Source organism: Lepidochelys kempii, chromosome 6 (genome assembly GCF_965140265.1).
Source record: "Lepidochelys kempii isolate rLepKem1 chromosome 6, rLepKem1.hap2, whole genome shotgun sequence".
Lineage (NCBI taxonomy): Eukaryota > Metazoa > Chordata > Testudines > Cheloniidae > Lepidochelys > Lepidochelys kempii.
This window is the reverse complement of record NC_133261.1, coordinates 66,977,930-67,038,877: the sequence shown is the minus strand read 5'-3', so window position 1 is coordinate 67,038,877 and position 60,948 is coordinate 66,977,930. Positions and strand designations below refer to the sequence as shown.

Below are 60,948 nucleotides of genomic sequence, written 5' to 3'. Positions count from 1 at the left end.
ATAAGCGACTAAGGCCTAAGCAGGCCCTTATATGGGAAACTTTATTCAGGGACAGGAAACCAGATGAGCTTCCCCTTACAGAGTTTTCTCTCTCTTCTTCCACCAGAGGGCAGCAAGGTGTTTCTCCTTCTCATTGAAGAAGTGGGGTTGAACTCACAGATGCCTACTTCATGGTTTGGGGGACAGGATGTGTTGGAGCTCTGCTTTCCAGAAGCTAGGGCGAAGGACGAGGAAGGGATCTCTCCCTCTGCTCTTTGCAAGGAGAGGGAAGGAAAGCTGGGTCCTCCACATTCCCCTTTAGCCCCTTGCCCCCTGCAGTCCACCCTGGTTTCCTGGCAGTACAGATCCAACTCAATCCTCATGCAACACATTCCCCTGCCAACTACTCCCCTTACTTTCTTCCCTCTCCCCACCCTGCCTTCAGAAGAAGGTTCAACAGTACCAAGGAGCTCTCTGTGGAAAAGTTAATACTGACACTGTAGCAGTGTTTATTCCAGGGGTGGTAGGAAGAGGATGTATATCTCCCCCATGCATGGAACCATTGCTCAAGGAGGGACTTCTGTAGAAGAATGCTATAGAAACATTCTTCCTCCCTTTTGTGCTCCCCAGCAGGGCAACCACAGGTTTTTCATCCCCTCCTTCCACCCCTGGAAAAAAGAGGACAATTTGGCCCTTCTCCACATGATACTCGTGTAGGAAAGCTAGCGAAATCTGGACATAGAGTGTAAGATCTTTTGGGAAGGGACGTTCTTTTGGTTCTGTGTTTGTGTAGCACGTCGCATGTTGTCGCTAGGCACTACTGCAGGACAAATAATAATTAGGTGGAACTAATGAGATGGATGCACTGTTATGTATAGAGCTGCCTAGTGGGGCCTCTCAGAGTATCTGTCACAAGTGCAACCTATTTCATATTTTCATGAACAGATCAAGAGGATGCAGGGGAGACTGTGTTAATCAGAGCTGCAGATGAGAGAAAGGTGGGAGGGAATCAGCGATAGTGTGGAGGAGGAGAAGGATATGCAGTATGAGCTCGGGAAGCTGGAATCAATGACATGAGATTTAGTAAAGACAAATATTAAGTGACTGAATGCATTCACTCTGCAGTGTATTTACTCTTTGCAGTCATTTATCCCAGATAATGTTCATGGTCTGCTATTAGCCATTTGGGGATTCAGTTGCTGTGAAAGATGCCATGCTTAATAAAGCTGGATTGATTCATACTGGAACGAATAAACAAAGGCATGTTAAAGACTGGGGGAATACTGATTGGGTAGCTGAACTGCAGTGAAGGATCTAGGGCTAAAGTGAGCGATGAATATGAATTAACAGAGCAATACTAATGCAAAAAAAAAGGGGATTTACTGTGTGACGTGGCATCGACAGGACTGTCCACAGTAAGCAAAGGAAGTGATATTCCACCCTGCTTGACGGGGGTTAGGTCCTAGTTTCAATATCACAGTCATTCTGGGCTTCACTCCGAGACACGGACAAACGGAAGAGTACAGCAGAGAGGGACAAAATGATAAAGAGTTTGAAACCAAGGAGTACGGCCAAGAGAGCTGGGAAGGGTTGGTATGGAGAAAAGATGTCTGAGGGGGAGACGTACCTGTCTGCAGATGAAGAAAGGGATGCTAGAAAGAGAACAGGGATCCATTATTCTCATTAGTCACCAAGATCGGAACAAAAAGTGATGGGTTTACTCCTTATCTGGGACAGCTTGCTATAGAGCTGAGAACAAATAACCAGCCCCACTCTCCCCAGTTAGGAAAATAAAATAAATACTGAAAACTAGACTTCTAAATTGCTTTCAGTTTTCATAGTCAAAAGTGTTAGCAACATAGACGACACTAACTACTATGAGGGCTCACAAACACTGTATAAAGCTGATGGAGTCCTTTTAGAAACACTTTCAACTCTGCAAGGGGAATTCCAGACAAAGCCCTGGAAGGTTTTGCCTCAGAGGAAGAGAAGGATTCTGACCTTGAAGGAAAAAATATATCAGATAATCAAAATGTCTGTGGGCAAACCAACAGCAGTGTGGGAAAGGAGCTGTTTTGTTCTCTGCTCTTGGGCCTGTGGGCGGCAGTCACAGCAGGAATGGCCAAGTTACAATCAACTATAGATTCTTTTTATTGCAACTGATGACAAGCCAATTTCTCGGCAGCCCCTCACTTATTTTATTAAATCAGTGGTTGCATGTCAGAGGAAAGTTCTCTTATTAGATCAAGCTGCTCTTCACTGGGGACTGTTGCAACCAGCAAATACATTCAAAGTAGCTGCCTGCCTCAGTTTGCCAATTGCCTTCAGCATCTGCATCAGAACAGCAAAGGTAGAAGCCTCCTGAATACACCCAGGATTGTAGGTGAATCCCTTACTTTCCTCTCTTTATGAATACCCAGAGTCATTTCTCAGTACCCAGCCTCTAACACGAAACTACAATACTTACACTGCAGTGTATCAGTAATAAATAACATCCTTCCACTGCTGTCCCCTACTTAATAGGAACTGTAAACATGGCATTGCAGGCTGCTATGTTTATTGTCTTTCAATGATTTCTGGGTGAAATCTGCTTGTTTTACAAGTTGGGATATTCCCCCCTCCCCAAGTGCCAGCCTTGGGGTCTTGGAGTCAGTCTGGGATCACTCTGTAAATCCACAAGCTACAGCCACAACAGCTGCTCTCAGGCTTCTCTTACAACTGCGCTGTAGCTTTCTAAACAGTCTAAAGGGCTGTCTAATTTCCTGAGCTCTGGCTGCAATGTTGTTGTAGCTGGGTTGGCCCAGGCTCTTAGAGAGAGACAAGGTGGGTGAAGTCATAGCTTTTATTGGACCCACCTCTGTTGGTGAGAGAGATGAGCTTTCAAACTTACCCAGATCTCTTCTTCAGGGCTGGGTAAGCTCAAAAGCCTGTCTCTCTCACCAGCAGGAGTGAGTCCAATAAAAGCTATGACCTCACCCACCTTGTGTCCCTGAACTCTCTCACACCAACCCCTGATGCATATAATTTGAAATCCAAAATGAAAATTTCCCACATAATGCCTAGAGTGAGCTTCACCCTGCTGCCCATCTGGCATGTTAGGGAAGAGTATTTAAAGATAGAAAATGGAGGGATTAATCCGTTCTTAGATTCTTCCTCATTTCAGAACAGGACATTTGAGGAGGGGCTGACCAGAAACCTCCAGACCCAAGACAATGTACCATAATTATCTCTGCAAAACTAGCAGGGCAGTTGCAAACCTCTGACCAACTGCAGCTCCAGATCAGGGTTGACAGAGAGGATGGCAGTATTGTCTGACATGGATAAATATTAATTCAAGAAAGACTGACTTCAAAAGAAAAGATTTTTTTGAACAAACAGTTATTGGAAGGAACAATGGGAAGGAGGCACCCAGTGATTGGGACATATGCAAGTCAGTGGCTTCTGGAACTTTCCTTTTGTACTATGGTGGGACTTTGGGGCAGAAATAGTGGGGCAGTCTTAGAATGCAGTTTGAATGGAATTACAGTGGCCATTTTAGGTATTTTCTGCAAGCTGAATACACACAGATTATTCATTACATCAATTCTGTGTGTATGTATATGTAGCCCTGAAGGTATTGCTGATTTGTAAGAGATGCTGAAACATTAAAAAAAAAAAATCACCCAGAAAAGTCACTGGTCAGCCTGCAATGTTTTGTTCACTCCTATTGCAGAGCCAGCATACCTTGGCTAACAAACTCTCCAATCCCTGAGTTGTGCTAACATTGCTTCAAAAGTGCTGATTCACAAACAAGTTGCATGCCTTGTGATTGTCAAAGTCAGATTCAAGGCTCACAGAATTTGTCAGACCACTGTTTATTAGCAAAGCGCTTTGCCAATGCACCCAGATATATATGAGCCCCCTGCGAAAGCTCAAGCTAACTTATTTATACAGAAGCCAAAGCCAATTTAACATAGGAGACAAAAGGAAGCAGAAACTGACAAATATACATACATATCTTATTTGCATACTAACATTTACCAATCTCCTAGCTAAGTAGGAGCTCTAAGTTAATTAGTTTGAGGACCCATTGTCTCACACTCCTTAATGTTTTTCTTCCTGACAACTATATTTCAACAAACTCTTCAAGCAGCATTTCTTTAATGAATTATAATTTCAATATAATTCATTCTACTTTCACATGATCCATTTGAAATATGGGTGAGAAAATTATAGCTCAAAGTGGCAAGAAAAAGAAACCTGAATATTTCTAAGAGGGCATTGCAGATTAAGCAGCACTGACCAACAGTTTCTGTGGTGTGAAAAGTGACTGTCAAAATGCCATCATGGAGTTTCTCATTTATTTTTTCTCAGTGACTTTTCCAGCTCATGTTTGCTCAGCTTGCAAGTCAAAATTAATTTTTCTCCTAGCCCTACAGATCCAACCGAGGCTGTGAAAATTTGTTCAATCTGCCTCGTATGCTGTAACATGTAATAAAGATTCTGCAGGTGGAATTTAGGTGAAAATATTGTTGTTGATCTGAACTAGTGTCTCTAGAGGTTAAAAGCCAGTTCACTGCATCACTGGGTTCCCCTTTATTTATTGCTGTTGTCTTATTTTTTTAAACCAAAACCTCCTGGAGAGTTCTTGGGAATTGTTCTCTTTTAAACATATTTATGGCTACCTAAGTGGATGTGCATTTATCCTGCAGTGCAAACACATGCTTCTATAGTACCTTCTGTTCCTCTTGATATCTAATCATCTTCTTTGGCAAAGTAAATAATAAGAGACACTCAGATCAGATTAAGCTTCCAGTCCCTTTTTAAAAGGATGGGAGATCAATACCATTACCAAAGCCATTAAACAGTCCTTAGCATTTCAGCTGTGCTTCAAAGAGCTTACTACCTAAGTAACATCACACCACAGTCAGCACTAATTAGTTCCTCTCTTGGCAGGCTCATCAGAGAGGTTAAGGACTAAATAGACCATGGAGTCTGAAATCCTCTCTCGTCCTGAGAGATGGCCCCTCTCGGTGAGGACTGAGTCACACCAGTGGAACTGAGAAGAGGAAGCGGATGTTGCTGCTGCTCAAGCCGTACTACTTCGGTGCATAAATAGAGGACTTCAGATGTTATGGCTTTCAACGAGCTCTCATTCAAAGTACTAAATTCACTGCGTGCTGAAGCAGCAGGGTATAGCAGCTTTTGGATGACTATAACCTGCCATGTGTGTTGTAAGACCCGAGGCAGAGGGCAAATGATTACAATGTGCAGTCATCTTCTAGAAGTTCATAGTGGCTTAAGGTGATCTAACTGCTGCCATGGAAGGGAGGAAGGTGTGTTCTCTTGTTAGACCAAGAGACTAGAAGCCAGAATCTGGAGTTCTGTTCCCAGCCACTGACTCACCTATGTGGCCTTGGGCCAATCACCTAATTTCTCTATTCATCAGTTTACTTATCTGTAAAATGGGAATTACAATACCAATTTTGCAGTTGTGTTGTGAAGTGTAATTAACATCTGTAAAGTGCACTAAGATTCTCAGATGAAAGGTTAGCGAAGGGCACAGCATTATAATTGTATTGAATACAAAGTATGAAAACAGACGCATTCACTTGGCATTATTGTTCTGGCTATGACATCAGTAGCAGCCAGTCTGAAAGCTCCATCTGTATCCCACTCTCTGTAGCCACTTTGCAATTATGTTTCATTGTACAGCAATTTTCTTCAACAACTTGTTGGTGGTTTCTCACATCAAATGAATTATTCAGCAGCAGATTGCGTTCTTGACTTTGACAGTACTAGTACCTTATGTTCATATAATCCTTCAAAAGTACTCTGCAAACATTTGTTACTAAATTCTTCAATGCACCTGTGAATTATGCTACTATTGTTATGCCCACATACACATGAGGAAACTCAGAGAAATTCAATGACATGCTAAAGTCACGCAGTGAGTCACTGGTGAAACCAGAAAGGGTAGCTGTGTCCCTGATAACCAAAACTGAGACACGTTTTGCCTAGGACTGCCTGAATCCTAGTTAGAGAAAGCTCCCTTTCTTGAGCAGGCAAACCAAGATTCTGCTTTGCAACGTGACTCTTTAAAAAATGGCATGGTGGGACTCCTTGCTTATTTTCTAACTGATTCTCATTCAGATGTGCTCACACTCCAAGTGAAAAAGATGACTTTTCTAACTGACAGCATCACAAACTCAGCTTCAGGGCTGAGTCAAGCTGCATTATTGTTTGCAATCTGCAGTCCATGTTCTACCCTCATTTACACCTGGGAAATCCCATTCTCTTGTCCCTGAAACAACGATATTGATGCCAAGTCAAAATAAAATAGATAGAGCTCTCCCAAAGCTATGGTGACCCTGCAGGGCTAGCAAGCGTAAAAAGTAGTAATGCCATGGGATGATGCCTAAATACAGGCCTTGTGAGCTCACTAGCTCAGCTTGCTGATCTGATGTCAAGAGACCAGCCCCATGAGCTTATTGACTCAGTGACTGAAGTTTGTTGGTCTGTCAGAGGACAGTCCACTGTGAGATCACTTGCTGAGCACCTCCAGCTTGCTAGGGCGATTTCAAGGGTGGGCCTTTGTGATGTTGTTGCCTCAGCACCTTTACGTTGGTGTGATGGGGTCTGAGCAGCACAGGCTTTGGTGCAGTCTCTTGGTCAGAGCCTCTAGCTTGTTGGGCTGAAGCCAGGGCACAGCAGGTGACTGGCTCGGTACTCCGGTTTTCAAGGTGGATGCAAGGCACAGACCTGTGAGATCACTAGCTCAGATGCGTCAGCATGCAGCGCTGCCAGCCCCAACATTCAAACATCATGAGCAAACTCCCCCAATTCCAAAAATCAGAAGATGGTAAAAAGAATGTTTTTCCTTCTGGTCATTGGCCTCCTGATGTTGGCATGTTCAGGGGTCACATTTTAAAGTTTTCCTTCACATTCCATGAGGGCTAGACGCTGACTTTTTGGGGGGGTAACAACTGGATTCCAGCAGCCAAGGCTTTAAGCAAAGCACCGAATATCACAATGCGATGCCATGGGGAGAGGTGGCAACGCCGACGCGTTCAGCTGAAATCAGCATACAAGTCTTTGTGAGTCACCGTTCCCTGCTTGCTCCGCTGGTGCCAAGGCGCTGGCCTTTGCCATGGGACCGGCTCAGCATCATTGCTTAGCTGATGACATGGGCCAGGATCCTGGGAAAGGGCTCAGCAGCTGTAGCTTGCTAGGCTGATTTCAAGGCATGGGCCTCTGTGAACTCCCTGGCTCATGACAACAAGGTGCAGAGAAGACTCGACTAGATGGATTATTGGACTAATCTGGCATGGAAGTGCTTAAATTCCTATGAACATCCACAGGGAGCAGCTCTGGGCAGGAGGTAAAGTACTTTGTGATGTAATACTGAGGTTTTCATAATCTGCAGCAAGCTTCACTGTAACCCAGTGCTATGGGGCTGTGTGAAGCAATGCTAAATCTTTACTTCCATGAGGGTTTCCTGAGCTGCTTGCAACAATTTATCCAGCCAGCTGCCTGGCTCAGGTTGTCAGAACCCAGCGAGGGATAAGACTGGCTGACAAATCAGTTGCAGTCCAGCCAATGTTGCTTGAAAGATGAGAAAATGTGTGCGCTCAGCAGCTACTTCCCCACTGCAAAGCCCACAGCTGGCTTTGCTTTGCAAAGTCCAAGGAGAGCTTTGTCCACAGGGCCGGCTCTAGGCACCAGCAAAACAAGCAGGTGCTTGGGGCGGCACATTTCTAGGGGCAGCGGCATTCCGGCGCCGGCCATGCCGCCCCTAGAAATGTGCCCCAGCTCACCTCCGCTCCGCCTCCACCTGCTCCCCTGAGCACGCCGCCACTGCTCCGCATCTCCCCCCTCCCTCCCAGGTTTGCCGCACGCCAAACAGCTGTTTGGCGTGGCAAGCCTGGATGGGAGGGAGGGGGGAGAAGCCGAGCAGCGGCACGCTCAGGGGAGGCGGCGGTGGTGGTGGAGCAGAGGTGAGCTGGGGTGGGGAGCGGTTCCTCTACCCTCCCCCCGTTACTTCCTGCGCTCCCCCCCCACCTCCACTCCGCCTGCTTCCCTGAACGCGCTGCCTCTCCCTTGCCTGAGAGGGAGGGGGGAGAAGTGGAGCGGAGGTGAGCTAGGGCAGGGGGGAAGCCACAGGAAGCAATGGGGGGGGGGGGAAATGCGGCACGCCCGGGGGAGGAGGCGGGGCTGGATATTTGGGGAAGGGATTGGGAAGGGGCGGAGTTGGGGTGGAGCCTGGGGCGGGGCATGGAAAAAAAAGCAGGGACAGCCAAACATTTTTTTGCTTGGGGCGGCAAAAATCCAAGAGCCAGCCCTGTTTGTCAATATGTTTCTTTCTGGGTAAGCTAGAGAACACCAAAAATCTACCAGCAATTAAGCTACATGTATAAGAGTAGTGTCTCATAGCTCTCCCCAGCAGCCCACATGGAAATATCAACAGGGTTTCTATCTAGAACCAGAGGTACGGGTCCCACTGCAGAAGAGGAAGAGTAGAACTATAATGTGGGTTTGAAAAGCTGCTCAAACTGCATTGGGTCACTTCCTTGAGGATAAGCATCCCCATTGCCAAAACCAACCCCCACACTTGGCACTAATTGTTCCCTGTGGTGGCAATTTGAATTGATCAAGGAGACTAAACTCCCTTCTCACTCCTGGGAACCGGACTGAGACCCAGCAGCTCATTTCCTGTAGACCCCCAAACAGCCACCAGAAAAACAGATGCTAAAAGCTCCCCTGTCACTTCCCACCACCTGCTCTGGATTCAAATTGATGACCCACAGTACAGGGAAAAGCTCTATATCCCTATTAGTGATCTCCTGCAGCTGGCTGTTGAGTTAAAAATAGTCCAGTATGCTAATTGGTGTGTGTGTTGACAGAAATAAAAAGCAGCAAAATAGGCAAAGGGATGTATAAGCACAGAAAAAAACTATACTCAAAGGTTTGGTTCAGATAAAGCAAACCAAGCTTAGCTGCTTATCCAGACTAGGAAGGGGAAAGTCCGCTCCAAAAATGTTACAGGTCACCTCCACCCTAAACAGTCAATCACCAGTGGCAGACCAGAAATGTCTTATTGTCCAAATTTACTTCAGCTTTGTTACATACCTACCTGCACAACCCTTCCTTCCTGGAAGAAATGGCTGGGACCAAACTGTTCCTCTACCCATATTTACTTGCTGTAATAATTCTTCCTGGGGCAGAAACCTAGCAGCCTATTACCTCCTCCAGCTGATCTCCCCCATTCCCCTAAGGAGGCAGCTGTCTGTCTGACTACTCCCTCCTACATTTTGACCCTTAGATGTAGCACAAATGCCCTAGATGGCTGAGTCATCCAGAAAAAGCTAGAAGTTGGGGCCCAGAAACAGATCAGGTGGTGGCTCCTCCATCTTTCTTACCCTCCTACCATATCTTCTTTGCTCAGTACCTCCCAGACCACCTCTCCCTCTTCCCACAAGGGCTCTTATGACACTGCCATTAGCCTCTCCCTAGCTTTCAGGGCAGCAAACATCACTCTCTCTCTCTCTCCCCACCCCCGCTCCAAGGATTGGCTCCTTAAGACTCCTCTCTAGCCCATAGAGGCACCTCCTCCGCTATGTCTCTCACACATGTTCAGCAAGCCCCATGCCCATTGTCTCTCCTTCACCTGAGCCAGGCAGAGATGCTGGTTTTCAGGTTCTTAGATACTCATGTTCCCCTTTGGTTTTCTCCTTGTTTCATTGATGAGCAGATGGAAATTTCAACATGCAGTTTGAAAACATTTTAACACTAAACCAAAAAACAAAAAAACAACCCCAAACAGAGAACCCCATTTTAAATAACACATTTGTGCCCAGTGCAGCTTGATTGCCATACAAAAATTAAACCTTGGGAGACCCAGTACATCAGTAATTAGCCATCTGCCCAGCCCTAATTTTCAGTGTATCACCTTCACTCTTGTTCTTATTGACAAGCCCAATCGTGTCTTGTGCACTGCTCCCCTTCAGCCCTCTCTGCATGAAGCAGCGTAAGTGACCTGATGTAGTTTCAGCAGCCGTTCAAACCCACATTATAGTTCTACTCTTCCTCTTCTGTAGTGGGACCTGTACCTCTTGTTCTAGATAGAAACCCTGTTGAAGCAGTGTAAATCCAGCATGAAGTGCCCTTAATTTCATTCAAATCAATGGGAATTGAGGGTGCTCCTCACCTTGCAGGGTCTGACACTACATTGGTTAAGTGCTAAACAGGCTCCCCAGCCCTTCAGAGGCAGCTCCCCTCCTTTTCGCAGCAAAACTGATTTTCCATTTACCTCTGGCAAGCCAGTGAGGCTAAGTTTCCAGCCTGCTGTATGTGCAAACACACACACAAAATGAAGGTCCCTAGCAAGGAATTTCTACCTGTCAGTTCAGCTGAAATAGACAAAATCATTTCACGTTTGCAGGTGCTCTTTCTTCTCCATCAACAGTAATTACAAATAGCAAAAGCACGGTCCTGTTGAGATTTTTAATACATTCAGTATCCTTCCAGTTAGAGTGTGGGATTTTTCTTCTTGCTGCCTTTTGTATCTAAAATGTTGTCATGCCAGGTGGAGAGAGAGGAGGCCTTTTCTACTCTTCTGAGGTCTGTTCATGTCAAGAATGTGTGTGTGAGTGAGACAGACAGTGAAAGCGAAGCTGCTTATGATCAAGCTATTGAGATTTCATCATGGCTTGCAAATCTCCAAGATTCAAATATGTAATATTGGCCTTTTTAAAGTGGGACAGGCAAACAAATGTGTATGTTTAATATCAGACAGCTCAGGTCATTTGGAAGAGGGGGTGAGCTTTTTCTATGAAGGGACATGATCGAGTAGTTTAGTCCCCACCTCCAAAGATGCGTGGTGGGGTTATTTTTTTTAACAAAACTCAGTATGAACAGAAATGGGTTCAGATAGTTTCTCTCAGTTAATTTCAGGGCAAACTGTTGGATTACTGGATGTAAACCTAGTCCTGTTATTTCAAAAACTCAGGCACTAGAGCACTGACTAATGCATGAAAACTGAAATTGGCCATAAATACAAAGCGAACTGACCAGGCTAGTTTCACTGTCCAAGCTGAGTGAAAGGTAAAAAATAAACAAACAGCGTAAATCAATTAATTACCAACCCCCTTTTTTTTTTGTTTGAGCCTCCCCTGACAAGGAATTGGCAGATGGTTGATCCCACTCTGCAGCCGATCCTCCTGCCTCACCCCCCAATACCTATAGTTGTCACTTCCCTTATTTTGCACATTCTCTTTCTCTCTCTCTCTCTCCTGGCCTTTTCTGTCTGTTTTCTTTTCCTCTTCTCCCCATGGTCAGTTTTATTGGATTCGTGCTTGGTCTTTCTTGTTTTTCTCCCTCCCGGCTGGAAGCTCTTCCTCCCTACTCGCCATACAGCTGCTCCAGGTGGTGCATCCAACTGCAGCTTGTGAGACCAGTTTGCCTGTGGTTTCACAGCTGAGTGGGAGTATGGGGGCTCTGTGCTGCAGGGGCAGAAAGATGCCTGGCTCAGCAGGATGCTTCCTGAGGGTCAGCTGCATTGGGGACCCCTTCAGGAGCCGGGAGAGATGACAGGAGGCAGTCAAACAGTCACCTGCTGCTTTACCTGCGGCTGTAGAGGATGGGCCTCCCACTCCCCTTCTTCTCACCCCTGCATCCTCATGGAATTGTTTGGTGCACGCGCACACACAAGGTGGGGAACACTGCCATAAATGATGAAACAGAACAGCCAGTTAAAGTGGTTTCCATTTTAATTCCAGTTTATGGTAATCATAACCTAGATCAGGTTTATTAACTATAGGAGTTTTATCTTGACAGAATCCTTCAGATGTGTATGAAGTTTTCTATGATCTCTGTGTCCAGATTTTGCATTTCTGATGTTGAAATTTCACAGTACTAAATACCAGTCTGCATGGCCTGAGGTAAATTTGGGTCTAACATGAGTAACAGCCAACTTGTCATGAGGCGTGATTGTGAATAGTGGAGCTGACAAGACACAAGGCAACATATATTTGGCCTCACTCAGCTCCCAAGGAGAATACAGGGAGTGACACTGGTGATTCACTCTTCCCTCTGAGTCAGTCCTGCACCAGTGCACGAACATGATGCTAGGGGGGCACTGAGCTGCCGGGGGCACTGTGTTTCAAATGAGATATAAAACCAAGGTCCTGGCCACTTGTGGTCATTGAAGATCCATTGGTACTTTTCACATGAGGATGGTTGCTAAGCCCAATATCCTGGACAAGTTCCAATTCAAGTATCACACTCTGCCTCCCAAAATACCCTGTGCCGCTCCAATGGTACGCTCCATTTCCCCACCTATAGCGGTTGTCAGAAGGGCTGGGTAGCTGGCCAAGATTCAGCCCTTCCCAGGCAGACTCAGGAAACTAGTGAGAATCAGTAGGGGCAGGGGGGAAGCAGCAGGCTTATTGGATAATTCTGGTTATTGCAGAGTTGCTACCATCTGTAAAGCTTGGCTGATGCCCAGGGAACAAGGAATGCTGGGAATAGTTCCTATGAAGTCTTCCCTTCCTGTAATGCACCCTCACTCCCTAGGCTACAGCACATCGAACAGGCAGCCACCTGGTACTTTTCTTTGTTCCCTTCTAACCTGCATTCAGCAGAGCCACTTTGCTGCATGGAAAACATGCAGCCTCGCACTAGCCTCTGAGCGTGGACTGGAGCTCTCTTCCTTAGAGCCCTTTGCTAGGTAGGGGCAAGATCCTGCCCCAACTCACCAAAGGCATGCTCAGGGGACAAGGGTAGCAGAGCTGTAGTAGCCTGGCTTTAGCTCCAGTAAACATCCTGCTAGCATGGCAGAGGGGTCCTGAGGCAAGGCACTCTGCAGTGAGCACTGCTCCATAGCCCTACTGCCTGCTACTCATTGCTGTATGGACGGAGGGAATCTGGAGGCCCTGCTTCTTTGCTCCAGTCTGTGGAAGACCAGCAAGCCTGTTAGCTGGGTCCCCAGTCTAGCAATCAATGCTTGGGAGTGTTCAGTGTATCAGTCTCTGTTCCCATGCAGTTGTGCAAGGCGCTGGTGGGGTGAGGAAGGGAATCAGTTTGCTATACCCTTTCCCCCCCAGCTCACCTGTGCAATGCAGGGCACAATTTTTCCCTAAGCCAGGGAATGCAGGCAGCCAAGAGTGAGGATAAGACAAACTAGGCCAACCAATTAATTTCCTTGTTGGTGCACAGTTGTATCTTGCTTCCACACCAAAGGAATCCTCTCCCCACAACCATCACTGTAATGAAAGGATGTTTGTATGTACCACTGCCTACAGTTGGACTGAATCTGAAATACTCAGCTGGGTGGGCCCATTACTGCAACAGCTGAAGAAGAGTCTCTTTTAGCTCAAGTGACAAGAGCCTCTGGTTCTGGAAGCGTTTTGGTTCTGAGGTCTTTCCCCACTTTCTCTACAGAGTCCTGAGTGGCCCCACTGTGCTTGATGACTGGGTACTATATTCTTATCAAGCCGCTATGAATTCACCTGGCCTAAGTTGCAGATTTGCAGGGATTCATGCAGACAGGAAGGTGACCTCTCTTTTCACCACCATCACCCAGGTAAGGACAAGCCTGCAGAACCTAATGTGCCAGACCTTACATAACCCAGAGCATTTAGAAACCTAGGAACCCTAAGAGAATCCAAACGGGCATTTCTTTCGGCTCTAACGTTGGTTGCAGTGACACAAACATGAGCCTCATAGAGCCTCAACATTAAGCCTGTGATGATATTAATAGCTTTGCTAATGAACTCTGAAGCAATGGATGGGCTTTTGATGACAGGGAGCACCACCCGAAGCATCCCACATGGGGCCACTCTCCGCCCTCCCACAACACCTCCTGTTAGTGGAAATAGCCCTCCCAATCTTTCAAATCACAGCACTAAGTATGAAGTTACACACAGGAATTCAGTAAGCGTGTGTGTGTATAGAGGCAGGTGAGGGAAGAGGCAGAAGGGCCATGTGATCAGCGACTTCCATGAAAGATTGCTGTGAGCCCAAAGAAAAGGGAACAACCAACAGACTGAACTGAAATCTTAAATGTGGAACAATACATAGCCTCTTGGTATGTCACTTTACCCACCACCAAAATGCAGCCACCTCTAGGGTGGAATGGCTCAGCTGTCTAATACTGTACAGTGACACTATATTACAGTTTAAGAGAGGATCTGAAGCACATTGTATACAACTGGAACAGGTGGGGAAATTCCAAGGGGTTAGCATATAAGTGCTCTACTTGGAATTTGGTCAAGACTTGGGGGTTAATGCCCTCAGACTAATGAAAGAGTCATCAAGATCTTCTATGAGCACAAGTGGCCAGGACCTCAACTTTATGTCTCTTCTGAAAAGCAGCAACCTCTTATTTTTGATGTAAGTGAAGGATTGTTCCACTCCTGTGCCCCTCTCCTCAATTGTAATGGTCCTCATGTGTTCGGAAAAATTCTGCAGCCTGTTTGTGTTCATATATTTTCTCACATACTTAAAAATGTTTCTGTGACAAAGGGAGGAAGTCTCTCCTGCCCCCACAGCTGGAAAGTCACCTCTAATCTCATTGTCCTTTTCCCCTGCTGTGTATCCTGCCAATTAAACTGGGTCTTATTTTGCTACAAATAATCTGGCTAGACCCTCTGGTCTCTTTCCGGCTTAGCTCTTGTTCTGTCCAAGTCCACAAACTTACATCTTCATTTGTTCCCCATCACCAGCTTAGACCTCATTCTCTGGTCCTACTCCTTCCCCCAAATAGCTTGGCCCATGGTCTGTCTTCCACCTCCCTCTGCCTGGCCTTTGCCTCCCACCAGGTAACGTGACTGAGTTACAGTATTCATATACTGCCTGCAAATAGACCCACCTCAAAAGAGTTGGGGCTGTGAGGGTGTGGAGGGGTGAATGCACACACCCCACCCCAGTAGTTCAAGTTCAGGGCTTGAGTGTGTCAGAAGGGACCAAAAGTAGGTGTCTTATTAATTAAAACTGGCAAGTCCACTGCCCCACTCCACACAGACACGCTTTCCGTGCTTCCCTGCAGCACCTAGCAGGTGACAGTGAGGGGATGTTCATCCACTCTTGCACACACTGCAGGATTGTTCCTGATTGCTGCACCCTCTGAAGCTCTGGGGCGTGAGCTGTAGTCGAGCAGGGACACTGTGTGGAATAGGTGGATAAATAACTGATTGCCATCTCTGTCCCAGTCATATTACATTTGCATAATGAACTGGTGTATCATAAAGGTTTCACTAAGGGCATGGAGGGTCAGAGCTGGTTGCAGGGTCCCATTATTGGAGTAACAAGTGAGTATTTTGGAACCCTATTTAAAAAACAGACAACCATCCAGGGGCTAGTTAGACCCTTTGGAAAGCTTAGATTTTGAGTTTAAAAAAAGTAAAATGTGGCTACTGTCTCAGTATTTTGCTAACTAATAGTTTATTTAAAGGATGAGGACTATAGATATGGTACATATTTTGGTCTTTCTGACAATTTGGGGCCCCCTGAAGATTGTTTGGGGCTGCAGTTGTCCCCTTTGCCCCCCAGTATCCCCAGACCTGTGGAAGATTTAGTATAAGCTCCTGGGGACAGGGACCTTGTCTTCTAAAGTACTGTACACCCTTCTAGCACATTAGCCAGACAGCCTTCTAGCTCTCTCTTTCTATTACCCTATATTCACTGAGGTTCAGTGCGTGGTCATCTAAAGATCTTCTCTCCTTAGTCTACCCTCACCCTGGACTTATGATGTTGGTGGCAGTGGCTCCAGTCTCTTTACCTGCTTACATCCTGGCCCTGGCGAGTGGAGGCAGGGCCGGTCCTAGGGGTGGGCAAGCAGGGCGGTCATCCTGGCTGCTGACTTTAAGGTGGCACCATTGTGCTGTTATGGTGGGCGTTTTTCTGAGCGATATGTTTCAGCTGTTCTGGATATTTAGCTACGCTGACCCTCTACTTTGCCCAGAAAATACAATGTATCCATTGACTGGATTGGGGATACTGGAGCCCACTTTCCACATCAAACACATCAGTTGTGCTGTACACTGCTCACTTCCATACTGACAGCTGGGAGACAACAGCCAGTTCACATGCAGCTGGCTGAGTGAAAGCCATGACTGCATGAGGGGTGCTTAGTGCACCATCTGGAATCACTTGTAGGGAGGAGAGAAGGGTTGTTTCCCAGTGGATGTGTGTTCACAACACTAAAGGACCCCCTTGTTGGCAGTTTCAGCAAAAAGACCAAAAGCTGATGGGCCATGGAGACTGAACATCCTGCTGACCCCCGAGATGTGATCTAAGGGGGAATTTGGGGAAGTTTGGACTGATGGTACCTGTTCTGTGAAGATACAAGTCTTCAATCCAGGATGGTCAATCCTGTACCTTTCACAAGCATTAATTTCTCTAAAAGGAAAGAACACAGGAAGCACCAACACAAGCCAGACAGACTGCAACCTCAATCCAGTGTACTAATAATACTTAGCACTGTATATTACTGTAACATTACTTACAACATTAACTAATAAACCCTAACACCCCTGCGAGGTAGGGAAGTGCTATTGTCCCCATTGTACAGATGGGGAAACAGAGGCACAGAGAGGAAAAGTGACTTGCCCAAGGCCACCCAGCAAGGCCTTGGCAGAGCCAAGATAAGAATGTAGGTGTTCTTGGCTCCCAGACCCATGCTTATTTCTCTAGACTATGCTGCCTCTCTGGAGATTAGGAACCCAGGAATCCCTTCTAAAAGTAATGTGTGGAATTGTTGACCATTCACAATTTTTATTGGCAGATAATTATTCCACAATTTAAGCCCCATACTGTGCAGTGCACCTCACACCTTTCCGAGTTCCACAGCACTCCCAGAACCCACTCCCCCAGCATTGGGGCTGCTGTTTAGGAGTATCACAGGGTGCTCTGTGCTTTTATTAAAAGGATGTTTAGACTGGCTTTAATTGGCATTGGTTCTGGAGTGCGTGAACTCCTATAGGGCCTTAAAATACAGAGCTGGAGAGGAAGACACAGGGGAACTGGTGAAAGGGGAATCTGCTTCCCCTTCTGAAGTGGCCAACAGCTCTCTTAGTTTTCTGGCTCTGTAGAATTCCAGTGATAGCTACCAGTAGGAAATGCTTGTCTCCAGTTTGTTGGTTGGTAAATCATAGCCTCAGAGATGTTTTCTTCAGTGCAGCATTGCAGCAAGCAGTCAGCCCAAGGCTAAAGATGTGCCTCTCATCACTTCCTCCAACCTTTTGCCACTGTCCCGGAATCAGGCAGGCTGCAGCCACTGTGCTCTCCCACTGAGGGGACTGGGTTATGATCACTGTGCTGCCAAGCAGCCAAACCCAGAGTGCGAGTCTCTTCTAAAACTGGGATTAAATTAAGAGCGCCGGAGGGAGGATGGAGCGATGGGGACAGGGTGAAGCAAATGGAAAGATCTACCCAAATGAGCATCTGGGAAGGAAATGTCCCCCTGGTCACTGAAGCAGGTTCCTTTTTACAAGGCTTCTTTCTCCCTCTGGGAACATCTGCTAAGCTTCATCTCCGTCAGCTGGATATAGCGTATGACATTGGTATCTGCAGGGAAAGAGGACACATGCACCCACTGTGATTACAACTTCCAGTGAGAAACTTACAAAAAGCTACACACGCTCCTGTTGCTGTTCGTCATGACTCCTTTTTATAAATACTGCACCTGAAGTTACCAGGCCATAGGAACTGCGCCCCCAAGAATGGCCCTCTGGTCCAGTACCCTGTCACCTGTATGGAACAGAAATATGCTCTTTGCTCACTATCCCCGCTCTTAAAATCTTTTTTTCCAGACCTCGGTGAACTCTTGCTCTGACTATTGTAACCTTCTCCTCTCCCACCTGCCTTCTCCCAGTCCATTCTAGCCAATACCCTAAAGTCATCATCTCCTATTGCTTTCTGATAGAGTTCTTTCTATGGGCTTCCTGTCTCTCAATCCGTCATATTCAGGTTCCTCATCTTCATTTACACAGCTCTATACATTCTTGCCCCACCTACATCTCTTCTCTTACTTCTTTCAACTCCCATGTTCAATTTATCTCCAGCTTCTGGTTGTCCACTTTCTGCCAGGCTGCCACTACGCCTAGAAAGTATCCCTCTTTTGGCTGACCAAGTTACCTCTCTCTTCTCCTTCAAACCCACTTCTGAGAATCCTTCCTAGCTTCTCCCCTGAAATAGTCCCCACACTTGCACTATTGTTCTTTCTGCTGCCGTGTCTGTTTTGGACAGTAAGTTCTTGGGGGCAAGGAATGTGTCCTGTTCTCCATTTGCAGAGTGCTGTGTGAGTCTACAGTGCGGTATAGGTGAGAAATTGAAAGCCTATTTCCTGGATAATTGTGCACTGCTACAGCATGTATAATGTGTGTGGTTTCTAATCCCTGACCCCAGCTGTGAGAGGATCTGCTTGCTCGGAAGCATGAGGACTGCTATCCTGTGCGATTACTTATCTCTAGATGGTTTCAATGCACACACTATTCCGGTTCATATGTATCTAATCCTTCCTTGAATCCCCTTGAAGTTCTTGCCTCAGTGATGCCCAACAGCCCTGTAGCCAGATAGCCTTTGCTTAGTACAGTGGTCCTCAAACTTTTTACCTTGTGCCCCAGCCCCCCGTTAGTCCTGTCCGCACCTCCCAGAGCCAGGAGCAGGGGTAAGTGGGCTGAGGCTGGGGCAACAGCTAGGGGCAGGGATGGGGCCAGGAGCGGAGCATCGGCCAGGAACCAAGGCCAGCAGGCATGGAGCTGGCAGCCAGGGCGACCAGCGCGCAGCTCTGGGCACAGAGTCAGCAACCAGGGCCCCATGTGCGGGGCCAGCAGCCAGGGCCCCATGTGCGGGGCCAGGCGCTGGGGCCAGGCGCTGGGGCCAGGAGTGGAGCTGAGTAGCGCTTCCTCCTTGCCCCCCGTGGAGGCTGGCCTGGGTCCCAGCTACGCCCCCTAAATGTTCCTCTGGCTTAGTGGAAGGAGAGGGAGGATGTTTTCACCTACACAGCAACCAAGGACAAAGTTGGCTGAGAAATAAGAATGCAAAAAGAGACAATTTTCATTGATATTGTCATTCAGAAATGGCTCCTTGCTGCCAGTCTCCCTTATAAGGCCAACCAAGGCCAGTTTAAGTAAATTTGAGGCCCTGTGAAATCAGTCAATTAGGCTACTGTGTGCCAGACCCAAGATTCAGTGTGCAACTTCCTCTCCCCTCAGCTCCTCATGACCTGCCCAGACCTGCTCTACTACACCAGCTGGGGGTGGAACCTGCAAAGGGAGAAAAGAGGAACAGGTAACATGTCCAACACTGGTGGGTGGGTTTGTTGTGTGCACTGAGGAAATTGTGGATGGCAGGTTTCCTGTAAAAATGGGGAGGGGAAAATGGTGATATGCCCCAGCCAGGCCTGTTGAGATAAGCAAGACACATCCAGATACCCCAAGGAGCTCCTACTGAGTAGGAGGCAGCACCTGAGCACCACTGGGAGGTTCTCAAGCTCTCCCAGGTAGGATGCGTTCCCCCTTTCAAGAGTTATCTTCAGCTGCAAGGTCTGGCAGCTTTGATCAAGTGGTCATGGAGACTAAACTATTTCCTCACCTTATGCAGGTCAGGTCTAAGGTACATTCAGAGGGCAGCATGAGGAAGCTGTCTGCATTATATCTGTTCTGTGGATAAAGCACTTCCATGTCCTGGGCTGCTAATTCAGAATATTTCACACTCTCTTTAGGTCCTGAACTAAAACCCTGGAACCTAAAAGCCCTAGACACTGGGAAATTCCAATGAGGGTCTGGATCTGAATGTTGCAGATTTGACTCATCTTTCTAAAAAACAAAAGCAGTGAGAATGTGCAACGTATGTGACCCCAAATAGAATGGGGAGGACAATACCAGCTCAAACACCCTCTTTGTCCCCTGCACCCTCATTCAAATATCCATATCCTATGCTACTCCAGGAGCTGATGGTTTACAACCTGTTTGAGCCTCCCTTTTGCACACATCTTGCACCTTGAATGTCTGCCCAGTGAAGGTGATAAGTGATAATTGAATAAGCATGCTAGGAAATCAGACCTGCCCAGGCTCGTAGGGACCAGCTGGATGCCTGATTGAGGGAAAGAGGCAGTGTTCAGTGCATGATTGGGCAATGAGAGGCCACATCTCCCTCCAGCTTGATGGGTAAGGGAGCCAGTGACTCATGGCACAAATTCACCCACATGGAAAATTTCTCAAATGCTTTCTCCTATACCTCAGGAGCAGAACAGGATGTAGCAAGGTATGTGGCAGGAGACATTCTTACTGAAGGTTACCTAGAACTCTCCCAGGCAAGTCATGACATCGTCTCTCAAGCTCACACTTTTGTCAGAGAAAAATATACACAGCAGTTGGTTACAGAGCAAACAGAACCCTCTCTCTCTCTCTGCCTTTCCTTTGTTACTAACTAATAATTCTCTGCACATTTTACCTCCTTGTTTTGGAACACTTCAATGCATTGTATAAACACTAATGAATTAAGCCTCGTGAGGGAGGGAATGATCACTTTACAGGTGGCAAAACCTTAGACGCAGAGAACTCAAGTGCCTTGGCCAAAGTCTTACAGCAAGTTATTAGCAGAGCTGGATATAGAACCCAGACTTCTTGATTCTCAGGACTGTGCTCATGCTAGTATATAAAGATACCCTCTAACGGAAAGTCTATTGCCTTTCTTGTGGTTTTGGATTAGTGACTAGATAGAGCCTAGTGGTTAATGGTCTGTGGTATCATGACTGTGACCTGTTTTGATTCCCAGTCCTCCTAGATCACACAGATAGAAGTACACAGAAGGCAGACTCTGTGGCTAGAGTGCTACTCTACTCTGTTGGAAAACTGGGTTTTATTCCCAATCTTTGTATTTCCCTGCTATGAAATAAATAGAAGGGGCTGGGTCCATGTAGCCTAATTGTTGGCATTCTGTGTGACCAGAAGGTCAACTCAAGTTCCTTCTTTACTCCCAATTTCTATATGCTGTGACTAGAAAGAGCGATGGATAGGAAAAGGTAGAACAACATATATGGTGAGCCAAGGCTTCTCTGAAAACAAAGAGGCTCGTAAGTAAAACCGATATTTGGTTGCTTCAAAGTTCAAACCACTTTCAACTCTGCTATGTGCTTTTATCAGCTTCTGATCACAGAGTTTATGGAAAGCTGCAGATTACTTTAATTATGTAAAAATTGACTCCCCTTTCCAAATTGTCTCCTCTAATGAGGGGAGTTACACAATTCTATTTTATTCCTTTCAGCTCTGTTTGTGATTGAGGGGGGAGGGTAGAGAAAAGACCAATCCCAGCTCTGCTAACCTTTGATGGGGAATAAATAGCCTTAAGGGATTTGCTGTACTGACAAGCCTTTAGAACAGGGAAGCCCTGTGTGAGTGAATTCCTGCTTGCCATTTAAAAATTCCCTCTGTCAGACAGAGTAGTTTTCCAGTGATTGATCTCTAACTCACCCCTTATTAGAGAGAGATATTGCACAAAACAAGATCATACTAATACTCAAAGTGCTTTACAACCACTAATGAACTGACCCTTCAGAGGTAGGGAAGAGTGCTTATCTCCATTTCACGGGGGGGGGACTCGGACAACAGACGTTAAGTGACTTATCCAAGAGCATACAGTGAGACTGTGGCAGAGCCAGGATTAGCACTGAAGTCATCTGACTCCCATTACTGTGCTTTAACAACCCTATCCTCCTTCCTTTCTACGTACACTCTGAATTACTTCCCTTTCCCCTACTATATCCCCCAACTTTCAATAAACAGCCATAAATAAAACAGAAAAATGACCTGAAATGTCATAGTAATTGTAAATAATACTAGAGAGGGATCCAGGCTGCAGAGTGCAGGTCCAGAGCTGTCCTTCCCCTGAATTAAAGGCAGTTTGGGCCACCCCCTAAGTATCATTGTAGCCTGCTGTGGTGCTTGAGGCTATTGCTGTTGAATACTTAGGTATTTATCTTATAAAGAGATGAGCGCAACCAGACCATGTAATATTGCAGGGAATAAACAGCAGAAAAGCATGCAGTAAAACTAGGGGAAAACCGATTCAGATAATATAAGGACAGACTGGAAACTTTGACTGAAATTTGAAACTCCTTTGAACCTTAAAAAGAGCAGGATAGCTTTTTATTTGACCCCCACCCCCCCTCTTTTTTTTTTTTTTTGGATGAGGCTTTGCATTTCCTGGCTCTGGCTGGAACTGAAAGCAGGAGGTAAAAACTATAGATTAGATGGGGTAAACTGTGCCTTTAAGCACATTAACTAAGCAAGGGGAGCGTGCACAGCTGTACTGACCAAAGGCTTGAGGCATTCTGTCCATACATGGCAGATGGAAACAGAATGCCGATTCCAGCACTCACTACACCTATTATTATTATTATTTTATTTTTTAAGTGTACGCTCATGCTTGCCTTTTCCTCCATGTCCTGACTCCAGCTGGACACAACTCCTTTGGGGCATCAAGCACCGGCAGCTGTGTGAGCCAGCCTCCCTGCTCCACCTTCTGCTCAGGGAGCACTAGCTGCAGCATTCTGCCAGGACTCGGGGCCCAGACCAACTCCCTTTCCACCCTCGTGCTGGAGAAATCACTCTGGGCTTATGTTTGTGTATGGCATCTATTTCCATTACGTTTTCCTTGGATCCTTATAACTTTTCCCTTATTTTCACAGAACTGCTTTTAAGAAAATACACTTCAGTGGGTTTAATCTCTATGCCTACGTGGAGACATGACATAAACTCTTCAAATATATATGTCAAAGGGCAGTCAAAGCTGGCACCAGGAAGTCATGAATAATAGAGCCCGAAGGACAAAGCTGCCCTGTGTTACTAAAGCCAACAGTCCTGGGCATGTGCTCAAGAGCCCGTTACTTTTGTTTGGAAAATGTAAACACAATAGTTACACTACTGCCCTCTGATTTGGAGTCCGTTACTACAAGGGCCAAGAAATCTTACAGGCCGGTTTAAATATGCAACCATCGTGCTGGCAGAAAATGAAAGGTTGTTGTTACTGGGCAAATAGGTGGTGGGTTCCGGAACAGGAACCTAATTGATTCCATGGTAAAAGTTAAAGAACATGGACTGGTGATTGGGGGAGAGGAAGGTGCCTGTCTAGTGGGGCACAGAGAGAGACCTGCCTCCACTGAGATGATGGAAGGTGTGGATGTAAGCAACTCCAAATGGTCTCCTAATTTTCCTTTGGAGAAGATGCAGGTGTGTTCTCCTGATGGTCATTTTCAGAGATACAGGAATCCCTGGGACTGAGGCAGGGAAGGCAGTGTGGAGATACACACATCTCCACACAGTTCCCTTCTTCTTCTTCTTCTGTAAAAAGAGGTTGGAAATCTCCTTTACAATGGTAGCATCCCTGCAATACCACCATCTTCCAGGCTCTGCTGAAAAGCTAATACCTTCAGACAATGTCCCTGCAAAGCTGCTGTGCTACTAATGAATTCTTGAAAGGAAATAGAACTAGACACAGTAGGACATATTCATTCCTGGTGAAATTAATGCAGTTAAACCAGAGATGGATTTGGTTCCATGAAAGGAAGAGTAAAGGCTGTCAGTGAGAAAATCTTGTGGCTACCAGTACCTGCTGGCTGTCGAGACCTTGCTTCTTTCAAGTAGTCCAGTGCCTTGTTGAAGTCACCGAGGTGGTAGAATGCTACGCCTGATCGATAGAGAGCCTTGAAGTTCTCTCCTTCCTTCTTAAGCACTTTGAGGCAATACTCCTTGACTCGCTCATAATTCACCAGCTCAGCCTGGAGCAGACATGCTGCAGGACATGAGAACAGGGAGAGAGAAATGAACAGGGGCTGTTAGACTTTTATTCCTTCACCTCCCCACAGTCAGTGGGAGGAAGATAAAGGTTGAGCTAGAGGTATGGCTCCAAAAGGCATGCAGTCAAATAGTTTAAACACCAAATCCAGCTTCTCAAACTGAATACAAAAGTTTTATTTTTGGAATTTCAGTAAGGATAGGTTATTTGTTTTTGCAAGGGGAGCAGGGATTTAAACCCCTCCCCCTACAGAGTTGGAACCCCAAGTCCAATAGCTTTATGCCAGTGGCTGAGAAACAAGAAGTGAGGCTGACTGTAAACAGAAAGGAACACAGTCTCCAAGCACAAAAAGGACAAAAAATGATTACCCCGCCTCATAAAAGTAAAAAAAATAAACTAGATTCAATTGTTTTACAGTTTCAATAATCCAAGGTTATCAAACATACAAGAAAGAACTCTATTTTATAAATATGATGTTTGACAGTGACCTTTAACTGCCTCTTATCCAGTGGATTAGAAGTCAGGCAGTAAAGCTAATGGCACGGAAATCTTTGAACTGATCCCTGTGGTGGCACCTTTCAACTGAAGATCTGAAAGCCCAAACAGTGGAGCTGATCCTGCAGCCTTTCATCGTGCCAAAAGTCCCACTGATTGCTTACTGAATAAATAAGGATTGTATGATTGGGCCCGTTAGCCAATTAAGCTTCATATTCATAAATATAAACTCCTACCAGGCATGGGAATGTTTAATACCCATCTTAACCAATGGGCAAAATGAGGCACAGAGATGATACAGGACATGCCAGGATCAGGGTGAATCAGTAGACAGCTGGGAATAGAACCAGGAACAGTCTCTGACTCTAACCATCAACACTACTTGCCCTAAACTGGAGGCTTGCATTGTTGTGTGCCCTGCTGGCAGGCACCAGGCATGGACAATGAAGACTGGCTGCTCAGCTGGAAGAGATGGCCCCACCTCCTGTTCAACTCGAGATGGGGCTCTAGAGCTCCCTCTCCCCTCCCTGGCTGTGTTGAGCTCACTCTCTATAGTGGAAGAAGCTTCAGCGCTCTTCTTTTCCCCAGCCAGCACAGGAGGATGAAAGAGGCTCCAGAGCTCCACCTTCCTATGTTGTCCCTGGTGTCACCTGTAGTGTGGGTAAGGGAAAGGAACGAGCACTGTTCAGCAAACAGAATTTCCATCCCATGGGAAATTCCAGTATTTCAACATTTGGGTTCCTCCTGAAACAGGATGAAAAACTGAACAGTTTAAAACTTCCTCAGGACAAAAAAAAATCCCCATAAATCTCTTAATGAAAAAATGCCAACATTTTAAAATGTTGATTTTTAATCAAACATTTTGTTGTGAATCTTCCCCACCAAAAATTTGGAAAACTAAGTCAAAACCAACATTTTTCCTGTGAACAATTGAGAGTTTTCAATTTCACTGAAACCTTATTGATCAAAAAATGTCCATCAGCATGACTCTATGAGGGAACTCCAGGGCTCATCCTTCCTGAACCATTCCACTGTTGTCTGCCAATCTTGGGGGGAGGAGTCCGAAGGCTACCACTTCCCCAGCCACCGCTACTGCTTCTGTCCTTGGGGGAGTGAGAAAGGGAGCTCTGGGTCTCCCCCTTTCCTTCGGAGACTGCATTCATAGGTTTTAAGTGTCCGCTCTGGCTGTCATTGATTCTACATGCAGAAAAAACCTGGCAGGAACATTGACCACCTGTGTATGTTAGTTTTGATTTAAACACCATATTCTGGTAGAGCCTCATGGCTCTAAGCAGAAACTCCTAATCATGTGTTCCTCACAGACAGTTGCTGTCAGTAGAGAAGAACATAGTGTATTTCAAAGCACCTACTCACTGACTATTTGAGTAGTAAATTTATTTCTCAAAGCTCAAAGGCATTTCCGGATCCAGTTTTGTCCTTTCCTATTTGTCCAACATTGATTTTCTTGCTGTGTTTCTAATGGAGCTTGAAATGAATGTGCCTTTTTTTTTTCTTTCTTTTTTAAAGCTTCTTATAAAAATGGTTGTGTGAATTTAGTGCTGGCTTCACAGCCCTGGAGACTGGAGTCCTCTATTTATCCACTGAACAGATACAGCACTGGGAGTAGCTTCCCACATGCTGCCCATCCAACATGCCCTATCCTGTTCTGGAGGGACCAGCTCTTGGAGTGGAAGGGGAGTGGGGGTTTAGTCTCCCCAATTCTTTCACTCCTTGATCTCTCCAGTTATAGTAATAGAAGTGTTTCTGTAAAAATGACACACTTACTCGGAATATTTGAGATAATCTATAGCCAAACTTGCTCCATTGATGACTTTTTTTAAACTGGCAGTTCCACAAACTCAACCTGTGTTCTGAAAATCCAGCTGGGCTCCTTCTTGTGACATTAGCAATAAAGATTCTGCAAACATAATTTAGCTGCTGCTGGTTTTGCTGATGCACGAGACATAGTGGAGTTGGTTCTGTGGGGCTAACATAATGGACACTCGTTTGTCTCAGCAACGTGAGCAGATTTGACTGGGAAGTGCAGGAAATAGCTATGGTGAATGAGAAGGGGCCATTCTGACAGTCACTTTTCTAACTATATTTCTTAAGGGAGTGTCCCTTACAAATAGTTAGCAGCACGTATTCTTATACTCACTTTGCTTCATTGAGAACTATCTCCTTTCTCCATAGTATAAGAGATTAGAGATGACTGTGGATATGATTACTTTATAATGTCAATCTTGAAGCTGTTAATAATACATCTTTTTAAAACTTTCTTCCTATGTCGGTCAGGGAAGAATTGTTTTTAAAAAGTTGTTATTCCTAAATAGACTTGTCTGTCTATGGCTGGCAATGTTTGTTTACGGTATCAAACATTTCATCACCCTGGCTCTCTGTGGAATAGGTCTCCAATGAGGCCTTTCAGGTACAGGCTGTTCTGGAGGAGACCAAATGAGACTGTGGTTTATACAGACCTTCCTTCCTCTCCCTTGATATCAAACTGGTGCTGCCCTACACAACAACCTTTACAATAAGTCTTAAATGCTTGGAAGAATGCGCCATTCTTGAAGAAGCACTTTTCTTTCCAACTTGGCATGTAGGGAATCTTTTCCAGTGGCAGTGTTGTCTAACGGTTAGCATATGCTGCCTGAGTTCTAGTCTCAGCTCTGCTAGTGACTATGTGAACTTGGGAAACATAACCTCTTTGCTTCTGTTTTACTCATCTATAAAATTACACTCCTCACAGCAGAGATGCTGGAGCTATTGTTATAGTGGGGGTACCAAAAGCCACTATGTTATTGTCTATAGGCACCGACTCTGTGGGTGCTCTGGGGCTGAAGCACCCACAGGGAAAAAATGGGGGCTGCTGAGCACCCACCGGCAGCCCCCCCATCAGTGCCACCACCTCCCCACAGTGCCTCCCACCTGCCGATCAGCGCCTCCCTCTCCCTCCCAACGCTGTTTCGTGGCATGCAGGAGGCTGGAGGGAGGAGCGAGGATGCAGTGCACTCAGGGGAGGGGATGGAACGGGGCAGGGGTGGAGCAGGGGCAGGAAGAAGCAGGGCGGGGGTGTGGCACTGAGGGAAGGGGTGGCGTGGGGCAGGGACTGGGGCAGAGCCAGGGGTTGAACACCCCTGGCATAATGAAAAGTTGGCACCTGTGTTCTATAAAGTGCTTTGAGATCATGCAGTGAAATGTACTACAGGAGGGCGAGGTATTCTCACTAGCAAAAGCTCTGAGGGAGGTCCCTGCCCACCTAACTTTGCAACTGAATGTTACTGTCTAAGTAGAGATGTGTGGAACGTGGCCACTTTGGTTCAATTGCCTAATTCTGCACAGCGTAGGATTAAACACCCCAAATCTACAGCTTGCACCATTGTTGGCCCCTGTTGGCAATGGTGGGAAGTTTAAAGGAAACATGGCTAGAGTAGTTAAGGCCCTGGAGTCTCATTTTGAGGAACCCCAAAAATTCAAAGCAAAGCGCATCTGAAACTGCCCTGTTTCATGTTTTTCAATAGAAATCTCCCCAGCAGCCAGTTTACTAAAACAACCCTGCTTAACCCAAAATTTTGTGAATTTTGGGGTAAATCTGGGCTGAGTTAGGGGTTTGTAATGAAATCTAAAATAAGGGTATTTGGGTTTTGGTAAAGATGTTTAAGGTCTTGACTATGCTGGGATTTTTGCCACTGGTGTAGCTGCACCAGAGAAAACCTCTAGTATAGACACAATTTATACCAATGTCTAAAATTGCACTGCAGACCAGGCCTAAGATCTATCCAAATTACTATGGAAACCAGATTCGTATATCCCTATCCCTCTGGACCAGTGCACCTGGCATGTTCCTCTGGTGTCGTGCATTGAGTTTGTTATGATCAGAGATTCCACTCGCTGCTCTCCCAATAGGATTAAAAAATGCTTTGCCAGAGAGAATGTCTTGAGTTACACATTTATATTTCACACATTTCAGGGGTGTTTGGGTCTGTGGTTTCAGAACAGTCCATTATTATAGGCAGGGCTGGTAACACACCACCTATTATTAATGTTGCCAGGCACTTCCATTATAAGATTTTTGTTTTCAGTTGCTTATAACTTTGCCAAACTTTAACAGTTTCAGATGAATTTTTCCATACTGGGTGTTCGCCTCAGGCTGATTTTTTCTCCCCCCCAGCCATAATGGTTCATCTATTCCAGAGAACAAGCCCAGGGAAAATAACGGTTTTGCCCTCATTAAAACATTTTGATGACTTTTTTTTTTTTTTTTTTTTTGAAAAGCACTAGTACCCCCATGCTTTGGGATAGGATCTGATATTTGTCAAGGGGGAAGGGGTTGTTTCAAGGATGTGCCTTTGCCATCCCTGTGAAAATCCCAAATTTGGACCAATTCTAAACCTTTGAAAATGCATGCTTCATACACACTGAGTACAAACGTCTTAGATTTTAGTTGCTACAGTCCTTGAAAATTCTGTCCATGCTGGACATGCTCCAGCCTGAGGTTAAGCATGACTTTCCCTGCAATTGCTCCTCTGGACTATTGCTCATGTTGGGTCCAGGCACCAGAACTGAGAGCAGGGAGACTGTCTCCTGTGCTCTCAGTGACATCCTCCTGACCCAGGATTTATGGAGTAGGAAGTTACCTGAGTCAAATGGAGATGGGTCAAGAACCGGCTCTTGGTGGCGTGGTGGGGAGTAAGTTGGGACAAGGAACTTGGGGTGAGGGAGATGGGGAGCAGAAACTGGAAAAAAGACTGGCAGGGAGCAGAGGAAAACTGGGACTGAAAGTTATGGTGGATGAATAGCCTGTGCCTGGGTGAGCAAGGAGTCTAGGACTAGGAGCTGGGAAGAGAAATAGGTTGTGGGGGACTGGGAGCCAGTAGGTATTCATGGGGATGGACCAAGACTGGATGAGGCGCTGGGGGAGACAGGGACGGACTGGGACTGAGAACCAGGGGGATGATGTGAAGGATGTGACAGGGGAGGGGAAACGAATCTGAGGAGGAGCTGGGCTGCAGGTAGAGAACTGGGACTGGCTGGGCAAAGAAAGTAGGCCACAGAGCCTGGAGAGGGCCATTGACATTGGATGAGGAGCCCAGGAAGGGAGATGAGGCTTTGGAGCTAGTGGGGATGTAGGTGGGGTTCCTGTGGAAGAACTAGTATGTGACCATGTAATGAAAGTGTATATCACAATGCATATGCACAAGGGGGTTGAGTTAAGCTTGCACAGAAACTTTAATTTTGGTATCTCCTAACTTCCGAGTGTCTAATTTTGTAACCTCAATAGTGTTCTTTTAATGTACGGTTTGTGTCTGTTTTTATATCTATAGAGAGAGAGGGAAAAAAGACAGAGAGACACACACACATGCAGGCCAGCTGAGAATCCAAACTAACCTCAAGTTCAGGGTATTTGGAATCAGGGTTTTGTTGCAGGCCCATCGGTAGTATGCAGAGAGTCCCGTTTACGTGTAAACCTCACTTTTTAACCTCTGCTAAATTCTTTGACAAGAATCCAAACTGGTAGGGAAAAAAAGAGCCACAAGGGATGAAAAGGAACTTGAGAAACCTTTATAATGTGGGGGCAGAACAGAGGCTATATCAGATCCTTCTCTTCTCCTACACATCAAGTGGGCTGTGCCTTTCAAAGATGTTAGCCAGAGTTCCCAACATACCCCCAAAGAGTGAAGATTAGAGGTATTCTTTGTTAGAGAAATGCCACATGCTGTAACCGCTAGATATGAGCGAATCATTAGGATCTGAAGAGTTTCCAGACCAACTCTCTCCCATGAAATATTCCCCTTCCCCCTCCATATCCCAAACCTGCAAACAAAGGGGATTTTCTGGCTAATTATAGCCATCTTGATAACATCTAGCAATAATCTGATTAGCTGACAACTAGTTCCTGGACTGCCTTAATGGGATGAGCAGGGAAAATTAAAGTGACAGTACAACTTTCTAGTAAGTAGCAGCTCTCATTTACTCCTCCTCTACACCTACCAAGGCTGTGTAAATATGCATGCTTGTTATTACATGTAGGAGACTGTGTAGGAAATTAGAATCCAGATTGTATGACATACTGGCACCGTCTCTGCAGGGGCTGATTAATGCTAAATGAGGTGTGGATATACCAACACTTTGGGGGTCCCAGGTAGCTGCTTCTTCCAAGCCTCCATGCATTTCCTTTCAGCCTAGTTCTCTACTCCCAGACAGATTCTGACTGTTCCTCTCAGCTCAACCTTCCCGGACAGACTCTCTTGTGTAGCCTTCTAGGATGGGCTGTTTCTCTGCTGCTCCTGAGTCCTGGATATTCCTGCCATGTGATGCAAAGGGTCTTTGTGCTGCTGTCTGTAAGAGTCTGGCTGGCACAGGTGAGCAATCCTTATTGGTAAGATTCACGTTTTCAGAAACGTCACCCTCTCCCTATCACCACAATTATTAATGGTGCATATGTCTCCCTGCTAGGAATTAGCTGTAAAGTGGTGGGTAACAGGAAGTCCTGCTTCAGGATATAGTTTGAGATACAGGAAATGGAGCTCATCATTTGAATGTGTAAACACTTAACTTACAACAGCTATGAAAGTTTCTTGCCTTTCCCACGCATTCAAATGCTGCACTGGATCTTCCGTATCTCAGACTTTCAAGGGGGCAGCGGCCTGTTTGAATGCCAATTATTCTTTTTTAAAAGTTATCTTTTTAGACAGTAATTTGTTTTTGTGGCGATTTATGCTTCTTTTTCATTAGCCGCAGTGACTAGCATCACAGTTATATGAAGTTGCAGTTTTCCTTTAGAACGAGATTAAAATTTGTATTGCAAAGATAACCCTAGTGGAATTACAATCTAAGTTTTCAACTGGTTCTCATGGCTTCCAGTTGGCTTCGTAGGCTTTGGAGCACACCAGTGAGTATACTGGGCTACAGCTTCCTATAGTTACTGGCCCTCCAAATGAAACCAACAGAGGCCAACGAAAGTAGCCTAACAGAATTTCCACTAGGCACAGCCAAAGGAATGGTCAAATGATGACAGGCAGATGAGACAGATTTTGTGGCAAAAATCCCTCTCTAAATGTGCAAAAATAAATCCTCGTTCCAACAAAATAAAAATAAAAAGGTGATGGTAGAGAGAGGCCCCAAACTAGAGCCTCTAATTCAGGCCACTTTGAATGGAAAGGGGATTCAGGAGCTCTGTGTTCTAAGTGATTTGCATCCAGTAACACAGTGAGTCAATAGCAGAACCAAGAGCAGAGCCTGGTTCCCTGCAATAACCAGTAGGTCATGTTTCTTCCATAAACATTTTTCTCCCCTGCGACCAGTCTGAGAGACAGGAGTCTCTCTTTTTTCTCTCTCTCTCTTTTGGTCACGGTCGCTATGGTTGTTCTGACAGGTTAAATGCTCTGGAGGTTTCCTTCTTTCTGACTCCACTTACAATTATCCCTGTAATCCCTGACCTAGCTTTATCTTTTAAAGTCAATACTCATCTAGCCCAGCGGCCTGTGTTTTGCCTTCTGAATCTATTCTAGAGTCCCTTTGTTATTGTTTATCTCTGTTGAGCTTTTTCCACCCATGAATCTTTCTCTCCCCAGAGGCCCAGTTCCATGTCACGTCCTCCTTCCCTGTTGCTTTATCCTCCTGTCAGTGCCATTCAAATGCTTCTTTTCCCCACTAGTTCTACCACAGCCAACCATGGGGCTCCAGTCTCTTGTGTCATTTCTGTAGGGCAACAGCAGATAAAGTCTGAAGAGGGATCAGCAAATGCATCAGATGTACCATGACTCTGGAGAGCAGGAAGGAGTTTTAGGCAGAGAGTATGGCCATAGGGCTAGTGCTTAGAGTGCAACAAAAGGCTTGCTGCACAGGCCAAAGTTCTCCGAATTTCTAGTTTACTTGGGCCAGCAAAACAGATCCTTGGTAGCAAGGTCCTGGACACATATCTATTGGGCAAATAGTTTCTACAAGTGTGTAGAAGTTATTGGGGATCCTTTCTATTGAAAGGTGCTGCATTGCTGGAATAGCTATATGGCCAAAGTGAGGGCCTGAATGAAAGATGGCCATCTTAAACACACTCAAGACCAGATAGAGGGGATGCTGGTAGGAAGGGAGAAGCACCTGGAGGGAGTGACAGCAGTAGAGTGAAAAGAATCTAAAGCTGGCTTGAAGACTATGACCCTTCTCCTCAGATGAAGTCATCTTCTTCCTGAAGGTCGAGACAGCAGACTGGACTTCTACATAGAGTGCTTCCGCCGATGTGCACGGGCTGAAATTGTGGAAAAGCAGCATCACTTGCCCCATAACCTCAACCGTGCGGAACACAATGCCATCCACAGCCTCAGAAACAACTCTGACATCATAATCAAAAAGGCTGACAAAGGAGGTGCTGTTGTCATCATGAATAGGTCGGAATATGAACAAGAGGCTGCTCGGCAGCTCTCCAACACCACTTTCTACAAGCCATTACCCTCTGATCCCACTGAGAGTTACCAAAAGAAACTACAGCATTTGCTCAAGAAACTCCCTGAAAAAGCACAAGATCAAATCCGCACAGACACACCCCTGGAACCCCGACCTGGGATATTCTATCTACTACCCAAAATCCATAAACCTGGAAATCCTGGGCGCCCTATCATCTCAGGCATTGGCACCCTGACAGCAGGATTGTCTGGCTATGTAGACTCCCTCCTCAGGCCCTACGCTACCAGCACTCCCAGCTACCTTCGAGACACCACTGACTTCCTGAGGAAACTACAATCCATCGGTGATCTTCCTGATAACACCATCCTGGCCACTATGGATGTAGAAGCCCTCTACACCAACATTCCACACAAAGATGGACTACAAGCCGTCAAGAACATCCCCGATAATGTCACGGCTAACTTGGTGGCTGAACTTTGTGACTTTGTCCTTACCCATAACTATTTTACATTTGGGGACCATGTATACCTTCAGATCAGCGGCACTGCTATGGGTACCCGCATGGCCCCACAGTATGCCAACATTTTTATGGCTGACTTAGAACAACGCTTCCTCAGCTCTCGTCCCCTAACGCCCCCACTCTACTTGCGCTATATTGATGACATCTTCATCATCTGGACCCATGGAAAAGAAGCCCTTAAGGAATTCCACCATGATTTCAACAATTTCCATCCCACCATCAACCTTCAGCCTGGTCCAGTCCACACAAGAGATCCACTTCCTGGACACTACAGTGCTAATAAACGATGGTCACATAAACACCACCCTATACCGGAAACCTACTGACCGCTATTCCTACCTACATGCCTCCAGCTTTCACCCTGACCACACCACACGATCCATCATCTACAGCCAAGCTCTGCGATACAACCGCATTTGCTCCAACCCCTCAGACAGAGGCAAACACCTACAAGATCTCTATCAAGCATTCTTACAACTACAATACCCACCTGCGGAAGTGAAGAAACAGATTGACAGAGCCAGAAGAGTACCCAGAAGTCACCTACTACAGGACAGGCCTAACAAAGAAAATAACAGAACGCCACTAGTCGTCACCTTCAGCCCCCAACTAAAACCCCTCCAATGCATTATTAAGGATCTACAACCTATCCTGAAGGATGACCCAACACCCTCACAAATCTTGGGAGACAGGCCAGTCCTTGCCTACAGACAGCCTCCCAACCTGAAGCAAATACTCACCAGCAACCACATACCACACAACAGAACCACTAACCCAGGAACCTATCCTTGCAACAAAGCCCGTTGCCAACTGTGCCCGCATATCTATTCAGGGGACACCATCACAGGACCTAATAACATCAGCCACACTATATCAGAGGCTCGTTCACCTGCACATCCACCAATGTGATATATGCCATCATGTGCCAGCAATGCCCCTCTGCCATGTACATTGGTCGAACTGGACAGTCTCTACGTAAAAGAATAAATGGACACAAATCAGATGTCAAGAATTATAACATTCATAAACCAGTCGGAGAACACTTCAATCTCTCTGGTCACGCGATTACAGACATGAAAGTTGCTATATTACAACAAAAAAACTTCAAATCCAGACTCCAGCGAGAAACTGTTGAATTGGAATTCATTTGCAAATTTGATACAATTAACTTAGGCTTGAATAGAGGTTGGGAGTGGCTAAGTCATTATGCAAGGTAACCTATTTCCCCTTGTTTTTTCCTACCCCCCCCCCAGACGTTCTTGTTAAACCCTGAATTTGTGCTGGAAATGGCCCACCTTGTTTATCATACACACTGTAAGGAGAGTGGTCACTTTGGATAAGCTATTACCAGCAGGAGAGTGAGTTTGTGTGTGTGTGTTTTGGGGGGGGGGGTGTGGAATGATGTGTGTGTGTGAGAAAACCTGGATTTGTGCTGGAAATGGCCCAACTTGATTATCATACACATTGTAAGGAGAGTGATCACTTTAGATAAGCTATTATCAGCAGGAGAGTGGGGTGGGAGGAGGTATTTTTTCATGCTTTGTGTGTATATAAAAAGATCTTCTACACTTCCCACGGTATGCATCCGATGAAGTGAGCTGTAGCTCACGAAAGCTTATGCTCAAATAAATTGGTTAGCCTCTAGGGTGCCACAAGTACTCCTTTTCTTTTTGTCATTGACATAGTAGTCCATGCCATTATTGTCTCCACAATGGATTTCTGCCAATGGGTTCAATTTGGAGCTGCCCTTGATGATCACTCAGATGCTAAAAGCTAATGCATTATCCTGCCTAATAAACCAAGTAAGCTAACGTGGGCACACAACACCTAGGCTCCATGGCCTGTCCTGGCTTTCGTTCACCTCCTGGTGCAGCTGAAGGTGTTCATGATTATCTAGAAGGTTCTGTAGAGATTGGGAGCCAGTTATCTTCAAGACCTCCTCTCATCCATGCCTCATCATGGCATTTACTATTGATTGGAACTGGAATGCCATCTAGCCTCAGGTTTGAGCACTGTGTGTTCAGCATCCTTGTCCTGATCAGGAGTGCAGTAACACTTTCACCTGACAATCTGTTACTTTTCTGGAATGTACCTTTGTAATTGCAACCAGTCTCTCCTCCAGTTCAGCTGTAATTTCTCTCCTGTCCTTTGCTACCAGATACAGAGTTACTTCTATATTATTGACATACCTCGATGGATGCCAGCACAGCAATAGATTGCTGACCTGTCCTAAAGAGCATTAGATCCTATCCTCTCCTGACTCCAGGACCTTCAACTTTAGGGACAGTGTATATGAAGGACAGAAAATGTAAAATCTGTCACTCTGGCTGACTTATTCATTTGCTCTCACCCAGGGTCCAGGACTTGAACTACATTCCACCCTGTTTAAAATGTAACTCGGTGTTAAGCAGGAAACAAACAGGGAGAGGTGGTGCTCTTATTCAAACGCTGAGCCATTCAAATTCTGTACCAGTGATCATTTTAGTACGCTGACTTCCCACATTAAGACCAAGTCTGCACTGCAGACTTCTGTCACCACAGCTATGGTAGTCAGGGATGTGAAGAGGTGTGATTCTTGACCAACATATCTGTACCAGCTGAAGCCCCTAGTATTGATGCAGTTATATTGGTAAAGTTTTTATCTCAAGCAGCAAGTTTATCTGCAGAAGCTAGGAACATAGGAACTGCCGTATTGGATCAGACCACCAGTTCATCCAGTATAATATCCTGTCTCTGACAGTGACCAGTTATGGCATTCAAAGGAAGGTACAAGAAACCCAATAATTAACCATTATGGAATCACCTGGCCATGGACACCTGCCCTCAGCCTGAGTTTTTGTGCATCCAACATAATCCCAAGCAAGTTAGAGTTTGGCCCTGAAACATGAAAGTTTAATATCCCTTGTACAATTCTGATCCTGTCTAATGTAGCTGTGAAAGTTATTAGTCATAAGTGTCTAATCCTTTTCTAAATCCTATTAGGTTATTTCCCTTAAAGATACCTTGTGACAATGAGTTCCACAGATTAATCCTTTTTTTTTCCCCTAAAAACAAAATGTAAGTATAGTAGTAAAAGGAAACACTTTAACATAATGCAAAATTTATTAACCACAGGAACTGGGATGGCTCTCTCCTTGCTTTCAGTTATGCCAGAGCAGTTAGGTATGGGTATGTGGTAATGTATACATAAAAGAATTCTGATATTTCTTCTCTGTGATTCCTGCATGGCTTTGGATATTATGCTGCTCTTGTTTTCTTGGAGCATGTACAAACTCCCAAGGGCTTGAGCCCTTAATCGCTGCAAATAATTTAAGAGGATAGTTGCCAGGGATTTGAATTACAGTTGTGTTAAAAAAAAAAATCTGTGTCTGAAGTAGGAGTTGAAGTGTAACTCTCTGGTACACCCTTTGACACAAGAAGCATAACCTGGGACACGGAGCAGGTTCTGATTTAATTTTTTTTTTTTGTTGAAGTTCCAAAAGAGTGTGGCCAGAGTATCTTTTCAGGGCTAGGGCCAGGTCAAGGCAATGCAAGGCCCTCCATGGCTTCACTCCTGCAGACCCAGCCCTATAGTAGTGGAGGGGGAGCTGTCTCCCCTCAGAGTCAGGGGCAGTAGCATGGACCCCCTTCCTCTCTGCAGGAGAAGAAGTGGGGTGCCCCCATCATAAGTAGCTGGAATGGTTATCCCCCTAGAGAGACCAGTGTAGCAGCAAGGGAAGCCTCCCCAGGATGTATTGCTTGGGTAGATAGGCAGGGCCCAGTGCACTCTTCTCCTGTAGTCACATGGTATTGCAGGGCACCTCGAGCCATAGGTCTTAACACCCCATTGAGATGCATGGAGCAGTTCACCTCACAGGGCTGTTGCTTCAGGCTGTTTGTGGACTACAGCAGAAATCACTGCATTGGGCACACTTCATCTCCGAGATTGAAAATTATGGGCTAGATTGTGACTTTGGGTACAGCCCAGAACAAGGGGGGGACCAGTGTAGGAGTAGCCCCAGGAAGCATTGTGACTCTGGGATAAACCTCCATGTGACTGAAGTGTTTCCTGCTTCTCACTTGCTTCTCAGAGCAGGAGGCCTATACCACTCCAGCTCAGCAACTCTGGTCAGTGAATATGAGGGATGGATCCAAGGCAAGGCTGCACCTATTCTCTGCCCCTCCTGCCTATCTTTGCTGGGAGGCCGGTGAGTAGCCTGCTGCCTGGACCCAACAGCTGAGCATTTCAGACCAGCAAAGACCTTGAGTGAACCAGGGGGCAGGTATGAAGTCGCAGCCCCAACAGGTTACACAGTCTCAGGACTGCAGCAAATGGGTGGAGAACTCCCTCCACTACCTGATTAGGTTACATTGTATAGGATCAAAGCCCTTGCTTTAGGGAGCAAGGGGAACATGGCAAGACAGACACTTAACTTGATTTCACGCAAGCAGGGAGTTATCTGTTGGCTTAGATCACACACAGGTGGCCAAAGTGGAATAGTAAAGCAGGACTGAGAGCTGATGGTTCAGTCAATCCCTCAGAGATGCAATGCACTCTAAAGCCTCAAGAGTTAAACTCTGAGGAAAACATGCGGACTACTTCCTAGCTTGTGAATGAATCATGACCAACTGGTGCCACTCCTGACGGAAAGAGCCACGCCTCACTGAGTGAAGGAATCTTCCCTTCCTCCTTTAAACACACAACAGTCTGATCAACACTGACGAACCCGCCATGGATACTTCAGTCCTAGCCACACAGTGCCCAGTATCAAACCTCCCATGCCTGAGCAAGCTGACAGAGAAGCTAGCAAAAGGCCACAAGCCCCTCTAACTGAAGCTAACAGTCTAAATCCAGCTGAGTCTGGATTCAGGCCAGGACATGGAACTGAAACCACCTTAGTGGCACTGATGAATGATCTCCTGTCAGTGGACAGAGAGAGGACACACCTTCAAGATCCAGGGTAATGCGTGAAAAAAGTTTTGAGTCCTTCCTGGTGGGACACACCCAAGAAGCAGTGATGGGAAAAGGCATCTCCACCACTAGACCACTCACTTGTGGAGTCCTGCAACGATCACTTCTCTCTCCAGTCCTTTTCACATCGACATGTAAGCACTAGGTGAAATGGTCAGATGACATAGACTCAAGTGCCAACAATATGCAGATGACACACAGCTCTACCTGTCCTTCACCACACAGGACCACACCACTACCACCAAGTTGGCCCAGTGCATGGATGATATCTGCTCATAGATGAACAGCTAGCTGAAGCTGAATCTTAGCAAGACAGCAGCGATGCTGGTGGATACAGGAAAGTATTTTGAAGAGCTTGCAACCACATGCAGTTTTCATTGGTTGAAGATACGCACCCATAATTGGTCAACTCAGTCCATAGTCTAGCAGCACTCTGATTTCTCGCTGATGCTAAGCTCTCGCATAGCAGTATCTGCGAGTAATGCTTTCTACCAGCTCTGCTTGATTAGAAGACTCCATCCCATCCTGGTGGATGGGGACCTGGCTTCAATTATTCATGCCTTCGTCACCTTTCGGCCAGACTACGGCAATGAGATACACCTAGGCATGAAACCTTCAGCACTTAGGAAACTCCAACTAGTTCAGAACACTGCCGCACACCTGAGCAACACAGGCTACTGCAAACATATCAAACTTGTCCTCTGCTCCCTACACTGGCTTCCCATAGAATTTCAAATCAAGTTCAAGGTCTTGCTCCTTATCTTCAAAGTGCTCCATGGACTGGCCAAGGCTATCCAAAAGATTGTGTGACGCTCCATAAAGCCTGCGATCGACAATTCTGTTAGTCTGGTACAATGGAACTCTCAACAGTAAGAGTAAAGCTCCTCTATGCAGGAGACAGAGCTTTCTCCAGAGGTGATCTGAGTCTATGGAATGAATTCCACCAGGAACAAAGGACCACCACAACCTCATCACTTTCCGCTGTAAGTGCAAGGTGCGTTACTTTGGCACTGCCTTCTTTAATATAAACACATAGCAACAGGTATATTTAAAATATAAAGACACACCCTACTGCAAGACATCACTGCACAGGTTTCTCCCTCTGGGGAGAGGAGGCAAGAACAAACAACATGTGACAGTCATGATGCTTAATGCACTACTGGAAGGTGCTCAGATACTAAAGAGATAAGTGTTTATAAAAACCTATCTAGAATAGAATAGTGAAGGATGGTTCTTTGATTGCTGACCCAACCGCTTTTCTCAATAGCACTTAGGGAACTAAATCAATGGACATGAATAGTGGAGTTCTGCAGCCTGTAGTTCAGAGGCAAGAGGGGTTGCTGTTGTCAGTGATGCAGAACTTTCCAAGTGAAAGCCTGCTACCAACTGGATGTGGGCAAATGCATCCTGGCATTATGCAATCGGATGGCACAGGAAAGGGGGAAGGGATTTGTGAGCAGTGGTTAATAAAGCATGAGCCTTAGCAGGACAGAGTTGTAACACATCCAACCCTAATATGCCTGGCAAAGGGAAACATAAGCACATTTGCTGATTTTTCAAAGCTGTTTTGTTTTACACAAAAGGTTCCTGCTTCTTCATCTGTGCCTGCAGGGAAGTAAGTCACAGAATGCTGAATCTGTGATGTCACAATGACCTCCATGGCAACAGACTGAGCAGTCACAAAGACAGGATTTTGACTGCACTTTAACATGGAATAAAGGAAAAGCTGGGTGAGAACTTCCTAATGGGCGTCCTCGATCTTCACTGCAAAGAAGAGCCTGGATGCCTACGCAAGCAGGTGGAAACAATGAGGAGGAGCCAGCACCAGATCAACAACTAGATCCCTAGTGGTCCACAGATGTTGATATATAACAGATCTCCATCTAGCAGTAGTGAATCGCTTTGGGATGGGAAGTTGGTCTGCACAAACTGAGTTAATCACGATTATTATTTAATCCTAGATGCCACAATAGTCTTCAGGGCCCCATTGTGCTGCATGCTGTACAATTACATACTAAAACATGAGTCCCTAACCTCAAGAATTCACAATCTATGAAGACAAGTGACATACAAGAGGTGAGCGATGTCAGATGTACAATTTGTATAGATATTTGCTTTTTAAAAATTATAAACAGAGGAAATACATGTAAATTGACTGATTTCCTGTCAGCAGTCACAGCAGAGGTGGGTCTTGAGGAGAAATGTGATGAGAGAGAAGGTGGTTTGTATTATGGATCAGTTTGAGGGAGCATTGTGTGAGGAAGGGCACTGTGGAGGAGCAAGAGACAGTGACATTGCTGTGAGAATCTGACAAAGGGGCAGATGTGGCTACCATTGTTGGCAGAGTGGAGGAATAGGGGACAGTATGATAAAAGATATAAGCAAAAGGGAAGAGAGCTGTGAAGGGCCTTCAAGGTGAGAAAAAAGCTTGAACTTGTGAAAGAGAGCCAGTGGAGGAATTCAAAGAGCAGGTATCAGGGCTGGGACGTGGGTGGCCTGAGTGCTTGGATCAGTTAACAAGTTGCAGTCAAGAGATGACTAGCAGAGTCGGGGTCAAGCCAGGTGTGATGCATGAATGGGGTAAAGACCAGACCTTTAGAAATGCGATGGAAGAAGTGGGAAGCTATGGATGTGGCCCAGATGCATGAGGGTGGAGAAGCTGAAGATTTTATATCAAGATTTTAATCAGCCTCAGGGTGATGGTGTTTTAAAAGTTATGGAGAGTGCAGTGGAGAGAATAGAGAGGATTTTGAAGGAAAGATCAGGAGGTCAGCTTTAGCCATACTAAGCTTAAGTTTACTGTGAAACATCCAGGATGAGATGCTTGAGAGACAGGCTGAGAAGCAAGAATGAACAGAAGGAGACAAGTTGTTGAGCAGCTAGGAATAACTCTCACACTATGGAAAGGTTTGAAAACCCCTGTGAGACTCTGGAATAGTCACTTAAGTGAGTTGAAACTAAACACAAATGCATAGGTAGCTGTTTTCCATCTCTGTGATTGTTCTTCACTTGCGAAGTTATGAAATATCACCGAAGAGAACAAAGAAAACGACTAGCCGAGTAAACTTTTGGTATAGATGGTCTTCATGTTATAGGCTTGCTTCATTATCAAGTTCCTCTCTTTATTAGATTTATTCTTTTCTAAACTCCATGCCACTGTTTAGAATAGTGGTTCCCACACTACGGGGAGTGCAGAAGAACGTTCAGGGAGACTCGGACCAGCCCCCACAGGGGGCAGGAAGGGAGCGCCACCCAGCCCTGCTCTGCTCCCAGCTCCACTCTGGCTCCTGCCCCAGCCCCACCCCCACCTCCAGCCGAGGCCCTGGCTTTGGCTCCTGGCCCAGCTCCCAGCCCCACCCCCAGGGGGACACGGACAGATTACATTACAGGTGAGGAAGGGTATAACCTAAAAAGTTTGGGGACCACTGGTTTAGAGTATGATAGCTCTGTTCAATGTATTATTAGCACCAGCTGGCATGTTTTAGGGTAGATCAACTCATGTGTGAACAAAGACTATTCGTAGAGGGAGGCTTTACTATATTTGGTGCACATTGTGTCAGGACATTCAGGAGAAGTTTGGCACTCAGAGAGATGTGATCTAAGCACAAGGCTAGGAGTCAGGATTTCCTGAGTTCTAACTGCACTTCAGTACTGCCTTGCTGGGTATCCTTGGGTAAGTCACTGAACCTCTCTGTGCCTCAGTTTCTCATCTCTACATCTGGGGATAATACTTCCTGCCTCACACAGAGCTTATGAGGAATAATTAGCTTGTGAATGTTAAGTGCTCTGAAGACGGGAAGTGCTCAATGTTATTCCAGGGACAGCTCAGCTACTTTACAGAGGGATCTTTCAGCACTATCAAAACCTTAACGTCCACATTTAAAAACAAACAAGAACACAGTGTGTGGCTTAAAACCATTGTAACTTTTTTTATCGTTGGTTATTGCTGATGCTACCTCCTTTCCACATTATTATTCAGTTGCACATAGAAAAAGAAACTGGTAGGGTGGCAAAATTTGACTTCTCCCTTTTAATTATACCTCATCTCATACATTCTTTGCTCTTCCTCTCCTCCTATTGTTCTCCCTCATTAGGGCTGCATTTTAAGTGCCAGGCTTATTGGACTTGGGTGTAGAATCTTAACACAGTCCAGTCTGGTGTGATTCCAACCCCTGGACCCACCCTACATAGGCTATTTATTAGGATACGAGGAAGTGTAAGAGTATTTGTTGTGACTCACTAGGGAACAATTGCTGGAGGAAATTCCTGAACAGAATTTCAGAGGAGGAGATGGTGACATTGACAGGTAAAGCTATTGTGAATCCCTTTCATTAAATATATCAATGCACATCTCAAAGTAGGTGAGCAATCAATACATCTTGAGCAGAAAAGTTGATCACTGCCCCGTGGTTTTGGTTGGACCTTCTGATTCTTGCCATCCCCTGCTTGACTTTATTTTGAAAGCTTCATGCTGCTGCCTTACCACTTAATCTGCCTGCTCATTCCTCAGTCACCAGCTAGCTGGGTTAACTCCTCCAGAGAGGAATCGGACAGGATGTCCTGTGCATGCAGAGAAAATGCAGCACATTGCAGGCAGTCGGGCTGCTGTACAATGAATAGGTGATGCATCAGCATTAATAGGCTTCTCTCAAATATAAAGACAACTGGGGATGGGGGCGTCAATTCTGCTTGTAAAAGAATCTCAATTTTCAAATGGATTTTTTGAATCCATTTGAAAAGGAATACACACACTCTATTATGCACAGGTGCCTTCTCCCTTCCTACGCTATCAGTGACAGGTACTCTATTAGAAAGTTAGCAAGGGGCCAGAGAGCAGCTTACCTCTACCCAGATTTGGAGGAACTTTCATCCCATCCTTTTCATGCATATGTAACTCCATCTGCCTGAACAGGGGTCTCCCCCACTAGTCCCCCAAACAAAATGGCAGAAGTATTTTACAGTAGTAGTTCATATTGCCTCTCCTAAGATTGATATTACAGTGTTTGAGACCATCATCTAAATACGTCCAACACGCACACAAGCAGCATCCAATCCCTGCCTGTCTGCACCTGCACTACCTTGGGCTGTGATCATATCGTGCCCTATAAATCAGAGGTTCTCAGATTCTCTTATCACGTGAACCAAAAGAGTTAACATCAGACAACTAGCCAAGTCTACTTTGATCATCAGCTAGGACATTGGTGATCTACAGACCACAGTTATAATCAAAACAGGGTTGGGTCTGCTCACCATTCAGAAGGGACTCCTTCCAAGGAAAACCCAGGAAGTGATAGTGGTGTTTGAGCTACTAGCTCCTTGCAATCCAACAGCCAAATTCTGCCACCCCTATTCATGCTGAATAGTAACTTCCTCTGTGATTAGTTCTGTTTATTTCAGTGGGACTCCTTCCAGAGCAACGCACTACTCATGATGAATACAGGTGGCAGAATCCAGTGCTAGGTCGTCAACGAGCCAATACCCCAGCGTAGTGCTAGGGGGTTGCTATACTGCCAGAGGTGGCATCTTTTGGATGGGATGAAAAGGGAGGATCAGACGCATTCACAGTTATAAAAGACTACATGGCACTTTTTGCAAGAGTAGGGATGCTACTGGCTAAATTGTATCTTGGATCATTACATTCTGTAATACTTTGCAGTTATATAGTGCCTTCTTCCAGTTGAGGATCCTAAAGTGCTTTACCAACATTTTAATTAAGATATAAACCCTTATAATAAATTTCATTCATGTAATTAATTAAGCCTCCCAATATCTCTGAGAGATGGCAAGTAGTATTATCTTCATTTTACAGATGGGAAACTGAGGTTCAAGGAAGTGAAGTGATTTGTTAAAGATGAAACAGCCAGCTAGTATCAGAGCCAGACAAACTCCAGATCTCCCGACTCCCAGTACCATGCCTAATCTAAATGGCTATCACTCATCTCAACTGGAGAAGTTCTCTTCTCCCTGCCATGGCTGGATCGCAGTGTTTCTCAAATGTGGCCACCTCAGCCGCATGAGGCCACCGGAGGCTTTTCTTGTGGCCACAGCCTCCTGGACAGTGATGGGGGGGAGGGGGTGGGAAGCAGTGGCTCCTCCCCCAGGGCTGCCAGCAGGGGTTGGGCCCAGCCCTCCTCTTGAGCCACAAATGCCAGAGGAGCAGGCAGCTGGTGTGAGTTCCCCACCTTCCCAGGGGTGGCAGGGCTCAGGCTTCTGGCTTCAGCCCTGGGTGACGGGCGCCAGACTCTGGCCACAGGGCTTCAGGCTCCATCCCCCAGCTGGGGGGTTTTGGGCTTCTGCCCCAGGCTCATCCCCCACATCACCCCTCCATCTACAGCTTTATTCTGGCTTGCCAGGGCTGTGTAAGTCTGCTGTGAAAAGTGATATTTGTATGTTTGTTAATATCACTTTTCACTGCCTCCCAGTTAGCTAGTAAATCTGCTGTGAAAAGTGATACATACAAATAATAGTTTTCACAGCAGCTGCCTTACTAACTAGCAAGTCTAAAAAAAAAATCTGCCAAAAAAGCAAAAGAAACAACAAAAAATACAAGAATGTGCAAAGCACCTTATTTTGTTTCTATTCTGTTTAAGTCCAGTAAAGAATAGAGAAAACTGTACGTTTTTATTATTGAGTCTGCAAAAAAAAATCCTACATAAATAAATTACAATGATTTGGACATGTGTATGTGCACATTTGTTTGTTTTTTTTCCTAAAGTTAATTAAATATTTTCGGAAAAATTGTCAGAGCGGCCACCGGCAAGGCCACCAAAAAACTTCTTGTGAGAACTCCTGGTCTAGGATGTCTGCTACCTTAAGCAAACACTTGTCAGTTTCCCTATCACTGTTTCACACTCACTCCTAACAAACATTAAAATTATGCTACTCTTAGCATTTTGCTGTGTTCAGAAGGACTGTCAGGGTTCCCTCCCCACTCTGAACTCTAGGGTACAGATGTGGGGACCCACATGAAAGATCCCCTAAGCTTATTTCTACCAGCTTAGGTTAAAACTTCCCCAAAGCACAAATTCTTTGCCCTTGGAGGGTACGCTGCCACCACCAAGTGATTTAATCAAGAATCAGAGAAAGGACCACTTGGAGTTCTTGAGGCTTGAGAATAATATCCTAACCAATTGGTTACAAAGTGATCACCAACCCAAACCCTTGGGTCTTAGGACAATAGAGACATGAATCAGGTTCTTAAAAGGATTTTATTTTTAAAAAAAAAAAAAGGTAAAAGAATCACTTCTGTAAAATCAGGATGGAAAATAACCTTACAGGGTAACAAAAGATTCACAAACACAGAGGAACTCCCTCTAGGCTTAGTTCAAAGTTACAAAAAACAGGAATAAACCTCCCTCTTGCAAAGGGAAAATTCACAAGCTAAAACAAAAGATAATCTAACACGCCTTGCCTGGCTTTACTTACTATTTTTGTCATATTAGAGACTGGTTCAGGATTGGTTTATAGGAGAAGGATTTTTCTGACCTGCTGTTTCTCTGCTTCCCAAGAGAACCCACTCAAAACAAAGCCTTCCCGCCCACAAGATTTGAAAGTATCTTCTTTCCCCATTGGTCATTTTGGTCAGGTGCCAACCAGGTTATTTGAGCTTCTTAACCCCTTACAGATAAGGAGGAATTCTAGGCTACCCTTAGCTGTATGGTTATAACAAGGACTAAGACCCGTTCACCCATTCCGAGCAGAAATAGCCCTTTCCACAATTGAAAACTGTTATACAGTGTTGCTGGCACAGAATGGCTATTGCATTCTATCTCAGAGGTGGTTCAATTTATGGTGTGTGTGTGTGATCCCTGTTTGTATGTGGTTCATAAAGTACTTAAGAGCCTTCTAGATGAAAGGTATAGTATAAATGGAAGGGACAGTTAGTAATGTATTAATGACGTTTGGCGAGTTCAAATTTGCTGCATGCATTCCTCGTACATTTATTTTATTTTATAAAATAACCTTTTACTCAGGAAAGCTCACCTCTAGTGCAGCATCAGGATTTCCCTGAGGTTTCTGTTCTTTACTCTATTTTCATTTGGGCTGATTGAGGCAAAAAAGAGGTCAAGTGACTTGCTCAAGGTCGCAGACAGTCAACGAGTTATAATGAAATGTTTTCTTAAAGCTATGTTTGCCTTGTAATCATATGTTTATTCTACAGGGCTTTACGTTGTTAGATTTTTTTTTTTTTTACCCTAGCAATTTCAAGGAACTTAAACTATGCTGCCGCTCTTGTTTTTGCTGAAATTGATCAGCAATATTCAGGGTAAAAGGAGGGGTTTTTGGCAGGCCTCTATAAAACATTGCAACACTAGACTTCACAAATGTGATGAGTCCTTTTAAGGCCATCATACTGTTGTATCTTAAAGACCATAGTATTGCTAATAGCTTAGCGCAAGAGATATTAGCAGTATTGCCAACTCCACGCATTCAAAAATCATGAGGTTTCCCCCACCCCAAATCATGAGATTGCCCTAAAAATCTTTGATTTTTTAAAACTCCAAATTTATTATTTTTATATTTGTCATCTGGTTTTTGAGCCTTTAAGATTAATGTTTTCCAGCTTCTCTCCCCCCCACCCCCGAAACAATGAGACTTAGAGACTTAAAAAAAAAAAAAAAAAAATTGGATTGCATGACTCCAGGTGCTTGGACTTAAGAAAACCTCCAAATACCATAAGACTCACAATAAAACTGAAAGAGTTGGCAATACTGTATTACGGTGAATACTTACCCTAGCCTATGTGCTTCCCTGACTGGTACAGTCTCCCAAAAAAGTACGATATACAATGCAATGCATCCCTGAAATGGGAGAATGTAGTGGGCACACAAAAAATGACATTGCAAAAGCAAAGAAGGACTTGCAAAATGCTAAGCTTAGTGGAGAGATTGGAAGCACTAAAAAACCTGATAATAAGGAAACTCAGATGATAATCCTGAATTATACCAACAAAACTGTTTCACTAAGAATTGGTGCATACTCCTCTTAAGTGCATACTGCTAGCAAAGCCCAAACACTATGCAGATATTTATTTATTCTAAATTTTTTTTAAAAAATAGAATTCTAGTGCTCAGAAGCAGAATATCCTGTACCACCTCCTTGCTTCCCCCACAAATATACTGATTTCTGCCCTAATGGTATGTGCTATGTTGATGTCTCCTTGCTAGAGCCCTCTGGGTAAATAATTCAGTGGCTTCTGTTGAACCTCAGTTTACATGATTAAGTCCTACTGCTACACCTCTTGTTGTTCTCAACAGAGATTCTTTTAGTAACACATCCTAATCATTATGGCAGTTCCGGACCGGTTCCCCTTTACCTCACTCCTTTTCCTTTCGGACACCAGTTCAAAGAGAATCCTGCTAGAATTTGACTTCTAGAACTCGACTTGTAGCTGCGACACTACAGTTTTCTGAGAGGAGACTCTCCACTTTAATATGTTGCGTATGTTTTCCAATGTTTACATTTTAAGACATTACATTGGGCAAACATGAAATCATACACTTTGGAGCCAAATTCTACTCTCTGTTACATATGTGCAATCCCACTGAAAACACGAGTATAACAATTGTCCCAAGTGTAAGAGTAGAATTTGTCCTGCTTCGGTGTCTTCACAAGGGAAACACTGCAGATGATTCTAGGGTTAATTATGCTCTTCTCATATGTTTAAACAGTTTAAAGCTAAGTAAAATTTGTTTAAATCTAGGTTAAACCATAAGCACACTTTCTTCCATTGTCTATTTGCCACTGTTTATGAGATTTAATACAATCAGCAATGGTTTAAAAACAAAACAACAACAAAAAAACCCAACCCAAACCAGAAACAATAAATAAATGAAGTGGGACTATTATTATGTCAGCAGAAAAGGGATTGTAAACATTTCCACCAAGAGCAATTTGTATACTCAGCAGAAATATTAACAAAAAGCTAACAACATCCATCCCCTCCAAACCTATTTACCTTCTAGATACATGCCTAATTTATATCTCAGGACTGAGAGAGAAGATATTTCTTGTTAGAAATGTTTTAAGACTAGGAACACATTAAACTGTATTAAGCTATTAATAGTATTATGGGTTCTTTATATAACACTGTCAATCTAAACAAGCCTTACAAACATAGAGTAGGATGTTTGATTTGAACAAACATTCATGGACACAGATTTTTTTTCTTTTCTTTTTTAGAGACAAAATTACACTTAGGTAATTACAGTATTACAGTGACACCTTTTCTCTCCCCATATGCCATTTAAATAATAATTGAAGGAACCATAATATAGCCAATTAGAAAATGTGTTCTAAAATGGGCCTAAATTCTGCCATCAGTTACATTCAAACAACCCCATTGATTTCAGTGTATGTGCAGGGGTGTAAATGAGAGTAGAAAATTGATCTACTTTATTCCGCATTTTTTTCAGCACTGCACAACACAACAACAAGAAGCAAAGCTAACCAGCTGTGCCTCGACAAGTCAAGTGCAAAGTGAAGGTAATGGCTGACATGCTAATGTCCTGGCTGTGGCCAAATTTTTGCCAGAGTAACGAGGAAACATAATTTTGGAAAAGAGTGGAATTTAGGGGGAAAGAGGGGAGAATCTAAAATTGTTTTTTATTTATTCTCTCCCATGTATACATAAACAAGATTTTTTGGTTTTGGAGGTTCCTAGTAAGTATAAAAAAAATACGATTTTTGATATTAAAATAGCTTCCGATCTTGCAGTCCTTACCCAGGCAAAGCTCCTGTTGAAGTCAACACAAGTTCTGTCTGAGTAAGGACTGCAGGATCAAACTATAAAGCAGTGTAACCCCTCCATAAGAGTATTCATTCAAAGCAGATGGGAGGAAGCCAAGTCAAATGCATTGATGCATCTACTGGCTAGTGTGGCAACTAGTATCTAGCAACTAGCTAGAACTCTATTAGCTATAAAAGTTAAAAGAAAATGTAGATTTTTGTATATATCTAGTATCATTTGTGGTTATCAAAATGATTTCCAGATGTTTCCTTTCTTACACCAGAGGTTGTAGGACAACCCTCCCCCCCTCTAATATTGTAAATTACAGGCAAGCTATCTAAAAGGATTGAAGGCAATCTCAGGCTGAAGAAGAGAATGCTGTATAATCTTAGAGAATTCATGAATTTTACTTTTTATGTATCTGAGCACTCGATACAAACATAATTCTGTTACCTCTCTATTATATTTTTAAACAGCTGTACAAACATTACAGTGCTTGTGTGCACATGTGTTTAGTAGTAGTAAGAATGGAGATGAACCCTAAAAAGAGATGATTTTGATATGTGTTCTCTATATTTGGCAAGGAGGACTAGCAGAATGCTGCACCACTCCCAAATAGAACAGCACAAATACTTCTCTCAAACATATGAAAATAATATTTCATACACACAAAAGGAATCACTGAGGGTATAATATATAGGGGCTGTGTGATTCCTGGTTAATAATAAGAAAAGGTGAGGAAGGGAGGGAGAAGGGACAAGACTATAAAGCAGACCCATAGTTCCCCCTAAGAAATACCCAAGACCCTTTGTTTTTGGTTTTTATTCTGTTTAGTATTTCCTGGACACTTCAGTGTTTATTACAAAAATTTTAAAATGGGTGAAAATCACTACAAAAAAATTAACTGTACTGTTTTCTGGGTAAATATAGGGGTTAATATGGGAGATGGGAGGGCAGAAAAAAAGCACCAACTAAAGAAAAGGAAGAGTATTTAATGTAAAAGTAGTGCAAGCAAAGTACATTAACAGTGCCTACACAATATACAGGCACAAGCATGTGTGGGCATCTTCTACAACACTGCCTTACTTTAAACAGCCTCCCATATACACTTAGACTCATTTATTAACAGAAACACTCTTCCTGATGTAATGTCTTGGATTTTCTTAACAGAATCAGTATTTTCACTTACTGGAGGGGTCCAAAATTCGGGTAAAATGGGTAAAACCCGAACAACAGCATTTGTAAACCCCGAGAATTTTTCAGCAAAAATGGGCAAAACCTGCACAGGAAGGAAGGCCTTAGAGCTCCCTGACCCCCCCGAGTCAGTACTGCTGCTCTGCTGTAGTGCTCCTGCTGTGAGGGGCATGAAAGACCTGGGGGGTGGGGGGGGTGGGGGGGAAGATAGACAGAAATCTTGTCATTGCGCCCTTGCTTTGCAAGCGGCGCTGGAAAGTCAGGCACGGGGCACGATCAGCCGCCCCCCGCACAAAGTTATTTCTGGGCTGGGGGCCGGGGTGCGAGGATCCCCGGGGCGAGCCCCCGGACACAGAGCAGAGGGGGAACCCAAGCCCCTGGCGGCGCGCCCCGCCCCCGCTGACCTGCCAGGCTGGTGTAACAATCAATCTCGATGCTCTCCGCGCTCTGGCTCTGCTCCGCGCTGAGCGCGGCGCCCGGGCTGGCGGCGCAGCCGGCGGAGGAGCCGGGCTCCGGCGGCGGCAGCCCCTTCAGCTCCAGCAGCGCCCGGTGGTACTTGCCGATGGCCTCGCGGAATTTCTTGTCCTTGTAGCACTGCGCCCCTTGGCTCTTGAACGCCAGGGCTCGCTGGAGCAGCTCGCCGGGCTCCGCACCAGCCTGGGCTCCCGCGGCGCAGCGCTCTGCAGCGGGGCTCCGCCGCTCCATCCCCGCCGCCGCCGGGCGGGAAATGGGCTTCAAGCCTCCGAGCAGCCGAACGCCCCAGCGCCGCGCTGCGCCGCGCCGCCTCCCGCTCCCATCCTCCCGCGGCCGGGCGCTGCTCCCCCGCCCGCGCCCTGCGGCCCGGCTGCTGCTGCCGCCTCCCCCGCGCCCGGGGAGAGCGAGCCCCGGCTAACCCGGAAGGAGCCCGCACCGCCGAGCCAGGCAGGAGCCCAGCCAAGAAGGACGGGGATGGGGGGGGGGGGTCCGGAGCAGCCGGCGGGAGGCTGCAGCGCCGCTCCCCATTTTAAAAAAAATCAGACAAAAAGCCACCTTGTTGCTTTCTGCAGCCAGGCACTTGTGCTCTTCAAGGCGCAAGCTCCAATTCCCTGGCCCTGGGTGCGAGTGAGAGGAGAGCCGGGGGAGGGGGATCGCTACTTTCATTGGAGGGTCTGTCATAAATACAAAGGGAAGGGTAAACACCTTTAAAATCCCTGCTGGCCAGAGGAAAAACCCTTTCCCCTGTAAAGGGTTAAGAAGCTAGGATAATCTCTGTAGCCCCTGACCAAAATGACCAATGAGGAGACAAGGGAAGGAACCTCGGGGGCTTCTCCAGGCCAAGTGCACGGCACCCACTAGGTCCTCCCGGTATTCCGCCATTTCTCTCCCCTCCAAAGCTGCCTGTGTGCCCCCTCCCCGCCCTTCCTATTTTCCCTCCCCGTTTACACTCTCTCCTCGCCGTCCCCAGAGACCCCGTTTTTCCCCTCCCCATCTCCACTCCCCCTCACTGCTTCCCTGCTTCCCACCCCCCCTCCATTCTCTTGTGATTTCTTGCTTTGCCCTGCACACACCCGCTCCCCCCACTCCAAGTCTCAGTCTGCTTTGCCCCATCACCAAGTCCACTGTCTCCCATTATGCTTAGACCATTTCAGGACATTTTGGAATTGATTGGATGTGGCATGTCAAAATTATTGCATTAGATAAATAGAGAAATGCCATTGTGCTGAGTGTTAGACCTCCTTTTGCTTGGTCAGATATGATATTTGCATGATGTATCAGGTAGAAATGAGACTGGGTGTGTGTGTGTGAATGTATTGCTAACCCTAAGCATCCAAAAATCCCAGTACTTCCCTTGAAACATCTTCAAGAGGCCTGACTTGCAGAGGCAGGTGTTGAGCACTTTCTGTTGTCTCAGATTAGGCATTCCATAATTGATTTTAAAAATACTCTATGATTTAGAAATCAGAGGTGGAGGGCCTGTTTGTATGTAATTTGGAAACTGGAGATGCACAGTGTGTGTCTTAATCAAAGAAGTTAGAGGTGAAATGTGTGTGTGAAAAACACAAATTAAGGATGGAAAATTCCTATTGGGTCACATTTAGCCATCCAGTGGCAATACTGTCCAATGTCAATTCAAATTACTCAAGCAATCTCCTTTTAGATACATTTGATTGTAGTTTGATTTAACACAATCCAGTGTATGCCACTGAATTTAGAATATTTACTTTGCCTGGGGAAAGGAGAAGATAGTCCTAGCATGTCAACCACACTTTGCAATAGGTGTTGAACACCTCGGACACAGTCCGCACCAGCAAGACAGCCATTTCCAACAATGTTCGAGGGAAGAAAGGCTATGTATGACACACTTTGTCAAACACAGCAGGATTTACTAGTATAGGAAAAGCTAGATGGAAAAGAACATAAGAGTGGCCATACTGGGTCAGACCAAATGTCCATCTAGACCAGTATCCTGTCTTTCAACAGTGGCCAGTGCCAGGTGCACCAGAGGGAATGAACAGAACAGGCAATTATCAAGAGATCCATCCCCTCTCACCCATTCCCAGCTTCTGGCAAACAGAGGCTAGAGACACCATCCCTGCCCATCCTGGCTAATAGCATTGATGGACCTATCCTCCATGAACTTATCTACTGGTAGTTCTTTTTTGAACCCTGTTATAGTCTTCACAACATCCTCTGGCAAAGAGTTCCACAGACTGACTGTGCGTTGTGTGAAAAAATACTTCCTTTTGTTTGTTTTAAATCTGCTGCCTATTAATTTCATTGGGTGACCCCTAGTTCTTGTGTTATGAAAAGGAGTAAATAACACTTCCTTCTTTACTTTCTCCACACCAGTCATGATTTTATAAACCTCAATCATATCACTCCTTAGTCATCTCTTTTCCAAGCTGAAAAGTCCCAGTCTTATTAATCTCTCCTAATATGGAAGCCATTCCATACCCCTAATCATTTTTGTTGCCCTTTTCTGAACCTTTTCCAATTCCAATATATCTTTTATGAGATGGGGCAACCACATCTGCACACAGTATTTAAGATATGGATTTATATAGGGGCAATATGGTATTTTCTGTCTTATTATCTATCCCTTTCTTAATGATTCCCAACATTCTGTTTGCTTTTTTGACTGCTGCTGCACACTGAGTGGATGTTTTCAGAGAACCATCCACAATGACTCCAAGCTCTCTTTCTTGAGTGGTAACAGCTAATTTAGACCCCATCATTTTATATGTATATTTGGAATTAAGTTTTCCAGTGTGCATTACTTTGATTTATCAACATTGAATTTCATCTTCCGTTTTGTTGCCCAGTCACCCAGTTTTGAGAGAGCCTTTTGCAGCTCTTCACAGTCTGTCTGGGACTTAACTATCTTGAGAAGTTCTGAATCATCTGCAAATTTTGCCACCTCACTGTTTACTGCTTTTTCCAGATCATGTATGAATATGTTGAATAGGACTGTTCCCAGTACAGACCCAGGGGGACACCATTATTTACCCCTCTCTATTCTGAAAATTGACCATTTATTTCTTCCCTTTGTTTCCTATCTTTTAATCAGTTACCAATCCATGACAGGACCCTCCCTCTTATCCAATGATAGCTTACTTTGCTTAAGAGCCTTTGGTGAGGGACCTTGTCAAAGGCTTTCTGAAAATCTAAGTACACTATATCCACTGGATCCCCCTTGTCCAAATGCTTGTTGACCCCCTCAAAGAATTCTAGTAGATTGGTGAGGCATGATTTCCCTTTACAAGAAACGTGTTGACTCTTCCTCAACAAATTATGCTCATCTATGTGTCTGACAATTTTGTTCTCTACTATAGTTTCAACCAATTTGCCAGTAAAGCCAGGAAAGGAGGATAAAGTGGAAGGGAAGACCCTAGAAACATTTAAAATATATCAATTCAAGACACTAGCATGTCAGCATTCATAACATTATCAATGTTTGTATCCCAGGAGGGTAGATCAGTTATGCTCAACAGTTATTCTGTATCACAACCAAAATAACGACCATACATCCTCTAAGCCCCCCAGTTTGTTGGGTCTTTTATAAGCCACTCTCCCCAGAGGCACTAGCTTGGACATACTACTGCTCTGTCCATAGAGCTATTAATGCTTTCCAGAATTGTGATACCATGTTTCTTGACATTAAAGTAGCCTATAGGCATCAGCTCTTTGCTGATCCTGTGAATCTGAATGATTTAGGTGTTTCTCCTGATAAAAGAGAAATAGTTGAAAATGGAATAGTAACTTGAAAAGTAATTTGCAAGTGTGTCCTCCCAGAACCCATTAGTAAACAGATGCATCCCCAGATCACATACCAAAGAAAACAGGGTCTGACATCTTTGACAAGAATCAATATTTTTAATCCCAACCTTGTGCAGAGGCAGAGACATTGTCTTTCTATGTGGTTGTACAGCATCTAGCACAATGGTGTCCCAATTTCTATTAAAAAAAGGAGTACTTGTGGCACCTTAGAGACTAACCAATTTATTTGAGCATGAGCATTGAGCTCATGCTCAAATAAATTGGTTAGTCTCTAAGGTGCCACAAGTACTCCTTTTCTTTTTGCGAATACAGACTAACACGGCTGTTACTCTGAAACCAATTTCTATTGGGGCCTTTGGGTGTTAATGTAAATTCTAAATAAGATGAGTCAGTGGCAAATTTCTAATGAGTAGAACTGGTAGAAATTTCTGGCACAAAAATGTTATTGTCAAAAATTACCTTTGTTTGAAAACAAAACTTTTCATGAAAAACTGTCAACTTTTATTTTGACATTTTTCCAACTTTTGCAAAAAAACCCACAGCATTTAAATTGATATCTTAAATTTAAATAATCATTTATTGAAAACCAGTAAATAATTTCAATGGTGATTGTGAAAAACATTCTGATAAAAATTTTAGTGGAAAATATCGTGGAAAATTTCATGAAAAATGGAAAATCTGAAACCCATAAAAAGGAAACCACTTCCAAGTGTCCCTTTTTTTAATTGACTTGGTTTCAGGATTTTTGACCAGCTGTACTAATGAGGATCTTTTAAGGCAGATTCAATACCACTGACCAGAGGATATTAGAGGATATTTTTACTTTGAAACCTGTGCCTAATGAATGGCCCTAAATGATTCTAACTTGGCCTCATGGAAGACTGAAGAAAGGTATAGATGTCTGAGGTTTGTCTCATAAAGGACCCCGTTTCCTTAAGAAATGTTAATAGAGAGGTGGCTGCTGTCAAGGCTGGTCCAAAAGAAGCTAGTAGCATGGCCACAGATATTGCCAAAACCAGGGCTTCTGAAAATTATTGATATACTAAGATCTGTAAAAGATCTGAAGGATGTCTCTTCCACAGCCATGACCCCTACAAGAAAATATTGGTTATCTTAGAATATTGCCTCAGCATGCAATAGAGATTTACATTTTTGAGTTCTACCAGATTGGTCCAAATTCTCCTAATATCATAAATTGCTGATCAGTACAATATGGAGTCACTATATATGGCAAGAGAAGTGTCTGAATGATTTTCCATACTATGGACACCTTAAGCTGGATATGGAGTGCAATACCGTATGCCCCAATGTGAAAGCTTCCTAATATGCCTCTGGGCTAGAGACACTAAATCTGCTATTAGATATGTATAGGGCAATTTAGCAAAGGACAATTTGGCTCTTGACTCTCTCCCTCTAGAAATGAGCTAAATATTCTGTTGATTTTTAGTAAAATATTTAGGGAAGATAAAACGTGTGAAATGGATAAGGCTCTTTGTTTTCAGTTTTTATGGATTTTTACTGAAAAATTCCTTAGTTTTACAAAAGCTATATTTTGTTTTTCACTGATTTGCACCTGAATTTTGGACTAGTCAAATACTTGAAAATACTGATTATGTTAAGAAAATCCAATACATTATATTAATTAGTTTAAATGTTAATAAGAGGCAGTTTGTTAAAGTAAAGCAATGTAGTGGAATATACACACACATGCATCCACCTGCATATGTGTACTTACCATTAAGGTACAGTTCGTTAGATAAACCACAGCAGTAAATTGTTTTTACTTTCAATACTCTTACATTTCTCTATTTGTTGCTTTTTTCTATCCTCCCACCCCCCAGTATTAACCCTGATATTTACCCAGAAAACTGCGAAGTTAATTTTTTGCATAGATTTTCACCTGTTTTCAAATTTTTGCAATAAACACTGATAAGTTCCCAGGAAACTGGAAATAAAATAAAAACTGAAGACAAAGGGTCTTGGGAAATGTTGGCTGTAGAAACACTATGGCAGAACATTAATGTTAAAGACAGTGTATATGGCTTCTATTGAAAAATGTGAGAGCCTGTCACCTTCTCAAATCAGAAAAGATTTATTTATGGGTGCTGACTTGGTATCCAGATCTGTAGGTGTTTCAGCTGTATGAGGGTCCAGCAGAAATTCCAGGGATCAAAATTAGATTTCTCACAAGCTTATAAGACTAGCCACAGCTGTGATTTTATCCAGTTTATTTCAAAACCTGACAGAAGTCAAAAGCATCACCAAGATATTGGGCTGATACTCTGAGCTAAGAAACAAAGTACCATTCACATCAATTAACATTAATTCCTATCTTTAATGCCACCACAGTGCCCTGGTGCAGTCTAATGTTGGCTGTTGAGTCTGTCTCTTCATTTGTGAGTAATTTTTCTATCTGTCTCTGTATCAGCCTAGGTGTGCCTTCCTGCTTGTCTGGTTGCCCCTGGGTGTGCCTGTCTTTCCTCCTTCAGATTGAATTTTCCTTAGCACATGACAAAAAGTATACATTTGCATTGCTCACTTACTAAGCTATGTATGTGGAGCTCTGGATCACATGCACGGTAATGTTATTTTGGGATCTCCTTTTATTGTATCTTAATGTTCTACTCTCACAATTTACCTGAACAAATTAACTTCTTTTTAACAAAGAGTCATAACATTTTGAACTGTTGACAGTTGGGAAGTATGCTGCTAGGTAAAACTCTTGAAATAATTTGAAAGATATTGAAGAAATATTAGTGATATATCTTCAGTCATCCTTCTGTCTATGATTGTATCTCTCTCTCTTTCTAGACTGTATGATTATTAATATAGTCAGAAATAGCATAGATGTTAAATTTCAGAACATGCTTCAAAAGTATTTGAAAGGGCTTCTGAGGAGGGTTGCGGATATGGGCCTTTGAATGGGTTTGGTGCTGTGATTTCCAGCTGGAGGTGGATTTTTCTGAGTGTATGTACATTTTTTAAAATGGAAATTTTTATGAATGCAGCATATATCCTGTGTTCTCAATCCTGCATTTGTGGTGCACTCAGAATTCATTAAAACAACAAGGAGTCCAGTGGCACCATAAAGACTAACAGGTTTATTTGGGCATAAGCTTTTGTGGGTAAAACTTTGTCCTCACCCACAACCATTTCAGATTTGGGGACAACTTATACCTTCAAGTCAGCGGTACTGCTATGGGTACCCGCATGGCCCCGCAATATGCCAACATTTTTATGGCTGACTTAGAACAACGCTTCCTCAGCTCTCGACCCCTAGCGCCCCTCCTTTACTTGCGCTACATTGATGACATCTTCATCATATGGACCCATGGGAAGGAGGTCCTTGAAGAATTCCACCTGGATTTCAACAGTTTCCACCCCACCATCAACCTCAGCCTAGACCAGTTCACACAAGAGATCCACTTCCTGGACACTACAGTGCAAATAAGTGATGGTCACATAAACACCACCCTATACCGGAAACCTACTGACCGCTATACTTACTTACATGCCTCCAGCTTACATCCAGGACACATCACACGATCCATTGTCTACAGTCAAGCCCTAAGATACAGCCGAATTTGCTCCAATTCGTGAGACACAGACAAACACATACAAGATCTTTATCAAGCATTCTTAAAACTACAGTACTCCCTGGAGAAGTGAGGAAACAGATTGACAGAGTGAGATGGGTACCCAGAAGTCACCTACTACAGGACAGGCCCAACAAGGAAAATAACAGAATACCACTGGCCATCACATACAGCCCCCAGCTAAAACCTCTCCAGCACATCATCAATGATCTACACCTATCCTGGAAAACAATCCCTCACTCTCACAGACCTTGGGAGGCAGGCCAGTCCTCGCTTACAGACAGCCCCCTAAACCTGAAGCAAATACTCACCAGCAACTACACACCACACCACAGAAACACTAACCCAGGAACCAATCCCTGTAACAAACCTCGTTGCCTACTCTGTCCCCATATCTACTCCAGTGACACCATCAGAGGACCCAACCACATCAGCCACACCATCAGGGACTCATTCACCTGCACATCTGCTAATATGATATATGCCATCATGTGCCAGCAATGCCGCTCTGCCATGTACATTGGCCAAACTGGACAGTCTGTACGTAAAAGAATAAATGGACACAAATCGGACATCAGGAATGCCAGTAGGAGAACACTTCAATCTTCCTGGACATTCTGTAACAGATTTAAAAGTAGCCATACTTGAACAAAAAAACTTCAGAAACAGACTTCAAAGAGAAACTGCAGAACTAAAATTCATTTGCAAATTTAATACCATTAATTTGGGCTTGAATAGGGACTGGGTGTGGCTGGCTCACTACAAAAGCAAATTTGCCTCTTCCGGAATTGACACCTCCTCCTTAGTTATTGGGAGTGAACTACATCGACCCTGATTGTATTGGCCTTGTCAACACTGATTCTCCACTTGTGAGATAACTCCCTTCTCTTCATGTGTCAGTATAATAATGCCTGCCTTTTTAATTTTCACTCCATGCATCTGAAGAAGTGGGTTTTACCCACAAAAGCTTATGCCCAAATAAATCTGTTAGTCTTTAAGGTGCCACTGGACTCCTTGTTGTTTTTGTGGATACCGACTAACACGGCTACCCCCTGATACTCAAAATTCATTGATTTCGAGGGGAGTTTTGGGTGCGTGTGGAAGCGTATGACTGCGCACTTTATGAATAATCATAGAGGCAAACCAGAAGTCGTGCCTCTCTCCAAGTGGGCCAAGAGTGATTGTAATTGAAGTGATGCCAAGCCCTCTAAACTGGGAGAACGGCATCCCTGCCCAGCTTACGCATAAGGATAGAAGATCCCCAAGTTGCATCTGAATTCCAGCATACTCAGCTGCTGCTGCAGCTACAATCTGTCACCAGTCTATTAAGTCATCCATTACTTATTTCCGAATCTTTCATCTAGGTCTGCACCTCACATTACCTTCCCCTCTCCCCACAAAAAGGAAAAGGAAGAGGTGGAATTTGTGATCAAGGCACAAGACAGGCTTGAGGAACTAAAAGCAGAGAAGCCTCTCTGAAATCCCTGGTCTGCATCTTACTTGTGTGTGGTTGTAATTGGGGAAGGAGAGGGAACAAAGGTGAAATCAGAAGCAGGAAAGCATTACCACATGTAATACAAAATCATTTTATTTTTCAAGATAATTTTTTTCAACGGGTGGTTTCTGATAACATGCAAGATTTATTTGACTGCGGACCAATGAGCAAACAAACTTCAGCCTATGATGTGTTTGCAAATTGTTCACTTTGAACATTCATTATTTGTGTTTATGGTTGGTTATTAGGTCATGTATTTGTATGACAGCCATTCCACAAATGTTTGTGTGACCAAAATCTTATTCACAGAAATGTTTGTCAATCAAGAATAATAAGAGATGCATGGACAAACAAAACAGCTGTTCAGAATTCAAATGAATGCTCCCAAATACTGGTTTTACAATATTTGATCAATTTCTTTCTTTCTCAAAAATGATGGCAAAGTGCTAAACACTGTACTTAACTGTGAAGACTAACGGAGCAACAACAGGCTAACACAGAGGCAGTTGATTAAGCTTACAGTTTTTCTCTTTGGCACTTTTAATTAAAATCAGTGCTTGCTTCAGCAGAAAGAGTCAGTCAAACCGGAGGAGGAATGGAGTGCTGACAGATGAAGTTTGACAAATGCTTGTACTCTCTTCTTTAAGACCCGTTGTTGACACTGTCACCGCAGCCTGCAGATGGTCTATCTGTCTAACCAACTCTGTATTCTGGGTAGGATCTTGCACTTTATCCAGACTGAGCATGAAGAGGGGACCGTGATAATTGCTCTGCAGTGTGTGAAAAGAGTAAGTTAAGAAAATCACCCTTCCTACCAGACACATTCAAGACTTGCAAAATCGGCACTTTTGTTTCTTTCAGATCCTGTGTTGTTGTTATCACCATCATCTCTGTGTAAATGGTCGGGAACCTGAATTAGTGGACAAAATTAAAATGATCCCAAGATTGAGCAATCTTTATCAGTAACCACAGGTCTTGCATTGTTGACAGTCAGTACAAAACTAATGCCAGTGAGGTATGTGAAATCAATTTGTATACACTAGTAGTACCCCTTGGCACTTACTTTGTGATTTACATTTTCACAGCATTATAACCAATTAATCCTCATAACTCCACTGTGGAATAGGTAGGTAAGTACCATTATCCCCAGGAACAAGTACCAAATCTATTTTTTTCTCAGTAGTACTGACCTCAGATCTTTTTATTCAGCTGTAATCTTGGTTATTGGTGGGGGTGGGCCCAAGTCATCCAAACAGCTGTGAACTCGGGGAAAGTTTTGTTGCTCAGCCCTATCTCTGTTTATGAAATGAAAAATGAAACGTGGGAACAAATTTGAGAGCTTGTGCTTCTAACTACTTGATTTGGGCCACAGTCAGGTAGTGAAAGGCACAGCTATTCAGATATGAACACACAGTTGATCTGCAGCTGCAAACTAGGAGCACTGATTTTTACAGAGAAAATCATACCTGCCAATAGAAAAGGAGTACTTGTGGCACCTTAGAGACTAACCAATTTATTTGAGCATAAGCTTTCGTGAGCTACAGCTCACTTCATCGG

The 60,948-nt window shown here is 44.5% G+C and overlaps 1 protein-coding gene across 1 annotated transcript; it reads right to left on the bottom strand.

Moving 5' to 3' along the window:
- Window positions 1–11,708: 11,708 nt before the first annotated feature.
- On the bottom strand, window positions 11,709–50,932 carry TTC9 (tetratricopeptide repeat domain 9). The gene is made up of 3 exons (XM_073348506.1): window positions 50,448–50,932; window positions 23,569–23,751; window positions 11,709–17,523 (listed from the first exon to the last, which is right to left on the bottom strand). Exons 1-3 carry the CDS (start codon window positions 50,746–50,748, stop codon window positions 17,444–17,446), a joined length of 564 nt encoding a protein of 187 aa, XP_073204607.1. The 5' UTR covers window positions 50,749–50,932; the 3' UTR covers window positions 11,709–17,443.
- Window positions 50,933–60,948: the final 10,016 nt, after the last annotated feature.

Coding starts and splice junctions, on each gene's coding strand:
- TTC9 (XM_073348506.1), bottom strand. CDS start 50,748: ATGGAGCGGCGGAGCCCCGCTGCAGAGCGCTGCGCCGCGGGAGCCCAG. Junction 23,752..50,447: donor TTGTTACACCAGCCTGGCAG/GTCAGCGGGGGC, acceptor CATGTCCTGCAG/CATGTCTGCTCCAGGCTGAG. Junction 17,524..23,568: donor AAGGTCTCGACAGCCAGCAG/GTACTGGTAGCC, acceptor CTTTCCCTGCAG/ATACCAATGTCATACGCTAT.